The sequence below is a fragment of the Silene latifolia genome, chromosome Y, assembly GCF_048544455.1.
Source record: "Silene latifolia isolate original U9 population chromosome Y, ASM4854445v1, whole genome shotgun sequence".
NCBI lineage: Eukaryota > Viridiplantae > Streptophyta > Magnoliopsida > Caryophyllales > Caryophyllaceae > Silene > Silene latifolia.
The window spans coordinates 453,788,027-453,860,115 of NC_133538.1; the positions used below are offsets into that span (position 1 = coordinate 453,788,027).

At 36.6% G+C, this 72,089-nt stretch overlaps 1 protein-coding gene across 1 annotated transcript; it reads left to right on the forward strand.

Annotated features, from left to right (window-relative positions):
- Window positions 1–5,959: 5,959 nt before the first annotated feature.
- LOC141632807 (uncharacterized) lies at window positions 5,960–14,917 on the forward strand. The gene is made up of 7 exons (XM_074445319.1): window positions 5,960–7,702; window positions 13,753–13,861; window positions 13,947–14,026; window positions 14,156–14,368; window positions 14,505–14,517; window positions 14,605–14,684; window positions 14,801–14,917. Exons 1-7 carry the CDS (start codon window positions 5,960–5,962, stop codon window positions 14,915–14,917), a joined length of 2,355 nt encoding a protein of 784 aa, XP_074301420.1.
- Window positions 14,918–72,089: the final 57,172 nt, after the last annotated feature.

A 72,089-nucleotide genomic window follows, 5' to 3' on the forward strand; every position in this document is an offset into this window, starting at 1 on the left:
TCCTGCCAGCTTATGAAAGACACTTGTATTTCGGTCCCCATCTTTTAACCAAAGGGCTCTCGACCGTTGTCGCCAAAATTGTTCCGCTTGTCGACAGAAATAAGCCACTTCTGTAACACCCCCTTCTTACCAGGCCAACGTAATTGGGAGCTGTTACCATCTCGGTTTCCCGAGGCAGTGAAATCGGAATTACAATTAAGAAGCTCTTTAAATAAATAACAAGTCTAGTTATAACAAACATAAACTAATGAATAAAAGTGACCTATACAAATTACAAGTCGATTACCATCTATGTCATCTATGCTATGCTACTCGAATCCGAGTCCAAGGCGCGGCCCAAATCCCGATCACGTCAACAAGCAAAACCTGTACATAACCTGCTCCCCATATGATCGAAAAAATCATATGGATCGACACATGCCACCTCGGAAATAGAGGACAATTACATAGACACACAAAGTTAGTTTCAATAAATAAATAAAGTGTGACACAACTCAAAGTGTGTGAGTATGCAACATGATTATAACATGAATGAACCACAATCAAACAACCACCTCTCCGGTACCAGGACACGCCTATACGTACCCACAACCACCACGGTACTGAGACATGCCTAGACATACCGGCAACCACACTAGTACCTGGACATGCTCAGACATACCAACAACCACAAATAGGTACCAGGACATGCCCAGACGTACCGCGTCCGAAAGCCAACTGGATCTCCTGCCAGACGTCGTGTCCCAACTACATGAATCCCTCCATACTCAAGTGATTAATGTGCACATCCATCTTGGATTGAGAAGTTCCAAGAGGCGACCCAATGGGAAGACGGTTTCCCAACCGCCTTCTGTATCCTCTAACAACAACCAACCAATCAAAACCGTCGTAATATCCAATATACATGACAAAGACAATAATGCAAGATACCACACAATATGCCAATTACCAACTCATCCAATCATCTCAACCAATATCATGTTATAATGCAAAGACCGCTAAAATACGACTCACATGACTATTTGTTTTGTATGGATTTTACGCAGGGTGAAATCAAGTCAGGGTAAGTCTAGGCAGGGTTAACTAGCTCAAACTTATCTGTGAATATGCAGGGCAGGGTATGAAACAAGAAAAGTAGAGTAAGATAAACAAGTAAAGATAAGACAAGGAATTTGTACGTGGAAAACCCTTAAATGGGAAAAAACCACAGGCCCCAAGCCAGAAGATGATTTCACTATATTATTAATTAATTAGCACAAATGATTGTAAAACAACTAAAGTGTTGTTGTGAGAATGTTGTATGCTAGAGTGTGCGCTGTTTTCAAATAATCTTCAACTGCTCCTTATATAGCCAAGTTGAACGGCTGCCAAATCTTGTACTTAATACTGAATATTCCCCCTTAATTGCTCGGATTAATGCTCCTTAATGCGCTTAATTACTCTATTAATTTCATGGCTTTTATTATCAAATCTCTCTCATTAATGATATAATTACTGTTCGAATATTGACAGTAATATTATCTTTGAAGTGGTCAAATATTGTTCTTATATTTTGACCGTTGTCCTCTCCTTAGCTGGCGCCTGTCTTCTGATACCCTGATGGCCTGACGTCCTAATGGTCAGGGTAGGGTGAAATATAATCCTGAAATATGTGCGGATTTCCCGGCCTAACAATTGCTCCTTATCTCCTTATTTACGCTGGGTCTGGCCAGAAATAAGGAGATAACTTCAAACTCTGGAAAACTGGCTTTAACTGTTATATTGTGTCTGGTTAATCCTGTAACGGCTAGCAGCTGTTGGGTGTGACGCATGTTGTAATTACAGCAACTTCACAATAATTACTATGAAACTTACGGTTGAAACCCCTAATTTTACCGACTATAAATAATCTTCACTTCATTGAATTTATCTTGACCATAACCCAATCATTTTCTCTGAAAATCTTCGTCTTCGAGTTCTCTTAATTTCCAGAATTAATCATCAATAAATCTTTAACAAACCTTCAACAATGGTTGCAAAAAATAAATCTTCTAGGGCTATTATGAGTCCTAGAACTCCATTCGTTTCCAAACCTGAGGAAACTGTTTCTGAAAATCCTCTCGGGGCTTCTATTGTTCAACCTCTTGCAGTTGAAAAACCAAGTATTCCACCTCTTGAAATGATTTCTATTTTTCACAGAGAATTTGAATTCAAACCCACAAAAGCTTTAAAAGATCAACAATCTATTCCAAATTGTCTGAAACCTGAATTTGAAAAAGTCTTGAAGGATAAGGGAATTATTCCTGCTGATTCCGAAGTCTGGATCCCCGATGATTCTCCTGTCAGTGCAGACTAGTCATGTCCTAGCTGGTTCTTCATCCATGATTGGGCCTTCAGGGCTGGTTGCAAGCTTCCTTTCTCTCCACCTATGGTGAATGTCATTAAAGAAATTGGTGTGCCTTCCTACCAACTGATGCCCATGGTGTGGAAGGTGGTATGCTCCGTTGAATATCTCTGCAAAAAACACAATATTTCCTTCTCTCTGGAGGACTTGAAGTCCTGCTATGCTGTCAGGACTAACAGTCCTGGTCGGATCAATTTCAAGGCCAAGCCTACGACTGCTCCTTTACTCAGCAATCTTGACAGTGGTCATGACAAGAACTGGGCTACTGGATATATGTTCATCAGGACTAATTCTGTGGATCCTGATCTGGTATATTTGAATTATGATGCCTGTGTTGGTGGTGAATACTCTGAATTTTTTTCTTTATCCTGCATGTTTATTTGTTAGTTTTTAAAGAAAGTAAATAAATTTAAATGACTCATACCTCTCTTGCTTGCAGTTGATGATTGGTCTTCTGAAATTGAGTACCCTACTGAAAACATATCTGCCTTCCTTGCAATTCCTCAAATGGAGAGGACTTTGTTGGAGCTTGTGTCCTCCACAATTAGTGTGATAACATTTATAAATCTCTTATAGGTTCACAAGCGTATACTTCGTATTTTATCAGTTGATTAACGATTACTTAATAACGGTTGGCTTCCTAGAAAGTTTGACGTTATTATCATACTGATGGCGGTAATCAACTGGTCTCTAAAAGTCACACCTAAAGAATGTGTTTGAGAGATGTGATTATGGAAATGTAATCACATTGATGCCTTATATGAATAAACAGTTAGTCAACGTGTTGATGAGACGATTATTTAATGCCGATTAAATAATATTAGCTGAGACGAATTATCTGTTAATTCGCAAATTGCATATAATAAGTTATATTTAATTAATGTATATAATGTTAGCTTGGACGAATTAATATGTTAATTCGTAATTAAATGTAATCGGTTATATTTAATTAGCTAATTATAAATATGCGATATTTATAGTTAAAGTATATATATTATACGATATTGTCATTATACATTATTACAGACCGACATTAATATATCGACTACAAGCTGTTGTGTGTAGACTTATTAATACGGAATAAAATAAATGACAATTTATAATAATACACATTATTATACATTTTTGATAACAACTTAAAATAAGGAGATTTTTCTCCTTATTTGGTGTTGGTACCACTCGGTCAAACCGAGATAAGGGAAAGAAATATTCGCCTTATTCCTTCTTTCATTTTTCGGAAATTATAAAGAGGAAAGGGGATTCATTTCTAACCTAATTGATTTTTGACCTAGCTTTTCTCTCATCAAAAATTCACACACACAAAACCCTAAAAATTCTACAGAAAATTGGGGATCTCATCCTAGCAATTTGAGCGGCATTTCTCGGAGTATCTTGGGTGCAACTAATAGGTGAATATCATTGAGATATTGTTCTTAGGCCGAATTTGCTAGGACCGAAGGTTGAAACTTAATTCTCTACTTTTGTTTATGCAATTTATTTTATGACTCGTATTCATCATTATAAATTCGTTATAATCCTTATAATTAATGAGAAGCATACAGATAATTCCCACAAGTGGTATCAGAGCCAAGACCACGAATTTTATTTTTGATGATTTTCATAAATTGAATTTAAACAGAATTGTTGAATCGAAAAAGAAAAAGAAAACACACGGCTGAAAAAAATTTTGCCGAGGATTTTTTTTTTCCAGCCGGTTTTTTTTGTTCTAGTTTTTGATGTTATATTTTCATTTTGATTTTTCATATTGTTTTTTTAATCAGTTAAAATGATTATATGAAGAATTGGTAGATGTTTGATTTAATGAAGATTAAGTTAAAATGTAAATGGAAATCGTCATGTTGATGATATAAAAAATTTGTTTTTGCTATATAGTTTTTGGCATATACGGTTAATCATGTTTCATTAATTCATATGCTAATCTTGTTCTAATGGCAACTATAAACGATTTTCTTCATCTAATTTTTTTTAGGGCAGAATGCCGACATGAAAAATTAGGGCTGTTTTTTTTTTTTCCAACCGAGAGTATATGGTTTCTGTTTTTTTAAATTTTTCGTTTTTTCTTTTTCTGAAATGCCGAGAGAGAAATCAAAAAAAAAAAAAACAGTTGGATTCGGTTTTTGAAGAATTACCGAAAGAGAAAAAAAAAATGTTTTCTGCTTTTTTTTAGCCGGGCTGAAAAAATAAATTTTTTTTTTATTTTTTCTTCTCTTCTTTTTCCGAGACCAGAAATAAAAAAAAAGTTGTTTTCGTTTTTTTTGTTGTTCTTGGCCAATAATTAGAATTATACATTACTTTATAATGTATGATTAATTGTTGTGAAGAGGTTCACATATCATAGATACCTAATTATTTTAAAGCAGTTTAAAATATTGATGGATTAAATTCATATTACAAGTTTAATATGAATTAAGATTGAAATTAATGTGAGTAATTGAGGAATTGTCACTTAATTTGATCATTTAAATAGGTGGTTTCGATAAATTAATCTACGTAATTAAAGAATTATGTCTTGCATGTTTAATTTATTTAGTTGATGTATTTTTTTGTTAAATGAATCGTTAAATGGTTTTATTTACGTATTTTTGCAATCGGTTGTAATTTTTAATACCTAGTGTGGCCTTAGTCAAATTATGTTTCCGTAATGATGGAAACATAATTTTTAATGTAATTTGAGATCTCGAATCTCCGTTTGGTTTTCTTTATTTATTCCGGTTTTGAAATTATAATGTAAATAGGTTTATTATGTAATTTTAAATTTTAATTTTTGAGACTAAAGATGGAGATTGGAGCTCACTCCCGGCCCGCTACATGGATCAAGATGGAACATCAAGACAAGTTTCTCGGGTCCAAGGATGGATTCCAAAGTTGTATTTATGTTCATTTTGATAGATAGGCCACACTAGGACTTTTTTTTGTTTTGCGTTTTACCGTTCTTATTGCTTTTCATTCACATGATAGTTTATGCATCATATTCCGCCTAAACCAAACCATCTACTACTAAAATGCATGAAAATTGACTCATATAGATTGTATGTTAGTTTTCATAGACATAAGATGTCACTCAGTTTAAGCCATCACTTTAGTTTATTCATTCACGCATGCTAGATATTAGTTCAGTTAAAATGAATTAAAATGAAGATGATGGGATCTTCCTCTAAAACCGAAATTGAGACTAGTCTTTATAAGGGCAAACAACTATGAATCCCTTATTCATCGGTAGGCATAATATGACCCGTTCTACATTGGGTAAGTAGTTTGTGTTGACTTAGTTTATCTCAAAATTATAATCCGAAGAGTTTCTCGTGATTATGATGGACTAAAGAAAGAATTTGCAGAAATTTATCGACCAAGAATTCTAACAGTAGAATTAGCCAAAAGGTTGGTTTATCAATTTGCAGATAATTGAGACTTGAGATTATTTATATAATTCTTGAGGGAGCTCAATTGTATAAATGCATGAGTCTTCGCTTATAACAGTTTTGCATTAAGACTTAAAATCATAACGATGTTTACAAAACCATTAGTAAGATCCTTACTAATAGGCTTAAGAAAGTTATGCCTGATATAGTGGGGCTTGAACAAGCTGCTTTCGTACATGAGAGATCAATAGTTGATAATACCATGCTGGCTCATGAATTGGTTTCTGGTTATGGTAGGCAAAATTCTTCCCCTAGATGTGTTATAAAAGTGGATATTCGTAAAGCTTTTGACTCGGTTCATTGGGATTTTTTGAGGACTATTCTGCCTCTGTTTGGTTTGCCTCCTAAATTTTGCAATTGGATTATCACTTGTGTGACATCACCTAAGTTCTCTCTTAATATTAATGGGTCTTCAGTGGGTTATTTTGATGGGAAGAGGGGGCTAAGGCAGGGTGATCCCCTATCCCCCTTGCTCTTTGTACTCTGTATGGAGGTTTTATCTCGGATCCTCAGGAAGTTACCAGAACACAAGCACTTTAGCTTTCATCCAAAATGCTGCAGGATAGGTCTCTCTCATCTAATTTTTGCAGACGACTTGCTTGTTTTCACAAGAGGTGATTATCCTTCTATCAAAGCTGTTGAAGCTAGCTTGCATCTTTTTGCTGAAGTTTCTGGTCTGACTCCTAACCCCTCCAAAACTAACATCTATTTTGGGGGAGTGCACCCAGAGGTTAAGGAACTTATTCTTAGGGATACTAGTTATTTGGAGGGGACATTTCCCTTCAAGTATCTTGGTGTTCCCCTTCACTCATCCAGGCTGACAAAGGATATGTACTTCTCTTTGCTTGAAAAAATAAAGGCCAAGATTAACCATTGGGCTAATTTTAATCTCTCCTATTCTGGTAAGATTCAGCTCATCAACACTGTTGTATTTGGTATTGAGAGCTTTTGGTGTGCAAGCTTTATGCTGCCTAAGGGGGTCATCCATGAGATAGACAAAATGTGTAGAAGATTTCTATGGGGATACCAGGGTGCACACAAACTTGTGTTTTTTGCGTGGCAAAAAGTTTGTAGGAGCAGGGCACAAGGAGGGTTTGATATTCGAGAAATTTTGAGCTGGAACAAAATTTTGTTGCTGAGAATGTTTTGGAGGATTTCTACTGCATCCCCTTCCATCTGGGTGCAGTGGTGCCAACACTATCATCTGCAGGGGTTGGACTGTTGGAGTGTGAAGCCATCACAGTCCACTTCCACGGTTTGGAAAGCTCTATTTGCTGCACGAGATGAATTTGTTGGCCTGACTGGGTTCACTTGCACCGCTCATGCTTCACTACAGGAATGGAGTAGGACTGGTAAGCTGCATTTGTATCAGGTATATGCGGTTTTTCATGGGAGACACTCTAATCTCCAATGGGCTAAACCTACTTTAGATGGTGTTGTTATGCCTAGGCATGCTATGCTTGTGAGAATGGCAGTGCAAAAGGGGCTGGCCACTACTGATAATTTGAATAGAAGAGGTTTGCATCTTGTCAACAGATGCTACTTATGTACGGCTGCTGCTGAGGACCATCCACACTTGTTCTTCTCTTGTTCCTTTTCAAGGGCCGTGTACCAAACTATTATGCTCTGGCTTGGGGTCACGAGGAGACCTTTGTGTTTGCATCAGGAGCTCCTTAAGTTGTCCAGATACCGTGGTAAGGGTTGGAGGAAAAAACGAGCTCGGTGTAGTTTGGCTGCTACGGTTTACTTTCTATGGCAAGAAAGGAACTGGCGCATTTTCAGAGGGGTCTCTTGCACAATTGAGCAACTTGTCTATCAAATTAAATATTATGTTTCTATTCGATTGTATGCTAATATTAATAGTAGTATCTTAGAGGAGGTGATAGAGCATATGACTAGTTAGAATGGTCATTTTGCTTTTCTAGTGGCTATACTTTGTATGAAACTCTCTTTTTCTAATGAGAAGCTGATTTCTACAAAAAAAAAATCCTAACGATGCATATGCTTATTATTTTATTCTTCTTTTCGCAGTGTAGAATACGTTTATTTTGATAATACTATTACAACAAATGGCTGGAAATAACGAAATCCCAATACCGAGTGCCACACTTGGACACGAGTCCAGGCTTAAAGTTTTTATGGACAACATGAATCAGTTCACACGACTGAAGAATGATGGATCCAACTTTGCGGATCGGAGGCGGCAACGAATCTTTGCCATTGTTGACGGTAAGCTCAAGTAATTAACTGAGCCAATACCGGTAAACCCAGGCCCCAATGCAGGAGTTAACGAGTCACTTGCTTATAGTGATTTCGTCATGGAAGCGGGTGCGATAAAGAACGTACTCATCTTCGTAATGGAAACCAATTTGCAGAGACGCTTCATTGCCCAAGGTGCAAACAAGATTTTCACCACGCTCACTAACGAGTTCTCTAAAGCACAGAGAATCGTTACTTATGAGCATACCTGTCACTTCTTTGATGCGAAACTCCAAAAGGGCCAACCGGTTAGCCCACACATTCTTAACACGATTGAGAATGTCGAGAAATTAGAGGCACTTGATTGCAAAATCAGTGAGAGCATAGTCATTGACCGAATGCTTCATTCTCTTCATCATGGTTTTGCCCTTTTCAGGCCGAACTACTACATGAATGACTTAAAGAAAAGTCCTCATGAGCTACACTCACTTCTCGTACAGACCGAGAAGGATATGAAATTGAGTGGGAGCATGAAGCAGGATGTTCTCACGATTTCCAACAAGAATAAAGGTAAGGGCAAAGCTCCAGGCGACCTAACTGTAGGTAAGCCAATGTTTAAAAAGCCAGGAAACGGTAAGAGTGGGCCTGGTGAGACTAGTGGCTCACAGGGCAAGGCAAAGAGCAAGGGCGGTGACATTGAGTGCCACCATTGTCACAAGACTTGACATTGGAGAAGGAACTGTCTCGTGTACCGTGAGGACATAAAAGCAGGCCGCGTCGTTCCTGTTGGTATGCCATCTTATATTCATATGATTGAGATTAACCATGCATGTTTTGGAACTTGGGTACTTGATACTGGTTGTGGTTCTCATCTGTGTAATCATTTGCAGGGCCTAAGAAACATCACACCTCTCGGAAAGGGTGATGTGGACCTGCGAGTAGGGAATATAGCTAGAGTTGCTGCAGTCTTGAAGGGAACATACGTAATCCAACTCCCTAGTGGTTTTGAGTTATTTTTATATAACTGTTACTATGTACCCAGTTTGTCTAAGAACATTATTTTAGTTTTCGTACATGATAAGGACGGTTTTTCATTTTTAATAAAGGATAATTGCTGTATTTTCTCTTTCAATGAAATGATTTATGGCAAAGCAGTTTCCATGAATGGAATTTATATCTTAGACCAAACCACGAAAATATTACACGTGAATAATAAGAAGTTAAAGGTTGGTGACAAAGATCAAACCTATATATGGCATTGTTGAATGGGACACATAAATGAAAAACGTGTAAAGAAACTCGTCGATAATGGGACTATTCCCGCATTCGATTTTTCTACATATGGCACGTGTGAATTATGTCTCATTGGCAAAATGACTCGAATTTCCTTCAAAGGTGTTGGAATGCACGCTAGTGACCTATTAGGACTCATACATACGGATGTTTGTGGACCTATGTCAATTACCGCTAGAGATGGCTATAGATATTTTATAACTTTCACGGACGATTTGAGTAGATACGGATATGTCTACTTAATGAAGCATAAAAGTGAGTCCTTTAAGAAATTCAAGGAATACCAGAATAAGGTTGAGAACCAACTGGGTGAAATGGTTAAAGCACTCTGTTCAGATCGGTGTGGCGAATATCTTTCAAATGAGTTTCATCAACACCTCAAAGACTGTGGAATCGTTTTACAATTAACTCCAGCTGGAACACCTCAATTAAATGGTGTGTCCGAACGTAGAAATCGAACATTGCTTCATATGGTTCGATCAATGATGAGTCACACGGTAGTACCTAATTCATTATGGGGTTTTGCTCTTTTGTCAGCTGCTCTTATACTTAACCGAAGTCCGACTAAAGCTGTCGACAAGACTCCATATGAAATGTGGAGGGGAACGGTCCCCAACTTGTCCTTTATTCGGGTTTGGGGCTGCGAGGCTTATGTCAAGTGGAGACACGAGGATAAGCTCGGCCCACGATCGGTCAAGAGATACTTTATTGGTTATCCAAAAGGAATGTTTGGTCATTACTTCTATTCACCAACCGAACATCGAGTTTTTCTTGCGGCTAGTGCGACGTTCTTAGAGAAAGAATTTCTCGAGAACAAGACAAGTAATAGAACCTTCGAGCTGTTGGAGATTCCAGAACCAACAACCGAGGAACAGATGGAGGAAGTTGTTCCTTCAACTGATGATACGGTTAATATTCATGAGGAACCTAGGAGGTCGAGTAGAGTCTCTAATCCTCCGGACAGATACATTGGTATGGTCGAGGAGAATGACATTTTTCTCTTAGAGAGTAATGAACCCACTACCTATAAAGGCGCTATGGCCTGTTCCGACTCAAAGCTATGGCTTGAAGTCATGCAATCCGAGATGGACTCCATGTATGAGAATAACGTATGGGATCTTGTTAATTTACCTAATAACGTAAAACCTCTACAATGCAAATGGCTTTACAAAATAAAGCATTCTGCACACCCGCGACCAGATACCTATAAGGCACGACTAGTGGCAAAAGGTTTCACTCAAGTGCCCGGATTGCATTATGATGAGACTTTTGCACCCGTAGTCATGCTACGTTCCATTCGGATAATCTTAGCGATTGCCGCTTTTCATGACTATGAAATTTGGCAAATGGATGTGAAAACTGCCTTCTTAAATGGTTATTTGGAGGAAGAGTTAACGTTGTACATGGTGCAACCCGAAGGTTTCATAGATCCTGAACATCCTAAGAAAGTATGCATGCTTAAGCGTTCCATTTATGAACTTAAACAAGCTTCTCAGATTTGGAATCATCGTTTCGACCAGGTGATAAAAGAGTATGGTTTTACTCGATCGGTCGAGGGACTCTGCTTATATATCAAGTCGAGTGGGAGCAAGATTGTTTTCTTGATATTGTATGTTGATGACATACTCTTGATTGGGAATGACATTCCTCACTTATCTTCGGTTAACGGATGGTTGAATAACCATTTCCAGATGAATGATCTGGGTGAGGCACAACGCATATTGGGAATCTGTATCTACCAAGATAGATCACGACAGACGTTATCACTTAGTCAGGGATCTTATTTGGATAAGATTCTTGAGAGGTTCAGCATGACCAACTTTAAGAAGGGGAACCTTCCAATGTCGTCTGGGATGCAATTGAGCAAATCTCAGTCACCCACGACGCCTGAAGGGATTGAGCGCATGAGTCGTGTTCCTTATGCATCTGCAATAGGATCAATCATGTATGCCATGATATGCACACGTCCAGACGTGGCATATGCATTGAGTATGACGAGTCGCTACCAAAAAAATCCAGGTGAAACACACTGAATAGCTGTTAAAAATATCCTTAAGTACCCACGGAGGACCAAGGATAGGGTATTGACTTATGGAGGCGATACTAAGCTATGTGCAATCGGTTACGCAGATGCTAGCTTCCAAACGAATCGAGATGATTCAAAATCTCAGTTCGGGTTCGTCTTCACTCTTAATGGTGCTACAGTCAGCTGGAAGAGTTTCAAACAGAGTGTTGTAGCAGATTCTACTACTGGATCCGAGTACTATGCCGCTTCGGAGGCAGCAAAGGAAGCGATATGGATGCGTCAATTCTTACAAGGACTTACGATAGTTCCTAGTTCGAATGACCCGATCACCATCTATTGTGACAATAGAGGTGCCATATTCCAGGCTAAGGAGCCAAAGTCTAGAAACAAATATAGACATGTACATCGGAAAGCTCACCTGATCCGTGATTACGTGGAGCTAGAAGAGATAGTGATTGACAAGATAGCTTCGGATGACAACATCGCGGATCCTCTCACTAAACCGTTGAATTTTGATAAGCATGAAGGGCACGTTATTTCCATGGGAATTAAACGTGTTCCTGAGTTGTAGTAGTTGATTATGAATTTGATACATTATCTTTTTCATAAACTATTTATAACTTCATCGTTTTAGTATAATATTTTGTTTTTCATGTGGATTGTACTGACAACATTGAACGCCACAAAGTTAACTGAATTACATTATATTTTGTTTTGGTCCATAATCGCCCATATGAGTTGATAACTCTGGCTATTATATTGTGCAGTCGATTGATGGTGGGTTCAACGAGCCATAAGTCAATCAATTGGCTGATCGATCACAAATACGGGTTATAACGATACCTCGTAGGACAATTATTTTTTGTGACAACGTAATGGAGTCCTAAATGTTTAAAAACATTCGGTGCCAGATCGTGGATAGGACATCCATTGTGTTCCTAGAGTCGATTCTTTTGACTATCGATTGTCTCTTGAGATTAAGGCAGTTTTTGGGTGACTTTGGTTTCTTTCTCATGGCCTGCCGTAACTGGAGACTAAGTAGATTTTTTCTGGGTCATTTCATACTGTGCTTACATATGCGGGATTCGAGTTGTAGAAAATATCCAACCCTTATCAGGTATAGTTATTTTTCAGGGCCACTCGAGGATTTGTAACTGAAATGCATGGCCATGCTCGAATGATGATTCGTTTATCAGTTAAGTTACTCTCTAATTGAGGAAACCACTCTTGATACAGATCACTTGTAAAATATGACCATTGTGAATACGGATTTTGCAAATTGTTTTACATTGAGTTGGAGAAATTTTAGGATATAAGAATCGGTTATCGTACATAAACTTGTGAGGACAAGTGGGAGTTTGTTGGAGCTCGTGTCCTCCACAATTAGTGTGATAACATTTATAAATATCTTATAGGTTCACAAGCGCATACTTCGTATTTTATCAGTTGATTAACGATTACTTAATAACGGTTGGCTTGCTAGAAAGTTTGACGTTATTATCATACTGATGGCGGTAATCAACTGGTCCCTAAAAGTCACACCTAAAGGATGTGTTTGAGAGATGTGATTATGGAAATGTAATCACATTGATGCCTTATATGACTAAACAGTTAGTCAACGTGTTGATGAGACGATTATTTAATGCCGATTAAATAATATTAGCTGAGACGAATTAACTGTCAATTCGTAAATTGAATATAATAAGTTATATTTAATTAATGTATATAATGTTATCTTGGACGAATTAATATGTTAATTCGTAATTAAATATAATCGGTTATATTTAATTAGCTAATTATAAATATGCGATATTTATAGTTAAAGTATATATTATACGATATTGTCATTATACATTATTACAGACCGGCATTAATATATCGACTGCAAGCTGTTGTGTGTAGACTTATTAATACGGAATAAAATAAATGACAATTTATAATAATACACATTATTATACATTTTTGATAACAACTTAAAATAAGGAGATTTTTCTCCTTATTTGGTGTTGGTACCACTCGGTCAAACCTAGATAAGGGAAAGAAATATTCCCCTTATTCCTTCTTTCATTTTTCGGAAATTATAAAGTGGAAAGGGGATTCATTTCTAACCTAATTGATTTTTGACCTAGCTTTTCTCTCATCAAAAATTCACACACACAAACCCTAAAAATATTACAGAAAATTGGGGATCTCATTCTAGCAATTTGAGGGGCATTTCTCGGAGCTTCTTGGGTGCAACTAATAGGTGAATATCATTGTGATATTGTTCTTAGGCCGAATTTGCTAGGACCGATGGTTGAAACTTAATTCTCTACTTTTGTTTATGCAATTTATTTTATGACTCGTATTCATCATTATAAATTCGTTATAATCCTTATAATTAATGAGAAGCATACAGATAATTCCCACAGACTTGGCCTCTCTGTTGTGGGGCTGATCATCTTCCTCGTTTCCTGAAGACTGAAGGTGCTGCTAGAATGCCCAGGCCTTTAAAGGCTGTTAGCGCTTCTACATCAGGCAGTAAGTCTTTTATTTATTTATTTTTGTTTTGTTTTTCATTCTATTTTGTCCTTTTCATGACAGCCTGTTTTTATTGCTAATATAGCGTCTCGTGTTATAGCCACTAGATCATCCACTCGCCTTGCTAGGTTTGGCATGGCTGATCTTTCTGCCAAGTGGGCCAAGGTTAAAGAGGAGAGTTCTTAGGGTGGTGGCGATACTGGGCTTGTCATTGATTTAACTGAGTTGCCTGCCACTCCCAAAGTTTCTCCTGCTGCAGTTGCTCCTGCTGAAATAAGTTCAGCGGCCTAGAAGAGGAAGGTGGAGGAAGTTGATTTATCTGCCCCAGTCGAGGTGCGAGCCAGGGTGGATAATTTGGAGGCTGCCAGGGTGAGAATCAGTGATTATGCTTCCTCCAAATCTGATTTTATGCTTACCCTGGATCCTATTGAGACTACTACTGAGGCTGTTGCTTCAGTAGATCATGTTGTCAGCCTTTTGGCAGGTGCCTTGGCTGCTGCAAGAGAGGTATATATATATATATATATATATATATATATATATATATATATATATATATATTTGCTTTTATTTTTTGTAATATTTTTTTTTTGTGGTTTTTTTATTATGATATAATATTTATACTATTTTTGTTTCTGTTCAGGGTGTTGCAGCTTGTCTCCACAATGCTTATCAGGCTACCTCTTTGGTAGCCAGGATTAATCTTATTTGATCTGATTATGATAAGCTGAAGTCTGAATTAGATTTCGCTTGGGCTGATCTGGTTGCAGGGATTGCTAACTTGGCAAAGGTGCAGGCTAAGAGGAACGCTGCCAAGACTGAGGTAAGCTTGAGTAAGCAGCTTTGCAGCAGGCACTGGATAGGAATGAGGAGCTAACCCTGGAGAGGGATGATTTGGATTGCAATCTTGATGATGCTTCCTTGTACTTCTATATCAAGGGAAAAGTGGCTGCTATGTCGGAGCCTGTGGAGGCCAGGGCAAATTGGAACCCAGAAGCTGAGATGGCCATTGCTGCTACTACGTATCCTGACCTGCATAATATGGGTGATGAATAGGAGATCGACTCTCCAGGGGAGCAAGATGTTGATCTGATGAGGAGCAGGATGCTGGTGCTGATCAGGCCTAAGATGGTAGTGTTGATGCTGCCTCCAAGGAAGGGCAGTAATTTTATATTTTTCTTGATGTTATTGGCCCATCCAGGGGGATGTCCAAGGAAAGACGATTTTAATTTCTTGTTTTTGTGTGCTTGGCTGGTTAGGGAGGTTATCCCTGGCCTTGACAATTATTTTGGTGCCTTTGCCCAGGGGGTAAGCGCTTTTTATAAATATGATGGTAGTGGCCTTCCTTGGCTCACTTTATTTATTTCTTGATGTCTTGCTGTTTCCTGTTTTTCATTTTCCTTTGCTCATAATTTCCTGCAAACTTTATTTCTTCAAACCTGGAAACCTGTTAGATTTTTAAACTTGTTAACCTGTTTTTTCAGTATTTGCTCTGGTCTTGTGGTTAAAGCCAATGTAAGCCATTCAACCACATATAGTTTATACCATAGCAGTTGAAGGGGTGAGAAAACCGGCATGTTAGGAGGGCTTATGTCCCCTGCCTGACTGGAGGGCTTGGTATTCGGCCTGTCGAGAGGGCATTTAGACTGATGGTCGAGATAAAACACCCTTGCACCGTCTTGCTGCGTCCAGCCAGTTGTAGATGTGTGCAACAAATCAGTCAGGCCAGGCAATTATTTTATGCCTGTCGAGAGGGCATTTAGACTGATGGTCGGGATATAGACATGGATTGCACATAGAACATGTGAGACACATAATTTTTCAGGTGGCATGTTAGGGTGAAACACGTATAGTAAACATATGATTTTTACCTGATCAGGCCAGGATAGAATTTATACATGGAACAATTTTAAATGAGTTACATTCCAGGATCTTGGGATCATTTCTCCTACTAATGTTTGGAGCATGAATGCTCCTTGTCCGACAATAGAGTCAATTAATTAGGGGCTTTCCCACGTAGGGGCTTGGCTGCTGATTTTTCTTTCTTATTGGGGAAAACTTTTCGTAGCACAAGGTCTCCTTCCTTGAAGACTCTAAACCTGACATTTTTATTGTAAGTTCTGGCCACCACTTGTTGATATGATGCCATCCTAATTTTGGCAGCATCTCTTAGTTCTTCTGCCAGGACCAGGTTCTCTTGCATCATGTTGTTGTTTACTTCAACATTGTTCAGGCTATATCTCGATGTTGGCACCCAGACTTCTACAGGGATGACAACTTCCCAGCCACACAATAAAGAATAGGGTGTTTGGCCTGTTGATGTCTTTGGAGTTGTCCTCTCCGCCCAGAGTACTAATAGATGCTCTTCAGCCCATCTGCCTCGTCTTCTCTTCAATTTCTTCTTTAAGCAGCTTATGACTACCTTCTTGCTTAATTCAGCCTGGCCATTAGCTTTTGGATATCCAAGGAGTGGATATAACCAGGTTGATGTTCCACTCTTGGCAAAATGCTTTAGTCTTTCTCCCCACAAATTGGGTGCCATTATCACACACTATCTCTTATAGGACTCCATATCTGCAAATAATATTTGTCCTGATAAAAGACATCACTTCCTTTTCAGTTACCTGCCTGAAAGAATCAGCCTCGATCCATTTAGAGAAGTAGTCAGTCATGGCTAACATGAATACTTTCTGTCCCGGAGCTACATGCAGCTTCCCTGCAATATCCATGCCCCACTTCATGAACGACCAGGGTGCAGAGATTGAGTGAAGTAGTTCAGATGGTTGGTGTATTATTGGTGCATGAATTTGACAGGCTTCACATTTTGAACAATATTCCAAGCAATCAGCCCCCAGTGTTGGCCAATAGTAGCCTGTCAGAGTACTTTACTTGCCAGGCTCTTTCCTTCTTTATGGTTGCCATAATGTCCATCGTGTATTTATTGGAGTACTTGTTTAGCTTCATCAGGCTCTAAGCATCTCAAATATGGTCCAGCCTATGATCTCTTAAATAGGGTGTTATTTATAATAGAATAAATTGAAGCTCTGATTCTAAAAGCCCTCGCTTCATTCCTGCCCTAAGGAAATATCCCTTGGAGGAACCAATCATAATAAGGTCTGGTCTAAGAATTATTATCTCGATTGGCAGGGTTGACTTGTTCAGTTTTACCGATAGCTGGCTCTAATAAATGAACAATCGGTATTTTATCAAAAACTACGGGGGTAAAATTTGAACCTAGGCTGGCCAAAGCATCAGCCTGGGTATTCAGTGTGGGAAATATTTGTATGCGTCCCTTTAATTTAAGGATTATAACGAATCATCAAGTGATGAATACTAGTCATAAAATTAAATTGCAAAAACAAAAACATAAAGGATTAAGAAATAACCTTCGGTCCTAGCAAAAACGGCCTAAGAACAATATCAAAGTTGATATTCGCCTATTAGTTGCACCCAAGACGATATGAGATATGCCCTTTGATTATGCTAGAATCGATCCAAAAATTAACTAAATAATTTTAGGTTTTTGTGTTTTTTCTGATGAGAGGGAGGCAAGAATGGCTTAGGAAAAATTAGGTTAGAAAATGCTCTCCCCCTTCCCCTATAAACCATGTATAGAAATGGATTAGGGTAAGATTTTCTTTTTTTTTATTTTTCTCGGCCCATATCCGAAAATAAGATGATAATTTTCTTCTTATTTTCGGTTATTCCAAAAATGTATAAAATGTGTAAATTGTCATCTAGTGAGGATCGAACCCATGACCTCTTGGTTTGAGTACCCTCACTATTACCACTATGACACATTCATCTTGTTGATATTAAATATAACCGATTACATTTAATTACAAATTAACAGATTAATTCGTCCAAGCTAACATTACATACATTTAATTAAATATAATTTATTATATTCAATTTACGAATTGACAGTTAATTCGTCTTAACTAATATTATTTAATCTTCATTAAATAATTATCTCATCAACACATTGACTAACTGTTTAGTCAGATAAGGCATCAATGTGATCATATTTCTATAACCACATCTCTCAAACACATCCTATAGGTGTGACCTTTAGGGACCAGTTGATCACTGCCATCTGTATGATAATAACGTCAAACTTTCTAACAAGCCAACCGTTATTAGGTAATCGTTAATCAACTGATTAAAATACGAAGTATACCCTTGTGAACCTGTAAGAGATTTACAAATGTTATCACACTAATTTGTGGAGGACACAAGCTCCAACAAACTCCCACTTGTCCTCACAAGTGTATGTGCAATAACCGATTCTCATATCCTAAAATTTCTCCCACTCAATGTAAAACAATTTGCAAATCCGTATTCACAAAGGTCGTATTTTACAAGCGATCTGTATCAAGAGTAGTTTCCCCGACTAGAGAGTAACTTAACAGATAAACGAATCATCATTCGAGCATGGCCATGCATTTCAGTTACAACTCCTCGAGTGGCCCTGAGAAATAACTATACCTTATAAGGGTTGGATATTTTCCTCAACTCGATTCCTGCAGATGTAAGCACATGAAATGACCCGAAAAAAATCTACTTAGCCTCCATTTACGGTAGACCGTGAGAAAGAAACCAAAGTCACCCAAAAACTGCCTTAATCCAAAGAGACAGTCGATAGTCAAAAGAATCGACTCTAGGAACACAATGGACGTCCAATCCACGACCCGGCACCGAATGTTTTTAAACATTTAGGACTCCATTACGTTGTCACAAAAAAATTTGTCCTACGAGGTATCGTTATAATCTCGCATTTGTGATCGATCAGTCAACTGCTTGACTTATGGCTCGTTGAACCCACCATCAATCGACTGCACAATATTATAGCCGGAGTTATCAGCTCACATTGGCGATTACGGACCAAACAAATATAATGTAATTCAGTTTACTTTGTGGCGTTCAATGTTGTCAGTACAATCCACATGAAAAACAAAATATTATATATTAAAACGATGAAGTTATAAATAGTATATGAAACGATAATGTATCAAATCCATAATCAACTACTACAACTCAGGAACACGTTTAATTCCCATGGAAATAACGTGCCCTACATGCTTATCATAATTCAACGATTTAGTAGTAGAATCTATTACAACACTTTGTCTAGAACTCTTCCAGTTGACCGCAACACCATTAAGAGTGAAGATGAACCCGGACTGAGATTTTGAATCATCTCGATCCGTTTGGAAACTAGCATCTGCGTAACCGATTGCGCATAGCTTAGTATCTCCTCCATAAGTCAATACCCAATCCTTAGTCCTCCGTAGGTACTTGAGGATGTTTTTAACAGCTATCTAGTGTGTTTTGCCTGGATTGCCTTGGTACCGACTCGTCATACTCAATGCATATGTCATGTCTGGACGTGTGTATATCATGGCATACATGATCGATCCTATTGCAGATGCATAAGGAATACGACTCATGCGTTCAACCCCTTCAGGCGTCGTGGGTGACTGCGACTTGCTCAACTGCATCCCAGTCGTCATTGGAAGGTTCCCCTTCTTGGAGTTGGTCATGCTGAACTTCTCAAGAATCTTATCCAAATAAGACTCCTGACTAAGTGATAACGTCCGTCGTGATCTATCTCGGTAGATACGGATTCCCAAAATGCGTTGTGCCTTACCCAGATCTTTCATCTGGAAATGGTTCTTCAACCATTATTTAACCAAAGATAAGAGAGTAATGTCATTCCCAATCAAGAGTATGTTATCGACATAAAATATCAAGAATACAATCTCGCTCCCACTCGAATTGATATATAAGCATGGTTCCTCGACCGATCGAGTGAAACCATACTCTTTTATCACCTGGTCAAAACGATGATTCCAACTCCGAGAAGCTTGCTTGAGTCCATAAATGGAACGCTTAAGCTTGCATACTTTCATAGGATGTTCAGGATCTATGAAACCTTCGGGTTGCACCATGTCCAACTCTTCCTCTAAATAACCGTTTAAGAAAGCGGTTTTCACATCCATTTGCCAAATTTCATAATCATGAAATGCGGAAATCGCTAAGATTATCCGAATGGAATGTAGCATGACTACAGGTGCAAAAATTTCATCATAATGCAATTCGTGCACTTGAGTGAAACATTTTGCCACAAGTCGTGCCTTATAGGTATCCGGTTGTGCGTCTACAGAATGCTTTATTTTGTAAAGCCATTTACACTGTAGAGGTTTTACCTTATTAGGTAAATCAACTAGATCCCATACGTTACTCTCATACATGGAGTCCATCTCGGATTGCATGGCTTCGAGCCATAGCTTTGCGTCGGAATAGGCCATAGCACCTTTATAGGTTGCGGGTTCATTACTTTCTAGAATTTAACCGTCATTCTCCTCGACCATACCAATGTATATGTCCGGAGGATTAGAGACTCTACCCGACCTCCTAGTTTCCTCAGGAATATGAACCGTGTCATCAGTTGGAGGAACAACTTCCTCCATCCGTTCCTCGGTTGTTGGTTCTGGAATATCCGACAGCTCGAAGGTTCTATTACTCGTCTTGTTCTCGAGAAATTCTTTCTCTAAGAACGTCGCACTAGCCGAAACAAAAACTCGATGTTCGGTGGGCGAATAGAAGTAATGACCAAATGTTCCTATTAGATAACCTATAAAGTATGTCTTGACCGATCGCGGGCCGAGCTTATCCTCGTGTCTTCACTTGACATAAGCCTCGCATCCCCAAACCCGAATAAAGGACAAGTTAGGGACCGTTCCCTTCCACATTTTATATGGAGTCTTGTCGACAACTTTAGTCGGACTTCGGTTAAGTATAAGAGCAGCTGACAAAAGAGCAAAACCCACTAATGAATCAGGCACTACCGTGTGACTCATCATGGATCAAACCATATCAAGTAAGGTTCGATTTCTCCATTCGGACACACCATTCAATTGAGGTGTTCCAGGTGGAGTTAACTACAAAACGATTCCACAGTCTTTCAGGTGTTGATCAAACTCATTTGAAAGATATTCGCCACCCCGATCTGAACGGAGTGCTTTAACCTTTCTACCCAGTTGGTTCTCAGACCTGCCTCGTATTCCTTGAATTTCTCAAAGGACTCACTTTTATGCTTCATTAAGTAGACATATCTGTATCTACTTAAATCGTCCGTGAAAGTGATAAAATATCTATAGCCATCTCTAGCGGTAATTGACATAGGTCCACAAACATCAGTATGTTTGAGTCCTAATAGGTCACTAGCGCGCATTCCAACAATTTTGAATGAAATTCGAGTCATCTTGCCAATGAGACATGAATCACACGTGCCATATGTAAAAAAATCGAATGCGGGAATAGTCCCATTATCGACGAGTTTCTTTACGCGTTTCTCATATATATGTCCCATTCGACAATGCCATAGCTAGGTTTGATCTTTGTCACCAACCTTTATTTTCTTATTATTCACGTGTAATACTTCCGTGGTTTGATCTAAGATGTAAATTCCATTCATGGAAACTGCTTTGCCATATTCATTTCATTGAGAGAGAAAATACAGCTATTATCCTTTATTGAAAATGCAAAACCGTCTTTAGCAAGTACGGAAACTGAAATAATGTTCTTAGACAAACTGGATACATAGTAACAGTTATATAAAAATAAATCAAAACCACTAGGGAGTTGGATTACGTATGTTCCCTTCGAGACAGCAGCAACTCGTGCTCTATTCCCGACTCGCAGGTCCACATCACCTTTTTCGAGAGGTATGATGTTCTTTAGACCCTGCAAATGATTACACAGATGAGAACCACAACCAGTATCTAGTACCCAAATTCCGAAACTTGCATGGTTAATCTCAACCATGTGAATATAAGATGACATACCAACAGGAACGACGCGGCCTGCTTTGATGTCCTCACGGTACACGCGACAGTTTATCCTCCAATGTCCAGTCTTGTGACAATGGTGGCACTCAATGTCACCGCCCTTGCTCTTTGCCTTGCCCTGTGAGCCACTAGTCTCACCAGGCGTACTCTTACAGTTTCCTGGCTTTTTAAACTTTGGCTTACCTACAGCTAGGTCGCCATGAGCCTTGCCCTTACCTTTACCCTTGTTGTAAATCATGAGAACATCCTGCTTCATGCTCCCACTAAATTTCATATCCTTCTCGGTCTGTACGAGAAGGGAGTGTAGCTCATGAGGACTCTTTTTCAAGTCATTCATGTAGTAGTTCGCCCTGAAAAGGGCAAACCCATCGTGAAGAGAATGAAGCATTCGGTCTATGACAATGCTGTCACTGATTTTACAATCAAGTGCCTCCAGCTTCTCGACATTCTCAATCATGTGAAGAATGTGTGGGCTAACCGGTTGGCCCTTCTGGAGTTTCGCATCAAAGAAGCGACAGGTATGCTCATGAGTAACGATTCTCGGTGCCTTTGAGAACTCGTTACTGAGCGTGGTGAAAATCTTGTTTGCACCCTGAGCAATGAAGCGTCTCTGCAAAATGGTTTCCATTGAAAAGATGTGTACGTTCTTTATCGCACCCGCTTCTATAACGAAGTCACTATATGCAATTGACTCGTTGACTCCTGCATTGAGATCTGGGTTGACTGGTATTGGCTCAGTTAATTACTTGAGCTTACCGTCTGCAATGGCAGCATTCCGTAGTGCCGCCTCCCAGTCCACAAAGTTGGACCCATCATTCTTCAGTCGCGTGGACTGATTCATGTGGTCCATGAAAGCTTTAAGCCAGGACTCGCGTCCAAGTGTGGCACTAGGCATTGGGATTGCGTTATTTCCAGCCATTTAGTTGTAACAAAATTATCAAAATATACGTGTTCTACATTGCGAGAAGAAGAATAAAAATAATAAGCATGTACATCGTTTATATTTTTAAGTCTAATGAACTACTGTCATAACGCGAAGACTCAAAACATTTATACAATTGACCTCCCTCAAGAATTATATAAATGATCCCAAGATTCAATTATCTGCAAATTGATAAGCTAACCTTTTAGCTAATTCGACCGTTAGAATTCTTGGTCGATAAATTTATGTAAATACTATCTTTAGTCCATCATAATCACGAGAAACTCTTCGGACTATGATGTTGAGGTAAACTAAGTCAACACAACTACTTACCCAACGTAGAAGGGGTCATTGTAACACCCCCATACTCCAAGTGCCTTACCAGGACCACTCAGGTATGAAGATATTACCATCTCGGTTATCCGAGGCATGATATTCATAAGACAATAACGAAACAACTTAAATAATATAACTTTAGTGAAAAGTACAACTGAAACCAAATCCCAAAATACGGGTACAAGTTCTTAAAACCAACAATCTCTTTGAAATACCGAAATGTCATAAAACTAAAAGACTACAATGAAGACTTCTATCGTCGACGGTGGCACCTCCCGCCTATCCCGGACTCAACTCAAACCTACTCAATTACTGCTCACCATCCCCGAATGGATCACCGCAGGTTTACAAAACAACAACCGGGGTCAGTACTAATCACACAACTCAATATATATCAATAATATGATAAACAGACAACTTAACCGTCACACACACACAACCACACCAATCCCAACAATATCAATCACCGATCGTCCACGGACCACCACCAGTGGGGACCGCAGCCGTACCCACCAAATCCCCGCTCCTCATAATGAGCGATAACCCTGTCCATTAATGTGCACATCCCCTTCCGTGGCGGGTTCCACGAAGGGCGAAACTAGGGCGTGAAGCCATTCCCGCAAGTGACCCCACTCAGCCGAGGACACGCCTCTAGAACCATAGACAAACAATCACAATCACAATCACAGCCGTCACAATACAATTACTATATCAAACAATCAATCTCAACACATCAACAATCATCCCATTATGGGACTAATAATGAGTAGAAGATCCTACCTAGAAAGCACAACTATCAGACGGTCTCTATAGCTGTATCAAAAAGCTTCTTCTACGAAACCTCCTCCTATCACACAACATACAAATGCTACCAAATCACAAACTACTCAAAAACCCCCAAATCCCTAGATTAGGGTTTAACCAACTTATAGGAAAGACAACAAAAAGGGTACATAGATCTTACCCTTGACGCAAGTGTTGGGAAATGTGTCCTCAACAATAGTGCGATCACATGATTTAAATATCATTATTAAATCTCATTTTAAAGAATACAATTGGGAAGTAATTTTGTTACTGTCAACTGGTCAACATATATCGGTAATGATTGGCTGACTAGAGTTTGACATTACTGTCGTGTGACGGTGGTGATCAGTTGACCCCCTAGGTCATACCTAAAGGGCAATACACTTAATTGATTATTTAATTAATCGTATAACGTTACGAGTTGATTAAATTACTTGAAAATTGACGGACGATTTTGGAAGTAAAATTTACGTATCATATTGAAATGTGATTAAATAAGATACGGTCTGAGTAATTGAATTGTATCATTACTCGGATGAAATAATTGTTTAATGTAACAATTAAATTGAATGAATTGTTATAAATACAATCAGTTGTGATTTATAAATGGTAAAATATTTTGGCACTAGTAATTATGGAATTACTAAGTCGATTTTTGTGTGTGACGTATTTTTATTAATACGTTGATTTTTAATATGTTAAAAATACATAACAAATTTATGTCACACATGACATGTGACATATTGACAATTGACAAAATAATATGGAATCCATATTATGTAAAAGTGCCGAAATAATGGAGGAGCATTAGGCTAAAATTGTGTTTATTTTTTAAATAGAAAACATAATGATTAAATAGCTTAAGTAGCCATGCAACCCTACTCACCTTGTGAAGACAAATATGGGCATGCATTGGCTCCCCAAAAGGGCTCCTACCCACCGGTTTTTCCAAGGGGATTTTAGAGAGTTTTCTCTTCTAAAAAATTATTTTCATTTTTCATTCAATTATCATTTTTCCTAGTGTAAGAAAGATAATTTCCTCTCTACATTTTAGAGATAATTAGAGAGATAATATACTCCAAAATTACCTTCTCCTACCCGGTTTTAGGAGTGAAAACAAAACAATTTTTGGGTCAATTTTCTACTAAGATTAATATTATACTAGTACTTATAATATTAATTAGATTAAGTGTTAAGCCTTGGGTATAAAGCTTGGGGAGAGATCTTACACTTAGATCTTGTTCATCCATAAAGGAAAAGCTCAAGAACAAGAGAGAAAGGTGATCTCTCTTGTGCCCAATATAGCCGAAATATTGAATGTAAGAAAATGATTTCTTCTCTTTTATCATATTGTTTGCATGCATAAAATCCGTATTTAATTTTATGACAAATTAGTTTAGCATATATGAGTATGTTATTTATGTATATGAATCTACATTTCCATCAGCAAGGATCTCAACGGTATAACAAACGATAAAAACCGACCTTCCAAACTCCGGGATTTGCTAACAATGCGATTAAGATGATGAACGTACTTGCTTTCTCTTTGACAGTAAATTAGGTTTTGCAAAAGTGTTTAGCATGATGACAGAAAAGGTTATATATCTTAATCGCATAATTAACAAAACCCGAGAAAAACTCCCCGTAAACCGGCTACTCGATCGAGTACCCAAGGTACTCGATCGAGTACCCCCTTACTCGATCGAGTATCCTAGTTACTCGATCGAGTACCCAATAGGTCAGAAAATATTTTAAGACGCAACTCACCCTTACTCGACAGAGTAAGTCCTACTCGATAGAGTACCCAAAGACTCATAAATACGGAGTATTACAGTCACATTATGCCTACCGACGAAGAAGGGATTCATAGTTGTTTGCCCTTATAAAGACTAGTCTCTATTTCCGTTTTAGAGGAAGATCCCATCAACTTTATTTTAATTCATTTTAAGTGAACTAATATCTAGCATGCGAGAATGAATAAACTAAGGTGATGGCTTAATAAGTCTGTGACATCTGTATGTCCATGAAAACTAACATACAACCTATATGAGTCAATTTTCATGCATTTTAGCAGTAGGTGGTTTGGTTTCAGGCGGAAAATGATGCATTAACTAGCATGTTAATGAAAAGCAATAAGAATGAAAACGTAAAAACAATAAAAAGTCCTAGTGTGGCATATCCTATCAAAACGAACACAAATACAAGTTTGGAATCCATCCCTGGACCCGAAAAGCTTGTTTTGATGTTCCAACTTGATCCATGTAGCAGGAGTGAGCTCCAATCTCCATCTTTAGTCTTCTTTTGAAAAATACAATAAATAAATTTTACATAATAAACCTATTTATTACATTCTAATTTCAAAACCCAAAACTAAAGAAAAATAAAGGAGATTCGAGATCTCATAATTACATAAAAATTATGTTTCCTTCATTACTAAAACATAATTAACTAAGGCCACACTAAGTATTACAAATTACAACTGATTGCAAAAATACGTAAATTAAATTCATTCAATCGATTCATTCAACTAAAATAAAATGCATCAACTAAAAATAAATTAAACATACATGACACAATTCCTTAATTATGTTGATTAATTTATACAAACCACCTATTTAAATCAAATTATGTGACAATTCCTCAATTAATCACATTAATTTCAATCTTAATTCACATTAAACTTGTAATATGAATTTAATCCATCAATATTATAAACTTCTTTAAAATAATTAGGTATCTATTAATTTTTTTTTATAGATATAATACTGCTGGACGTGAACAGTAACCGAGACGTGAACAGTAACAGAAATTTTTGTTTTCTTTTCTCGGCAAAACAGGAAAAAACAGCCCGTTACTTTTCTTTAAACACGGTTTTTCTGTAAAACCCGAAACAAAACAATGAATTTTTTTTTAAATAATCTGCCCTATGAACAGTAACTGTGACGTGAACATCGACAAAAAAAATTTCAGATGCTTTTCAAATCGGCATAAACAAAAACAACCGCAAAAAAAAAAAACTTTAATCGGTTTTTCAGGAACAACGGAAAGAAAAAAAAAACCAGAATTTTTTTTTTTAAAAAAAAATTACTGTTCATCCGTGATTGAATTGTATCATTACTCGGATGAAATAATTGTTTAATGTAACAATTAAATTGAATGAATTGTTATAAATACAATCAGTTGTGATTTATAAATGGTAAAATATTTTGGCACTAGTAATTATGGAATTACTAAGTCGATTTTTGTGTGTGACGTATTTTTATTAATACGTTGATTTTTAATATGTTAAAAATACATAACAAATTTATGTCACACATGACATGTGACATATTGACAATTGACAAAATAATATGGAATCCATATTATGTAAAAGTGCCGAAATAATGGAGGAGCATTAGGCTAAAATTGTGTTTATTTTTTAAATAGAAAACATAATGATTAAATAGCTTAAGTAGCCATGCAACCCTACTCACCTTGTGAAGACAAATATGGGCATGCATTGGCTCCCCAAAAGGGCTCCTACCCACCGGTTTTTCCAAGGGGATTTTAGAGAGTTTTCTCTTCTAAAAAATTATTTTCATTTTTCATTCAATTATCATTTTTCCTAGTGTAAGAAAGATAATTTCCTCTCTACATTTTAGAGATAATTAGAGAGATAATATACTCCAAAATTACCTTCTCCTACCCGGTTTTAGGAGTGAAAACAAAACAATTTTTGGGTCAATTTTCTACTAAGATTAATATTATACTAGTACTTATAATATTAATTAGATTAAGTGTTAAGCCTTGGGTATAAAGCTTGGGGAGAGATCTTACACTTAGATCTTGTTCATCCATAAAGGAAAAGCTCAAGAACAAGAGAGAAAGGTGATCTCTCTTGTGCCCAATATAGCCGAAATATTGAATGTAAGAAAATGATTTCTTCTCTTTTATCATATTGTTTGCATGCATAAAATCCGTATTTAATTTTATGACAAATTAGTTTAGCATATATGAGTATGTTATTTATGTATATGAATCTACATTTCCATCAATCGGTATCAAGAGCCACGGTTGTTTGCATGCAAATTGGTTAAAAGTTTTTCCGAGTTATATGAATAACAAAATAAAACTTGTAAAATTTGTGTTATTATGATATATCACGAAATTATTACATGCATGTTAATATTTCTGGTCCTAAAGTGTTTTAGGATATTTTGGTTAATTTTTCGGATTTTTATTGTTCATAATTTACAATAATGGCATTTAAATGTGATTTTATGAGTAAAAATGTCATTTTTGGTCTAAAAATAGCTATACTTCGAATTTTCACTTGGTTTTTGGATATGTTGTTACATATATTAGTTTGAGATAACCTGCAAATTTTCATAATTTTTGGACTTGTTATGCTCGAAAAATGAATTTTTCATCATTAAATTCGGATTTAAGAGAAAAATAGGTTAATATGAGTTAAATTTCGAATCTGGTCATAGAAAATTAATATGTTGTCACATGCAATTTTACAAGATGTGTGTAAAATAATTGTCTATAAAGAAGTCTTTTAGCATGATTTATGAATTTTTGAAGAAAAATAGCATAAATAGTGAGATTATTAGTTGAAAATTAATAAAACATAATCTATGACCTAGGAAAAACGTCTAATGTTGCATTTTATTATATTTTTCAGATCTAAAATTGAAAAGTTAATGATAATAATTTTTCCATGTTTTTATGATTATTTTATTAAATATCGATAAACCGCAACATTGTTTTTCCTAAAAATTTCAAATTTTTAACCTAAGATTTTGAACATTATGAGTGTCATGGAATTTTTCCAGAATGTTCATGAATTTAAATTTCAAATTTTGAATTTATTTGAAATTTTTGGATTTATTTGAAGTTTAATAGCTTATTTTTGTAATTTTGGTCCTTTTATGAACAATTTTGTAAATAAAAGTTAATTATGGTCAAATTACTAGTGGAGACTATATTTTGAGTCCTAAGAGGTTAGGGTAATTAACTTATGCATAAATATGAGTTTATGCATTTTTGTGATTATAAAATGTTGAAATCACGCAAATCCGTAAAAACCGAGTAATATACGATATTGGCTAATTAAAGGCGATTTAGCATAAAATTGAGCATGTTCATACATATTATAATGCTGCATTTTCTTTATGATTGTCATAATTTTAATTTATGTAATTTTTGAATTATGTAATTTTACTTAGTATGGCCTTAGATTTTAATTGGTATTTCCCGAAATGTATGGGAATATCGATTCGGTTGTAATTTTTATTGTGATCTCGTATCACCATTTTGTAATTTAATAGATTTATTTTATTTTAGTTACAAATGTATAATAGGAAATTATGTAATTTATTATGTAATTTTATTCATTCCGGAGTTCCAAAAGACGGATTACTTCAAGAATGGCGATACATAAAGACGGTGTTACCTCGAGATGCGTGCCACAACCGAAGTTCAAGGGACCAATGGAGTTGGTTTCCGAATATGTAATAGATTAATAGTTTTTCTATTTTAGGAAAGGCCATACTAGGATTTATTTATCTTTTATGCTTGCATTTTATTTTATGTCACATGCATCGCTAAATCGCCATAACTAAACATGCATTGTCTTTTATCGAGTTTTTCGACCGTGTCAAATATAATTATCGTAGTTCACCGCTTTAGTTCACTTAAAACGTGATAGATAATAATTTGACATGACCTCTCGCTAAAACAATTAATTGAGACATAGCCTTACCAAATAGTAGAAACCATGAAAACCTATTTCGCGAGGGAGTGCGCTCGGCCACACCGGGGTACAAACCTTGTTACGTAGGGGAAGTGGGTGATGAATGTTAATCCACCGAATTCATGTTGATAAGGGATGTATCGGCCCCACCGTGCCCAAGTTAATGTGGGTTTGGATCATGGACACATTTATTCGAAATTTGGATTGAACTCAACAAAAGTATTTGATAAGGGATGTATCGGCCCCACCGTGCCCTTGTCGATGTGTTTTGGGCTATAGATAATTGTTAATGTAATGTTATCGACCAAGAGTTCTAAAAGTAGAATCGATTAAACGTTAATCCACCGAGTTATATTGATAAAGGATGTATCGGCCCCACCGTGCCTAAGTCAATATGAATTTGGGTCTTGGAATCATTTATCATAGTTGGGTAGAGGTCACTATGTAAATGCTATACTTGTTATTTACAAGTATTAATAAAACGATAAATGTTTTGTTTTCCATTATTCCGTTATCATATTGTTCTATTTCTTTACCACAATTTATATACGATATCATTTTGATTTTGATTCAAATCTCCTTAAAACATCGTAACTAAAGACAAATATGAATTTGCTTCTAAAACCTCAAATGAACCATTGATAAGGATCTCTTGTAAAGAGTATAGATTAAAGTTATTCATTATCAAACAGGTTTTTGATTCATGACTAACACTTCTACTTACAATGGATTATTTTTCCATGTACTTAAATGAATTAAGTACCTTGAAGCGATAAATTATTTTGGTAATTAGTTTTGTCAAGAATTCGTAATTGACCAAAATAACGCAACCACTTCAATGAAAGTTTTAAGATTAAAACGAACAAATGAAGAGTGATCTTCATGAATTCAATTTTGCTTCTCAAAGCAAAGACTCATTGAATTGAGTGGGAGCATTCTCTTAAACCGTTAAGATGAGAATGAGGTTCAAGAAGTAAAGATTATAATGGAATTGATACAAGGTAATGTTAAAGGTAAAGTTGTTGAGAATGACGATACTAAACCTATCAATCCCGACCAATAAAGTTTCCATTGTCTTAAATGTTGGACACAAGAAAGGAAACTGCCCCAAATTATTGAAGAATCAACAAGTTAGTTGTGGGACATCTAATGGGACCTTCTTCTTTAAATGTTTATTTGATTAAACATAAATTTTGCTAGTACTACTTCGTCAATATTAGAAACCGGTGGTGGTTTACATCGTTGTACTTGATACATAGAATGATTAGAATATGACGACTAGCATCAATAATGACGAGAGATAGAGTAATTGTGTACTCAATCTAGTTTTTGGATTTAAAGTTGTACTTAATTATGACTATTAAGTGCATTAACTCTAAATAAGAATATAAACTTGTTAAGATACAAAAGAGGTTTCACTTTTGTGACCCTATACACCACGATTTGATGTATGGCTGGCCCATTATCAAGGTGAATATATTCTAAACCAAACTAGAATGATATATCATGTAGATGATGTAAGACTCAAATTGGTAATCCAAGATTAAACCTTAATTTCTGGAATGATGAACGCAAAGAGTTATCGAGTACTCTTGAAACCATTAGATTGTTAATGGTATATGCGTATCTTGTATTCAAAGCAAGATGTCTCGTGCCTTTTGGTTGAAAAGGAGATCGAGGTTATAAATCATTGATCCATAATAGGTTGATCATTATCTTTTACCAACGATTTAAGTTGACACTAGTGTGTTCACTTAATAAGGTAAGTAGAGAAATCTTTGAAGAAGTTCAAGAATTCAAGGAATCACGATTTAGTCGCGATGGGATTATCAAAGTAAAGACTTTGATATAAGCCAAAGGACATGTGATATAGTATCACAAGTTAATCTCTCTTAGCACGCATTATGAAATAATGTGTGGATGGATAAGAATTCAAACGCTATTCAATATGATTTGGACTTCAATCAAGTTACTTTGAGTTACTTGATCCTTTTGGGGATTTTATCATTTTGTCTAAATTATTTTTCCACTAAATCGAATCATATGTGATATGAAATGGTAAGGGTACCATGTTTGTAAGTTTTCACAAGAAACAAATGCTCATTTTTCCCTCTTAAATTATCACGAATACGACGGGTTTGCGGCTCGTGAAGCTGTCTTTCTAAAATACAAGTTTATTTTAGAAGACAGAGTGGGAGAAATTATTCAAGAGCCACAAAGAATGCCACAGAGAATGTTATGTCGCAAGAAACTGGTCCTTCTTGGCTACATGAGACGTTTTGTGTAAGACATTGTTCTTTAAAACCTAGGAGGTTAAATTCGTCACTTGTCAAAAATGATGAATTCATGCTACTTTTAAGAAAGTAAAGAGCTTATAACTTACAAAGAAATTGTTTGATTCAAGTTGATTACTTCTGGAAAGTAATGAACATATGACTTACATAAGAGTGTTTAAGTCACAACTCAATACAAGGCTTAGAGCCATGAAAATCCGAAACATAAGGGCTTGATTAGTGACAAAGGCTTTTGCACTAATAAAGAGATATTTCAATGCAAGATTGGTTGCAAAGGGTTTTGCACTAATTGAAATGCTTAAGTCTATTTGGATCTTCTTAAGGATTGTGTTTCATTATGAGGTTATGAAATACGTAGCAAGTAAATCTAAAACCCGCTTCTTCAAAAGAAGGAATGTATTCAATACATGTCATGAGTTTTGTAGATTCTTGCAATCCTAAGATAATGTGAAACTTAAGAGAGGGTCTTAAGTAGGACATCAATGAGTTGGAATCAACATTTTGATCATGTGATAAAACATTTCTCGATAAGTCGAGAAGTTGTGTTTATACATGGAGTTTAGTGGGAGTTACGGAATTTTAATTAGTCCGATATGTGGATGACATATTGATCATTGAGAATGATTTAAGACTTTTGGAGTATTATAATACATCTTGAACATCCGGATTTATGAAGATAAATCCACATGATATTAGCGTCAGTAAGAAGTCTTATGTTGATAAGATTCATGACTAGTTCAATTAATTTGAACATATTTGATTAATTCCATTTGCTTCCGCTGCCGGATCAATTAAATGAGTAATGATGTATAACACTTCATATACTTTGAGTATGATGAATTGTTTTCAAAATCGAATTTAAGTAATCTTTACCTAGTATATAAAGATTACCCTTAAGTGCTTGCAGAAGCATTAAGGAAGTAAAGCAAAGTGTTTATGATGCAATTTTGTGTAAGGGTGTTACACAAGTGACAATTGACAATTGAGGTTGCGCATGGTTTCCGACAAAACCATAATCAAAACACATTAGGATGGTTAAGATACCATTGTGGCTATGATAATTAAGAAGTAGATTTTCTAGAATCGTTCTAGGCAATAAAGAACAATGTAAGATATATATATAACGGAAATTGAGTACACTTGCAATCATGAGATGTGCAAGAGGATGAGTCCCGCACACTGTGAAAACAGTGGGAGCTATTCTTAGGCTAAGAGGGCCTATGTCTTGATTGGATCTCGACACGTACTCAGAAAGTTTTGTAATGCAAATGTATACATTACAAAGGAAAACGAGTATGTAGTAAGGTTGAGTAAGGTACAAGAAATTGATAAAACCTACTAACCAAAGCCTTCTCAAAGGCTAAACATGATGAGTCATGTCATTTCAATTGAATTGAAATGAACAACTACGTACAAGATCAAATTAGATTATAGAACATGAAATAGTAATCGAGCATTGACTATTCATGTGTGATAATCGCATTTGTCGTTCGAGTTTTATTTTAAAACTCTTTTATTATACTTTGTTACATCCAAACGGGTTGTAGAGACAATTGAACCCGTTAAAGTGAACACGGATTAGCATTGTATTCGCCCATAGTCACTTGTATGAGGTGACGTCTCGAAGTGACTAGAGTGTGATGCGATTGATGGCAAGTTCAAGTGCCATACAGTCATGAGAGATGACTAGTCGATCACATAGGCAGACTGTTAGGAACATTTTGTCGGGCCTTATGACCGCTTATAGAGTTCTGGCAAATTTATATAGCCTGGTCGTGGCGAGAGCTGCTATAGTATTCAAATGAGTCGATTCTTTTGACTAAAGACTATTCACCTAAGATGGCTCAGTTTCAGATTAACTTTGATTTGTGTTACGACGACCTTCGTAAATGGGGTCAAATGGGCATATTTTGGGTTATGATGGTTGTGGCTAGTCGAAGGGAATGAGTGCGATAGGAATTGTCCACCCCCTTGTCAGGGTTAAAACAATATCTCAGGGCCACTCGAGGAGTAATGAACTGGAAATGCGTGGCCACGCTCGGAAGGTATCCAGAGTGGATAAATCCGGTCAATCAGTTATTCTCCAGATCGAGGAAACCACTCTCGATATGATCACTTGCAAGTACGACCTGAAAGACACCTTGCATTGAGTAGGAGATAGTAATAGGACAAGAGAATTGGTGACGCACACTTGTCGAGGACAAGTGGGAGATTGTTGGGAAATGTGTCCTCAACAATAGTGCGATCACATGATTTAAATATCATTATTAAATCTCATTTTAAAGAATACAATTGGGAAGTAATTTTATTCTCACAACTCGGTCAACATATATCGGTAATGATTGGTGACTAGAGTTTGACATTACACCGTGTGTGACGGTGGTGATCAGTTGACCCCTAGGTCATACCTAAAGGGCAATACACTTAATTGATTATTTAATTAATCGTATAACGTTACGAGTTGATTAAATTACTTGAAAATTGACGGACGATTTTGGAAGTAAAATTTACGTATCATATTGAAATGTGATTAAATAAGATACGGTCTGAGTAATTGAATTGTATCATTACTCGGATGAAATAATTGTTTAATGTAACAATTAAATTGAATGAATTGTTATAAATACAATCAGTTGTGATTTATAAATGGTAAAATATTTTGGCACTAGTAATTATGGAATTACTAAGTCGATTTTTGTGTGTGACGTATTTTTATTAATACGTTGATTTTTAATATGTTAAAAATACATAACAAATTTATGTCACACATGACATGTGACATATTGACAATTGACAAAATAATATGGAATCCATATTATGTAAAAGTGCCGAAATAATGGAGGAGCATTAGGCTAAAATTGTGTTTATTTTTTAAATAGAAAACATAATGATTAAATAGCTTAAGTAGCCATGCAACCCTACTCACCTTGTGAAGACAAATATGGGCATGCATTGGCTCCCCAAAAGGGCTCCTACCCACCGGTTTTTCCAAGGGGATTTTAGAGAGTTTTCTCTTCTAAAAAATTATTTTCATTTTTCATTCAATTATCATTTTTCCTAGTGTAAGAAAGATAATTTCCTCTCTACATTTTAGAGATAATTAGAGAGATAATATACTCCAAAATTACCTTCTCCTACCCGGTTTTAGGAGTGAAAACAAAACAATTTTTGGGTCAATTTTCTACTAAGATTAATATTATACTAGTACTTATAATATTAATTAGATTAAGTGTTAAGCCTTGGGTATAAAGCTTGGGGAGAGATCTTACACTTAGATCTTGTTCATCCATAAAGGAAAAGCTCAAGAACAAGAGAGAAAGGTGATCTCTCTTGTGCCCAATATAGCCGAAATATTGAATGTAAGAAAATGATTTCTTCTCTTTTATCATATTGTTTGCATGCATAAAATCCGTATTTAATTTTATGACAAATTAGTTTAGCATATATGAGTATGTTATTTATGTATATGAATCTACATTTCCATCAGCAAGGATCTCAACGGTATAACAAACGATAAAAACCGACCTTCCAAACTCCGGGATTTGCTAACAATGCGATTAAGATGATGAACGTACTTGCTTTCTCTTTGACAGTAAATTAGGTTTTGCAAAAGTGTTTAGCATGATGACAGAAAAGGTTATATATCTTAATCGCATAATTAACAAAACCCGAGAAAAACTCCCCGTAAACCGGCTACTCGATCGAGTACCCAAGGTACTCGATCGAGTACCCCCTTACTCGATCGAGTATCCTAGTTACTCGATCGAGTACCCAATAGGTCAGAAAATATTTTAAGACGCAACTCACCCTTACTCGACAGAGTAAGTCCTACTCGATAGAGTACCCAAAGACTCATAAATACGGAGTATTACAGTCACATTATGCCTACCGACGAAGAAGGGATTCATAGTTGTTTGCCCTTATAAAGACTAGTCTCTATTTCCGTTTTAGAGGAAGATCCCATCAACTTTATTTTAATTCATTTTAAGTGAACTAATATCTAGCATGCGAGAATGAATAAACTAAGGTGATGGCTTAATAAGTCTGTGACATCTGTATGTCCATGAAAACTAACATACAACCTATATGAGTCAATTTTCATGCATTTTAGCAAAGAGGTGGTTTGGTTTCAGACGGAAAATGATGCATTAACTAGCATGTTAATGAAAAGCAATAAGAATGAAAACGTAAAAACAATAAAAAGTCCTAGTGTGGCATATCCTATCAAAACGAACACAAATACAAGTTTGGAATCCATCCCTGGACCCGAAAAGCTTGTTTTGATGTTCCAACTTGATCCATGTAGCAGGAGTGAGCTCCAATCTCCATCTTTAGTCTTCTTTTGAAAAATACAATAAATAAATTTTACATAATAAACCTATTTATTACATTCTAATTTCAAAACCCAAAACTAAAGAAAAATAAAGGAGATTCGAGATCTCATAATTACATAAAAATTATGTTTCCTTCATTACTAAAACATAATTAACTAAGGCCACACTAAGTATTACAAATTACAACTGATTGCAAAAATACGTAAATTAAATTCATTCAATCGATTCATTCAACTAAAATAAAATGCATCAACTAAAAATAAATTAAACATACATGACACAATTCCTTAATTATGTTGATTAATTTATACAAACCACCTATTTAAATCAAATTATGTGACAATTCCTCAATTAATCACATTAATTTCAATCTTAATTCACATTAAACTTGTAATATGAATTTAATCCATCAATATTATAAACTTCTTTAAAATAATTAGGTATCTATTAATTTTTTTTTATAGATATAATCTTTTTGACGTGAACGATGAATCGAGACGTGAACGCGATAAATTTTTGTTTTCTTTTCTCGAAAACAGAAAAAAACAAATTACTTTTTCTTTAAACACGGTTTTTCTCAGAAACCCGAAACAAAACAATGAATTTTTTTAAATAATCACTATGAACAAGAATCGTGACGTGAACAGCGACAAAAAAAATTTCAGATGCTTTTCAAATCGGCATAAACAAAAACAACCGCAAAAAAAAAAAACTTTAATCGGTTTTTCAGGAACAACGGAAAGAAAAAAAAAACCAGAATTTTTTTTTTAAAAAAAAATTACTGTTCATCCGTGAACAGTACAGAAACAGAAAGAAAAACAAAAATTCCACAGCTAAAAAAAAACAGCCGATTATATTTTTTTCTTCGCAAACCCTAATTATTGTTTACAAACAATTTTATGAAAATCATCAAAATTAAAATTTCTGGCCTTTGCTCTGATACCACTTGTGGGAAATATCTGTATGCATCCCTTTAATTTAAGGATTATAACGAATCATAAAGTGATGAATACTAGTCATAAAATTAAATTACATAAACAAAAACATAAAGGATTAAGAAATAACCTTCGGTCCTAGCAAAAACGGCCTAAGAACAATATCAAAGTTGATATTCGCCTATTAGATGCACCCAAGACGATATGAGATATGCCCTTTGATTATGCTAGAATCGATCCAAAAATTAACTAAATAATTTTAGGTTTTTGTGTTTTTTCTGATGAGAGGGAGGCAAGAATGGCTTAGGAAAAATTGGGTTAGAAAATGCTCTCCCCCTTCGCCTATAAACCGTGTATAGGAATGGATTAGGGTAAGATTTTCTTTTTTTTATTTTTCTCGGCCCATATCCGAAAATAAGATGATAATTTTCTTCTTATTTTCGGTTATTCCAAAAATGTATAAAATGTGTAAATTGTCATCTAGTGAGGATCGAACCCATGACCTCTTGGTTTGAGTACCCTCACTATTACCACTATGACACATTCATCTTGTTGATATTAAATATAACCGATTACATTTAATTACAAATTAACAGATTAATTCGTCCAAGCTAACATTACATATATTTAATTAAATATAACTTATTATATTCAATTTACGAATTGACAGTTAATTCGTCTCAACTAATATTATTTAATCTTCATTAAATAATTATCTCATCAACACATTGACTACCTGTTTAGTCATATAAGGCATCAATGTGATCATATTTCTATAACTATATCTCTCAAACACATCCTATAGGTGTGACCTTTAGGGACCAGTTGATCACCGCCATCTGTATGATAATAACGTCAAACTTTCTAGCAAGCCAACCGTTATTAGGTAATCGTTAATCAACTGATTAAAATACGAAGTATACCCTTGTGAACCTGTAAGAGATTTACAAATGTTATCACACTAATTTGTGGAGGACACAAGCTCCAACATTCAGGTCTCTTGGTATTTGATCTCTATCAAATAAATCAAACTTAACGGGAAGGTTTTTTGCATATTCTAAATATGAAATCATTTTTGCATCCTTTGCCGTATAAGTTCCCTTTATTTGATTAGCAATTAAAAGCGAATCTGTTTTTACCTTTAAGTTTTAAACACCGAGGTCTAGACATAACTTTAGGCCTGCTATCAGGGCTTCATATTCTGCTTCATTATTGGTGGCTTTGAACTCACAGGTTATAGCCTGATCTATCATGTCCCCCTGTGGCGATTTTAGCACTAGTCCTAATCATGTCCCCCGAGCATTAGATGCTCCATCAATGGTAATATCATATGTACTGAGTTGGATTGACCATTTGGCCATCCTACCCGACAATTCTGGCTTGCGCAGGACATATTTTATGGGTAAGTTGGTCCTGACTATAATAGGGTGACACTCGAAATAAGGACGCAGCTTAGTACATGACATAATTAAAGGTAAAACATATCTTTCAAGTAAACCATACCTCATTTCAGCATCTAACAGGCTTTTACTTACATTATAGACAGGATGTTGAAGGTCTTCTTGTTCCTTTACCAGGACTGCACTTAGTGCTGTGTAAGTGACAGATATATATACTGTCAGGGGTTCTCCATTTTCTGGTTTAGCCAGTAAAGGTGGAAATGACAGGTACAATTTTAAGTCCTGAAAGGCTGCTTCGTGCTCAAGTGTCCAATGGAACTATTTATTTTTTCTGAGCAAGTTATAAAATATTTTACACCTTTCAGAGGATCTTAATATGAACCGGTTCAGGGCAGCTACCCAGCCTATTAGTTTGTGAATGTCCTTGACAGACTTGGGTGATTGAAGTTCCAGGATGGCTTTTATCTGGTCAGGGTTGGCTTATATTCCTCTTTTTGTCACCATGTATCCAAGTAACTTACCTGCAGAGACACCAAAATGCCACTTTGCAGGGTTGAGTTTCATGTTGTATTTTTCCAATATTTGGAATGCTATTTCCAAGTTCTTCACATGATCTTCTGCATTTTTAGATTTTACTACCATGTCGTTTATATAGACTTCCATGATATCTCCTATTTGATCTTTGAACATCATGTTGACCAGGCGCTGATACGTGCCCCTGCATTCTTCAGGCCGAAGAGCATGGATGTGTAACAATATATGCCCCGGTCTGTAATGAATGCAGTACTTTCCTGGCAGCAGAGTGCATCTTTACTTGATTGAATCTACTTGAGGTATCCATGAATGTTAGCATCTCATGCCCTGGTGTGGCATCTACCATGGCATCAATATGTGGCAGGGGAAACGGATCCTTGGGGCAGGCTTTATTCAGGTCAATGTAATCTACACAAACTCTCCATTTACAATTCTTGTTATGCACAACAACCATGTTAGCTAACCATTCAGGGTAATTACTTCCCTGATCATACCCATATCCAGAAGTTTCTCCACTTCTTCATTAATTATCGCATTTCTTTCAGGCGCAAATTTTCGTCTTTTCTGTTGCACATGCTTAAAAGATTGATCAATGTTAAGTTTATGTGTAATTACATCAATACTAATTCCAGTCATATCAAAATGAGACCAAACAAACCAAGATGATTTATTCTTAACAAACTTTACCAGTTCTGGCCTGACACAATTTGGGGCGTCAGACCCAACTAGAACATACCTGTCAGGATACTCAGGGTCTAGAATTACCTGATTTGTTTCCATCATGTATGGTGCCACATAAGTGATCCTGACAGGGTATGGTAATTGCTATGCAAGGGACTTACCTGCTTTGGAAGGTTTCAAGGCCGATGTATAGCATTCTTGGGCTACCTTGTGTTCTCCTTTGATTGTTGCTATGCCCCCGTCTGCTGGTACCTTGATACACTGATGATAGGTTGATGGTACAACCTTGACATTATGGATCCATGGCCTGCCCATGATTGCATTGTAGGATGACAAGCAATCCATGACTCCAAATTTCTCGTATGATGAGACACCTTCAACATAAGTAGGGAGATGGATTTCTCCCAATGTGCTTCTCGTTTGTCCACTGAATCTTACCAAAGAACTAGACTTCTTGGTGATTTGGGCTTCATCAATATTCATGGCGTTTAGTACATCAAGCATGATCAGGTTCACTGAGCTGCCTCCGTCTACCAGTATCCTCCTCACTGTAGCAGTTCCAAACTGTATTTAAATTACCAGGCCATCATGATGAAAGTTAGAAATCCCTACCCGGTCACAATCACTGAAAGTGATTGATTGGACATGATCCGGTTTACAAGGTGATGTAGTCTTTGGCGTCCTAACTATCTTCTTTGCTGCTGAACTGGTCAGGCCACAAATTTTCGATCCATCAGATATGAATTTTACTTCATAAATTGGGGGTGGTGGAGGAAGGTTACGGTCCTGCTTTTGCTCCTGGTTCTCCTTGCTCTGATCTACATTTCCGCCCTTTGTTCTGATCAGGTTCTTTAGGTATCCGAATTTCAACAGGTAGGCCACTTCTTTCCTGAAGGTGAAGCAAGCATCCGTTGTATGTCCAATGTCCATGTGGAATTCACACGACTTGGAGTTGTCTCTCCTAGGATTGGGATTTTCCACCATCCTCGGCCATCTGACTGCTGGTCCCATGTTTTCAAGTCACTGGATCAGGCCTGCAATATCAACACTGAAGTTATGTTTGGAAATAGGTGGGAAAACTTTAGCCTTACCTTGATACTCATATGCCAGGTTGACTTCTGAATGGTCTGGCCTGGAATATGGAATAGGTCTGTAATTGTTTCCTTTGTTGCTCTTCCTAAAGTTCTTTTCATAGTCCTTTGATTCACTGGATAATCCAACTTTGTAGCATTTGTCTTCTTCCAGCCTGATACATGCAAGAGTCTTGGCCTGGACATCTTCGAAGGTATGACATGGATACTTAGTGAGTTCTTTGTATAAATCACTATGAGGTAGTAGCCTCTATCTGAATGCCTCCACTACTGTTCCAACGTCACACCTGGGAATGGACACTTTCTCCTTGTTGAACCTGGCGAGGAATACCCTGAGACTCTCCTCTGGCTTATGTGTAATCCTGTAATGATCACTGGACCGCTTCTCCAACTCCCAGCTGCTTGCAAACTGCTGGTTGAAGTTGTTGATCAGGTTGGCAAAAGAATGAATGCTCCCAGTTGGCAGGTTGATGTACCATTGAAGAGCAGGTCCGATCAGGGTTGTTCCTGTTAGGTTCATATACCTCTTATTAGACTCTTCTAATAATGAACTAATTAACATCTTAATATGTGTTCTTTAGATCTAGTGCATGCATAACAAAATAAGAGATTAATAAGAAAAAACAATGTCCCTTACATTGTTATATGGCTCGAAAATATGGGCACAAATAAGGTCACCTTCCTTATTTGTTATTGAGCTTAAATGTAATGGATGATCCTCCGAAATCCCAATGTAGTGATCCTCCTCTTGATTGCACCCAAGACTAATCTCTTAAACTAGTATATTAATTAACTAGATTAATATAGTAGTACCCTTAAAAATGATTCCAATATTATGTTTATTACTACACTAGTAATCCAATATTTTTCTATAATATTAGATAAACAAATTCTTATTTTCTAAAACTTGTTTTTAGAGAGAAGTGGGAGAGTAGTATAAAAATGCATGTAAGATGTAGACTTTATGAGAACATATTCTCATATAGAGGGGGAAGGGGCCGGTTGGCATATGTCCAAAAGGGCATCTTGCTTTTCATTTTTGCACATATCAAGATGTAGACTTTTAAGGCTATATGTAGGTTAGAGATCATTAACATATTTTATCTCATAAAATAATTCACCCACTAACACCCATCATCCTCATTATTTCGGTCCATATACATAAAATGGACAACCATTTTATTTTGTCAATTTGTCGCTTGTCACACAATATGTCACATGTAGTATGTTATATGTTATTAATTAATTTAATGCATATTTATCAAATAAATATCATTTTATAAATTCATTAAACTACATACCACAAATTCAATAGTGATACTTGATCACAAAAATAAAATGGGTCATCTAATTATAATTCACAACATCTTATAATTATAATTAACCATTCATTTTTATCTCTATTGTTTCACAAACAATAATCAATTTTAGTAATAAAGTATTTCAATTAGTAAAATAATTTTTATTTAATCCATTACAATAAGATATAAATATTCTCTCTCACAAATGAATTGTTCAATTTTAAGGAATTGATTAACTTGTATCGTCATACAATTAATCAATTTGTCTATTAAGGAAATTGTCCTTTAGGTGTGACCTTAAGGGATCAACTGATCACCACCGTTAAACGACAATAATGTCTAACTCTAATCAGCTGATCATTACTGATAAATGTTGATCAGTTGACTATGTAAATGAATCATCCCTTACGTATTCTTAATATGAGATTTAAACATGTGATCGCACTATAGTTGAGGACACATACTCCAACTTTCTCCCACTTGTTCGAGACAAGTGTGCGTCACCAATTATCTTGTCCTATTACAATCTCCCACTCAATGCAAGGTGTCTCACAGGTCGTACTTGCAATTGCTCATATCTTGAGTGGTTTCCTCGATCTGGAGTGTAATTGTCTGACCAGAATTATCTATCATAGATACTTTCCGAGCGTGGCCACGCATTTCCAGTTCACTACTCCCCGAGTGGCCTTGAGATTTCAAATAACCCTGACAAGGGGGTAGACAATTCCTATCGCACTATTCCCTTTGTTTAGCCACAGTTCATCATAACCCAAAATATACCCATTTGACCTTAGTTACGACAGTCGTAGAGCATAAATCAAGGCCAGTCAGAAATTTCTGCCAACTTGGGCGACTAGTCTTTAGTCAAAAGAATTGACTCATAAGAATACTATAGCATCTCTTGCCACGACCAGGCTTTATGAATTACCATAACTCTATAAGCGATCACTGCCCGGCAGACTGCCCCATACAGTTTGCCTATGTGATCGACTAGTCATCCCATATGACTCTATGGCACTTGAACTTGCCATCAATCGCATCACACTCTAGTTACTTCGAGACGTCACCTCTTTTAAGCAACTAGGGGCGAATACTATGTCAATCCAGTTCACTTTAATGAGGTTCAATTTGTCTCTACAAACCATTTGGATTTAACAAAGTAATAGATGAGTTTAATAAAACTCAAACGATAAATGTGATTATCATATATGAATAGTCAATACACTATTAATACTTCATATCACATAATCTATAGTGTATCTTTTATACTAGCTAAAATGCAATAAAAGCTTGGCAAGTGGATATACCATATATCCAAACATTCCAACTTTATGAATTGCTATTTCCTTCCATTCAATGTTATTTCTAATAACTTGAATTTATCTCTAAGTATATGCCTCGTCTTCTTACTAGACGTGGGCTCTTTAACTTGAAATATGCTCCCACTGTTATCACATAACTTGTGATAAAGTCATTGGTAGAGGAATCTACTCTCATTCATTACGTTGACCATTTTATCACAACTTACTTAGATTCTATTTGTAGAATTTGCAATGGTCGAAACTAAAATATTTTTCTAGTCTCATACTCCTAAGTTAATAATAACACCCTAGGATTTCAACAAATCCTTTTCGGTTTGGAAACTAAAATTTGTGCAACCCTTCAACACATAACTTAGTCTATCATCCAAACAGATGAACGAATCCCTAATTTTTCTCATGAATCTCAAGGATGTTACTTAAGGCTTTCACAAGCCATCATTCGAATTAACTTGTTATTGACTTATCATGCTCTAAGCATATGTTAAATCATGGCATGTGTGTTTTTTGGCATACATGATCGTTCTAATTACGGAAACATTAGAAATCGACTTCACGTAATCAACAACTTAATAGGTTCGGTGAACGACTATGACTCCATCATAGCAATTCCACTTTCATCAATATGAATAACCTACCCAACCTTGTTGATGTTAAACATATATGAAACATCTTATCATTGTAAGCCTCTCTACTCTATGCCAATATTCTCTCATATAGATTCGGTAATCTAAAATATATCGCACCTTTTCCTAGTCTCCAATCACTCTTGACAGAAGAGAGCATTGTTACATTATTCTCAATAAGTAATATGTCTTCAACATATAAGACATAGGAAAAATAATTCTAGCTCCCACTTAATTTCATGTATAATCATGTTTCTTCAATCACGTGAATTAAACCATTCTCAATTATTGTTGGAATATGTGTCCTCCGACAATAATGCGATCACAACTGTTGATCATGATGATCACATGTTTAAGTCTCATTTTAAAGAATACAATTGGGAAGTAATATTTTACTGTCAACTGGTCCACACATATCGGTAATGATTGGCTGACTAGAGTTTGACATTACTGTCATGCGACGGTGGTGATCAGTTGATCCCCTAGGTCATACCTAAAGGGCAACACTCTTAATTGATCAATTAATTGATCGTATAATGTTACGAGTCAATTAAATTATTTAAAATTGACGGACGATTTTGGAAGTAATATTTACGTGTCTCATTGAAATTGATTAAATGAGATACGGTCTAAGTAATCGAATTGTTTCATTACTCAGATGAAATTATTGTTCAAGGAAACAATTGAAATTGAATGAATTATCATAAATACAAGTTATTGTGATTTATAAATTGGTAAAATATTTTGGTACAGGTAATTATGAATTGCTAAGTCCATTTTTGTATATGACGTATTTTTATTAATACGTTGATTTTTAATATGTTAAAAATACATAACAATTTTATGTGACATGTGACATGTGACAAATTGACAAATTGACAAATTGACAAAAATAAAATGGATTCCATTTTATCCATATGTACCGAAATTAAGGGAGGATTTAGGATAATATTATGTTTATTATGTGAGTGGTAAGCATAATGATTACCCTAATTGACTAGCCATGCAAACCTAGTGATCATTGTGAAGAACAACTAGTGCATGCATTGGCTCCCTCTTCTCCCCTCTTCTACCCGGTTTTTGAGAAGAAAAACCACTTTGGTTTTTCTTCTTAATTCACCCATTATACAATACAAATGTAATTAGTGTATAATATTATTCATTCATCTAAAAATTTGGTTTTTAGAAAGATAAAAACTCTTCCTTCTCTTCCTTCTCTCTAACCGAAATAATAGAGAGTTCCATAATATTTTGGGTCAATTTTTCACTAAATTAATATTATTCTAGTATACATAATATTTATTGGATTAAGAGTTTGCTTTGGGTATTATACTTTGGGAGGGATCCTATACTTGGATCCTAGTTCATCCATTGAGGAAAGCACAAGAATAAGAGAGAAGGAGATCTCTCTTGTGCCCAAATAAACCGAAATACCAATGTAAGGTAGAGATTTCTTCTTTAAATTGTTTATAGTTTGCATGCATAAGATCACCAATTAATTTTATGATTAAATTAAAATAAAACATATATGAATATGTTGAGTATATAGATCTACTTTTCCTTCAATCGGTTTCAAGAGCCATGGTTGTTTGCATGCAAATCGGTTAAAAGTTTTTCCGAGTTATACGATTAAAATATAAAACTTGATTAATTTGTGTAATTATGATATATCACGAAAATCATTATGCATATTAAAGTTTCTGGTCCTAAAATGTTTTTAGGATATTTTGGTTAATTTATGGATTTTTATTGTTCATATTATATATTAATGGCATTAAAATATGATTTTATGAATAAAATGTCATTTTCGGACTAAAATTAGCTAAACTTCGAATTGTCAGGTGATTTTTGGATATGTTGTCACATATATTATTCTAAGATTACCTGTAAATGTTCATAATTTTTCGACTTCTTATGCTCGAAAAATGGATTTTTCATTATTAAAATCAGATTTAGATGAAAAATAGGTTAATATGAGATAAATTTCGAATCTGTTCATAGAAATTTAGTATGTTGTCACATGAAATTTTACAAGATGTGTGTAAAATAATAGGCTATATCAAAGTCTTTATACATGATTTATGATTTTTGAAGAAAAATAGCATAAATAGTGACTTAATTAGGGAAATATTAATAAAACATACTCCATGACTAAGGAAAAACTTCATATATTGCATTTTATTATCCATTTCAGATCTAAAATTGAAAAGTGGATAAATATAATTTTTCTAATGTTTTTATGATTATTTTTGTTAAAACCGATAAACCGCAACATTGTTTTTCCGGATAAATTTCGAAATATTTAACCTAAGTTTTTTAACATTATGAGTGTCATGGTATTTTTCCAGAATGTTCATGAGTTTAAATTTCAAATTCCAAATTTATTTGAAATTTTGTGATTTATTTGAAGTTTATAGCATTTTATTATAATTTTAAGTCCATTAATGAACAAATTTTAGAAATATGAGTTCATTATGGTCAAATAATTGGTGAAGACTAAATTTTGAGTCCTAAAAGGTTAGGGTAATTAACTTATGCATAAATATGAATTTATGTAATTTTTGTGATTATAAAACGTTGAATCACGCAAATCCGTAAAAACCTGTGTAATATACGATATTGGCTACTTAAAGGCGATTTAACATAAAATTGGGCATGTTCATACATATTATAATGCTGCATTTTATTTATGATTGTCTTAATTTTATTTTATGTAATTTTTGAATTATGGAATTTTACTTAGTATGGCCTTAGTTTTAAATTGGTATTACCCGAAATGTATGGGAATATCAATTCGGTTGTAATTTATTGTGATCTCGTATCACCGTTTTGTAATTTAATAGATTTATTTTATTTTAGTTACAAATGTATAATAGGAAATTATGTAATTTGTTATGTAATTTAATTTATTTCGGAGTTCCCAAAGACGGATTTCTTCAAGATGGCGATACATTGAGACGGTATTACCTCGAGATGCGTGCCACAACCGAAGTTCAAGGGACCAATGGAGTTGGTTTCCGAATATGTAATAGTTAAATAGTTTTTCTAATTTTAGGAAGGCCATACTAGGATTTATTTTTTTTAATGCTTTGCATTTTATTTATATGTCGCATGCATCGCTAAATCGCCATAACTAAAACATGCATCATCACTTATCGAGTATATCGACCGTGTCAATTAGAATTATCGTAGTTCACCCCTTTAGTTCACTTAAAACGTGATAGATAATAAATTGAAATGACCTCTCGCTAAAATAAACAATTGAGACATAGCCTTACCAAAGAGTAGAAACCATGAAAACCTATTTCGTGAGGGAGTGCACTCGGCCATCCCGGGGTACAAACCTTGTTACGTAGGGGAAGTGGGTGATAAATGTCTATCCGCCGAATTCGTGTTGATGAGGGTTTCATCGGCCATCCCGTGCCCAAATTAATGTGAATTTGGATCATGGACACATTTATTCGAAATTTGGATTGACCTCAACGGAAGTATTCGTGACCGTAGTCGCATGTGTTCCGGCTATAGATATACATTAGAGTAAATATACGACCAAGAGTTCTAAAAGTAGAATCGATTAAGCGTTAATCCACCGAGTTATATTGATAAGGGTTTCATCGGCTATCCCGTGCCTAAGTTGATATGAATTTGGGTCTTGGAATCATTTATCTAGTTGGGTAGAGGTCACTAGAAAAATGTAATAAAACTTGTTTAAATCTTTTTACGAGTATTATTTTAAAACGACATATGTTTTACTCCTTCTATTTTGTTTTGTAGACCACTTCTTTTTCTCATAACAAATGGCTACACCAAACCCAAACGCCACGCCTCTCGCTAATTCATCATGGCTCCGATCCTTCATGGATCGATGTAAACTTGAAAAGAATGGGTCAAATTTCTCCGATTGGGATGCCCAACTCAAATTAGCTGCCCAAGGTGACGACAAGCTTCGTTACCTTACCGAGGCCTCTCCACCCGAACCTACTACTAGGTCGACCGCCGCCACTAGGGAAGCATATGAGGCTTACCATAAGGAGTCCGCCGCAATGAAAAATGTGTTGATCTTTGCGATGGAGGCGGATCTCTAAAGGAGAGCCTTTAAGATGGGCACCGCTAATGAGATTTACTCTAAGCTTGTGACAATGCTTTCACAAACTCGCGGATCGTCCAATATAAGGCGGCCGCGGCATTCATTGATCTCGACTTCAAAGAGGGCCAAAAGGTTAGCCCTCATGTGCTAAAACTTATGGAGCTAGTCGAGACCTTAAATATTCAAAAGGTTGAAATCCCCAAAGAACTCATTGTAGATAGGATTCTACACTCCTTATCCAAAGTCAAGGCATATGTTCAATTCCGGGTGAATTTTAACATGCAAGAGAAGGATGTGTCTCTTGAAGAATTGCACAAGTTACATGTGCAAGCCGAAAGGGACATGGGGTTAAATGTGAACCCACCAAAGGATGTGCTTAACATTAGCACCAAAAGCAAGGGGAAGTTCAAGAAGAATGGGAGGAAGGGTAAGAAACAAGCTCCCACTTTCACCAAAGCTAAGACTTATGAAGCTAGCACTTCAAAAATCAAGAAGGGTCCTCTTGATAAATGCCATTATTGTTATGGTGTTGGACATTGGAAAAGAAATTGTTCCAAATACCTTGGTGATATTAAGGCTGGAAAGATTACTCCAATAGGTAAATGACTATCCTTTCTTTTATGTTTCTATTTCAACTATGGTATTGTGATACAAAGTTGTGATAATGTATCTCCCTTTTAATTGTAAATAGGGCCTCCACCAAGCAAAGACAAGGGAAAAGAAAAGCAAGCTTGAGAAACCATCAAGAAGCTAGGAATAGCTTTCATGGAGCTTCGCTTTTTATTGTCTTATTTTAATTATGTTTTGGATTTTAGAACCTTTAAGTTTCCGTGTTCGACATGGAAAGGTATTTTGGATAATTGGTTGTATTTTGATAATGGTGGCTTGGTTTGCAACCCAAGTAACCCTTTTTATCATTTTATCCTTGTTCTAAAATTCGTATTTACATGGTTGCTCTTAGAAACATATGATTATTCACTTAAAGTGATCTAATAGACAACTATAATGATGGGATTCATTATACGTCCACATGCTTAAGGCTTGTGTATGATCATTTATAAAGTGATATTGAGTCCATGAACTCTCTTAAAGGAATGTCAATCACCAAGTACACTTCAAAATCTAAAACTATTAGTCAACCTATGAGATAGTTCTCCTTATACTTCAAAATCATTATTTGTGTCTCATATGCTATCTTTGAATCTCTAGTGTATTTATTCTAAAGATAGAGTGGGAGAATAATGAGGACACAACACACACCAAGATAATACATAAGCATAAGTAAAAAGATTTAGAATTAACCTCGGGTCCTTGCAAAATTGGCCTAAGAACAATATCAAAATTGATATTGGCCTATTAGTTGCACCCAAGACGATCTAAGATATACCCTTTGATTATCCTAGAAATCAATCTAAAATTTTCTGTAAAATTTTATTGTCTTTGTGTTTTTGTGATGAGAAAGAGGAGGCTAGGTCAGAAAAAGAATTAGGTTAGAAATAATTCTCCACCTTTCTTTTTATATAGACCGAAATCCGAAATCAATTAGGAAAGATTTACATCTCCTAATTTCGGCCAATGTGATCCGAAAATAAGGAATTAAATTTCCTTATTTTTGGTCTTTCCAAAAATATATAATGTGTGTTAAATTGTCATCTAGTGAGGATCGAACCCATGACCTCTTGGCTTGTGTACCCTCACTATTACCACTATGACACATTCAACTTGTTGATATTTAATACAACTGATTATATTTAATTACGAATTAACAGATTAATCCTATCAAACTAACCTTATATATATATTTAATTAAATATAACTTATTATATTTAATTCACGAATTGACAGTTAATTCGTCTCAACTTAATATTATTTAATATTCATTAAATAATTATCTCATCAACACATTGACTAACTTTTTAGTCATTTTGGGCATCAATGTAATTATATTTCTATAACCACATTTCTCAAATACGTCCTATAGGTGTGACCTTTAGGGACCAGTTGATCACCGCCATCTGTATGATAATAACGTCAAACTTTCTAGCAAGCCAGCCGTTATTAGGTAAACGTTAATCAACTAATTAAATATACGAAGTATACCCATGTGAACCTGTAAGAGATTTACAAATGTTATCACACTAATTTGTGGAGGACACCAGCTCCAACAAACTCCCACTTGTCCTCACAAGTGTATGTGCGATAACTGATTTTCATATCCTTTAAAATTTCTCCCACTCAATGTAAAACAATTTGCAAATCCGAATTCACAAAGGTCGTATTTTACAAGCGATCAGTATCAAGAGTGGTTTTCCCGACTAGAGAGTAACTTAACTGATAAACGAATCAACATTCGAGCATGGCCATGCATTTCAGTTACAACTCCTCGAGTGGCCCTGAGAAATAACTATACCTGATAAGGGATGGATATTTTCCTCAACTTAAATCTTACAGGTGTAAGCACAGTATGAAATGATCCAGAAAAAATCTACTTAGCCCCAGTTACGGTAGACCGTGAGAAAGAAACCAAAGTCACCCAAAAACTGCCTCAATCTCAAGAGATAGTTAATAGTCAAAAGAATCAACTCTAGGTACACAATAGATGTCCTATCCACGACCTGGCACCGAATGTTATAGAACATTTAGGACTCCATTACGTTGTCACAAATAAAAATTGTCCTACGAGGTATCGTCATAATCTCGTATCTGTGATCGATTAGTCAACCGTTTAACTTATGGCTCGTTAAACCCACCATCAATCGACTGCACAATATAATAGCCGGAGTTATCAGCTCACATTGGCGATTACGGACAAAAACAAATATAATGTAATTCAGTTCACTTTGTGGCGTTCAATGTTGTCAGTACAATCCACATGAAAAACAAAATATTATATATATAAAACGATGAAGTTATAAATAATATATGAAAAAGATGATGTATCAAATCCATAATCAAGTACTACAACTTAGGAACATGTTTAATTCCCATGGAGTTAACATTCCCTACATGCTTATTATAATTCAACGGTTTGGTGAGAGGATCTGCGATGTTATCATCCGTCGCAATCTTGTCAATCACTATCTCTTCTTACTCCACGAAATCACGGATCAGGTGAGCCTTCTGTAGTACATGTCTAGATTTGTTGCTAGACTTTGGCTCCTTAGCCTCTAAGATGGCACCTCTATTGTCAAAATAGATGGTGATCGGGTCATTCGAACTAGGAACTACCGAAAGCCCTTGTAAGGATTGACGCATCCATATTTCTTCCTTTGCTGCCTCCAAAGCGGCATAGTACTCGGATTCAGTAGTAGAATCTGCTACAACACTCTGTTTGGAACTCTTTCAGCTGACCGCAGCACCATTAAGAGTGAAGACGAACCCGGACTGAGATTTTGAATCGTCTCGATCCGTTTGGAAGCTAGCATCTGCGTAACCGGTTGCGCATAGCTTAGTATCGCCTCCATAAGTCAATACCCAATCCTTAGTCCTCCGTAGGTACTTGAGGATATTTTTGACTGTTATCCAGTGTGTTTCACCTGGAGTCTTTTGGTACTGACTCGTCATACTCAATGCATATGCCACGTCTGGACGTGTGCATATCATGGCATACATGATCGATCCTATTGCAGAAGCATAAGGAACACGACTCATGCGCTCAATACCTTCAGGCGTCGTGGGTGACTGAGACTTGCTCAACTGCATCCCAGTCGTCATAGGAAGGTTCCCCTTCTTGGAGTTGGTCATGCTGAACCTCTCAAGAACCTTATCTAGATAAGACTCCTGACTAAGTGATAATGTCTGTCGTGATCTATCTCGGTAGATACGGATTCCCAAAATACGCTGTGCCTCACCCAGATCTTTCATCTGGAAATGGTTCTTCAACCATTCTTTTAACCGAAGAAAGAAGAGGAATGTCATTCCCAATCAAGAGTATGTCATCGACATACAATATCAAGAATACAATCTTGCTCCCACTCGACTTGATATATAAGCATGGTTCTTCGACCGATCGAGTGAAACCATACTATTTTATCACTTGGTCGAAACGATGATTCCAACTCCGAGAAGCTTGCTTAAGTCCATAAATGGAACGCTTAAGCTTGCATACTTTCTTAGGATGTTTAGGATCTTTGAAACCTTCGGGTTGCACCATGTACAACTCTTCCTCCAAATAACCGTTTAAGAAGGCGGTTTTCACATCCATTTGCCAAATCTCATAATCATGAAATGCGGCAATCGCTAAGATTATCCGAATGGAACGTAGCATGACTACAGGTGAAAAAATCTCATCATAATGCAATCCTTGCACTTGAGTGAAACCTTTTGCCCCAAGTCGTGCCTTATAGATATCTGGTTGCGCGTCTACAGAACGCTTTATTTTGTAAAGCCATTTGCAATGTAAAGGTTTTACCTTATTAGGTAAATCAACTAGATCCCATACGTTATTCTCATACATGGACTACATCTCAGATTACATGGCTTCGAGCCATAGCTTTAAGTCGTAACAGGCCATAGCACCTTTATAGGTTGCGGGTTCATTACTTTCTAGAAGTAAAACATCATTCTCCTCGACCATACCAATGTATCTGTCCGGAGGATGAGAGTCTCTACCCGACCTCCTAGGTTCCTCAGGAATATTAACCGTATCATCAGTTGGAGGTACAACTTCCTCCATCTGTTCCTCGGTTGTTGGTTCTGGAATCTCCGACAGCTCGAAGGTTCTATTACTCGACTTGTTCTCGAGAAATTCTTTCTCTAAGAACGTCGCACTAGCCGCAACAAATACTCGATGTTCGGTTGGTGAATAGAAGTAATGACCAAATGTTCCTTTTAGATAAACTATAAAGTATGTCTTTACCGATCGCGGGCCGAGCTTATCCTCGTGTCTCCACTTGACATAAGCCTCGCAGCCCCAAACCTGAATAAAGGACAAGTTAGGTACCGTTCCCTTCCACATTTCATATGGAGTCTTCTCGACAGCTTTAGACGAACTTCGGTTAAGTATAAGAGCAGCTGACAAAAGAGCATAACCCCATAATGAATCAGGCACTACCGTGTGACTCATCATGGATCGAACCATATCAAGTAAGGTTCGATTTCTCCGTTCGGACACACCATTTAATTGAGGTGTTCCGGTGGAGTTAATCGTAGAGCGATTCCACATCTTACAGTGTTAATCAAACTCATTTGAAAGATATTCGCCACCCCGATCCGAACGGAGTGCTTTAATCTTTTTACCCATTGGTTCTCAGACCTATTCTCGTATTCCTTAAATTTCTCAAAGGACTCACTTTTATGCTTCATTAAGTAGACATATCCGTATCTACTCAAATCGTCCATGAAAGTGATAAAATATCTATAGCCATCTCTAGCGGTAATTGACATAGGTCCACATACGTCCGTATGTATGAGGCCTAATATGTCACTAGCGCGCATTCCAACACCTTTGAAGGAAATTCGAGTCATCTTGCCAATGAGACATGATTCACACGTGCCATATGCAGAAAATCCGAATGAGGGAATAGTCCCATTATCGACGAGTTTCTTTACGCGTTTCTCATTTATGTGTCCCATTCGACAATGCCATAGATAGGTTTGATCTTTGTCACCAACCTTAAATTTCTTATTATTCATGTGTAATACTTCCGTGGTTTGATCTAAGATATAAATTCCATTCATGGAAACTGCTTTGCCATAAATCATTTCATTAAAAGAGAAAATACAACTATTATCCTTTATTGAAAATGTAAAACCGTCTTTAGCAAGAACGGAAACAGAAATAATGTTCTTAGATAAACTGGGTACATAGTAACAGTTATTTAATGATAACTCAAAACCACTAGGGAGTTGGATTACATATGTTCCCTTCGAGGCAGCAGCAACTCGTGCTCCATTCCCGACTCGCAGGTCCACATCACCTTTTTCGAGAGGTATGATGTTCTTTAGGCCCTGCAAATGATTACACAGATGAGAACCACAACCAGTATCTAGTACCCAAGTTCCGAAACTTGCATGGTTAATCTCAATCATATGAATATAAGATGACATACCAACAGGAGCGACACAGCCTGCTTTGATGTCCTCACGGTAGACGGGACAGTTCCTCCTCCAATGTCCAGTCTTGTGACAATGGTGGCACTCTATGTCACCGCCCTTGCTCTTTGTCTTGCCCTGTAAGCCACTAGTCTCACCGGGCGCACTCTTACCGTTTCCTGGCTTTTTAAACTTTGGCTTACTTACAACTAGGTCGCCATGAGCCTTGCCCTTACCTTTACTCTTGTTGTGAATCATGAGAACATCCTACTTCATGCTCCCACTCAATTTCATATCCTTCTCGGTCTGTACGAGAAGGGAGTGTAGCTCATGAGGACTCTTTTTCAAGTCATTCATGTAGTAGTTCGCCCTGAAAAGGGCAAAACCATCGTGAAGAGAATGAAGCATTCGGTCAATGACAATGCTCTCACTGATTCTACAATTCAGTGACTCCAGTTTCTCGACATTCTCAAACATGTGAAGAATGTGTGGGCTAACCGGTTGGCCCTTCTGGAGTTTCGCATCAAAGAAGCGACAGGTATGCTCATATGTGATGATTCTCGGTGCCATTGAGAACTCATTAGTGAGCGTGGTGAAAATCTTGTTTGCACCTTGGGAAATGAAGCGTCTCTGCAAATTGGTTTCCATTGCAAAGATGAGTACGTTCTTTATCGCACCCGCGTCCATAACGAAATCACTATAAGCGAGTGACTCTTTGGCTCCTGCATTTCGGCCTGGGTTGACCGGTATTTGCTCAGTTAAATACATGAGCTTAACGTCAGCAGTGGCAGCATTCCGTAGTGTCGCCTCCCAGTCCGCAAAATTGGACCCATCATTCTTCAGTCGAGTGGACTGATTCATTTGGTCCATGAACATTTTAAGCCAAGACGAACGATCTAGTGTGGCACTAGGCATTGGGATTGCGTTATTTCCACCATTTGTTGTAACAAAGATTATTGATAATAAGCGTGTTCTACACTGCGAAAGAAGAATAAAATAATAAGCATGCATCGTTTTTATTTTAAGTCTAATGAACTAATGTCATAACGCGAAGACTCAAAAAAATTTATACAATTGGCCTCCCTCAAGAATTTTATAAATGACCCCAAGACTCAATTCTCTGTAAATTGATAAGCTAACTTGTTAGCTAATTCTACCGTTAGAATTCCTGGTCGATAAATTTCTGTAAATTCTATCTTTAGTCCATCATAATCACGAGAAACTCTTCGGACTATGATGTTGAGGTAAACTAAGTCAACACAACTACTCACCCAACGTAGAAGGGGTCATATTAGGCCTACCGACGAAGAAGGGACTCATAGATGTTTGCCCTTATAAAGACTAATCTCAATTTCCGTTTTAGAGGAAGATCCCATCAACTTTTTAATTCATTTTAAGTGAACTATAATCTAGCATGCGAGAATGATTTAAACTAAGGTGATGGCTTAAAGACTGTGACATCTGCATGTCCATGAAAACTAACATATAACCTATATGAGTCAATTTTCATGCATTTTAGTAGTAGGTGGTTTGGTTTTAGGCGGAATATGATGCAATTACTAGCATGTGAATGAAAAGCAATAAAATGAAAACGTAAAAAAAGCAAGAAAAGTCCTAGTGTGGCCTATCCTATCAAAATGAACAATAAATACAAGTTTGGAATCCATCCTTGGACCCGAGAAGCTTGTCTTGATGTTCCATCTTGATCCATGTAGCGGGAGTGAGCTTGAATCTTCATCTTTAGTCTTCTTTGAAATTACAATAAATAAAATTACATAATTGACCTATTAATTACATTCTAATTTCAAAAACTCAAAACTAAAATAAAGGAGATTCGAGATCTCATAATTACATAAAAATTATGTTTCCTTCATTACGAAAACATAATTGACTAAGGCCACACTAAGTATTACAAATTACAACCGATTGCAAAATTAAATACGTAAATAAAATTCATTCATTCGATTCATTCAACATTATTAAAAGCATCAACTAAAAATAAATTAAACATACATAATACAATAAATAAATTATGTTGATTAATTTATCCAAACCACCTATTTAAATTGAATTAAGTGACAATTCCGCAATTTAATCACATTAATTTCATACTTAATCCATATTATACTTGTAATATGAATTCTATCCGTCAAAAATTTTAAACTGCTTTAAAATAACTCGATATCATTAAATTGTGAACCGATTCACAATAACTAATTGGCCAAAATAAAGAAAAATAAAATCCAATTCTCTAAATTTTACTCGGCCAAAAAAACGAAAAATCCTTTTTTTTTTATTTGACACGACTGAAAAAAAATAAAAAAAACAACTCCTTTCCTATTCTAATTAGGTAAATAGGAAAAACAAGGGGAAAAAAAACTTTCCAAAAAAAAAATTTCTCTATTTTTTTCGGCAAAAGGCAAAAAAAACTTTCCTAAAATTTTTTTTTTCTTTTTCACGGTTTACCAAAAAATAAAATTAAGAAATTTTTTTTTTTTCTTTTCGGTAAACCCTAAAAAACAGCCTCCTTTTTTTTCTTTTTGCGGCAATTATGCCCTAAAACAAGATTTGATGATCAATTGTTTACCTTTGCTATTAGAACATGATTAGCATATGAAATAATAAACATGATTAATTTATATGCCAAAAACTATATAGCAAAAACAATCTTTTAATCATAAACATGACGATTCCATTTGATTTTAACTTAATCTGCATTAAATCAAAAACTACCAATTCTTCATATGATAATTTTAACTGATTATAAACTATAATATGAAAAATAGAATGGAAAAACTATCATCAAACAGGGAAAAAAAACGGCATAAAAAAAATTTCGATCCAAAAAAACGAAACCCTAATTTTTTCTTCTCGAAAATCTTATCGTTTACATACAAATTTTATGAAAATCATCAAAATTAAAATCGTAGCCTTAAGCTCTGATACCACTTGTGGGAAATAATCTGTATACTTTCCTTTAACATGAAGGATTATAACGATATAATAAAGATGATCTATGGTCATAAAACAAAATACATAAGCATAAGTAAAAAGATTTAGAATTAACCTCGGGTCCTTGCAAAATTGGCCTAAGAACAATATCAAAATTGATATTCGCCTATTAGTTGCACCCAAGACGATCTAAGATATACCCTTTGATTATGCTAGAAATCAATCTAAAATTTTCTCAGAAAATTTTATTGTCTTTGTGTTTTTGTGATGAGAAAGAGGAGGCTAGGTCAGAAAAAGAATTAGGTTAGAAATAATTCTCCACCTTTCTTTTTATATAGACCGAAATCCGAAATCAATTAGGAAAGATTTACATCTCCTAATTTCGGCCAATGTGATCCGAAAATAAGGAATTAAATTTCCTTATTTTTGGTCTTTCCAAAAATATATAAAGTGTGTTAAATTGTCATCTAGTGAGGATCGAACCCATGACCTCTTGGCTTGTGTACCCTCACTATTACCACTATGACACATTCAACTTGTTGATATTAAATACAACTGATTATATTTAATTACGAATTAACAGATTAATTCTTTCAAACTAACCTTATATATATTTAATTAAATATAACTTATTATATTTAATTCACGAATTGACAGTTAATTCGTCTCAACTTAATATTATTTAATATTCATTAAATAATTATCTCATCAACACATTGACTAACGTTTTAGTCATTTTGGGCATCAATGTAATTATATTTCTATAACCACATTTCTCAAATACGTCCTATAGGTGTGACCTTTAGGGACCAGTTGATCACCGCCATCTGTATGATAATAACGTCAAACTTTCTAGCAAGCCAACCGTTATTAGGTAAACGTTAATCAACTGATTAAATATACGAAGTATACCCATGTGAACCTGTAAGAGATTTACAAATGTTATCACACTAATTTGTGGAGGACACCAGCTCCAACAAAATATGTGTACTTGTGTATATGAGATCTACGCAAGGAGAATGAATATGAATATGGTCTCAAATAGTTCTATATGACTAAAGAGACCAAGTGAAGTAATCAAAGGAATATTTTCTCAAGATAACTACACGAGGAGACCAAAAGAAAGTTTTGGAAGAAAAATGACTAATGTAAAGTCTTAACAAGAGTTTTGACTAGTTTATGATAAATTTTGACCAATAGTTTCAATATTAATATTTACTTAAGAGCCTAAATGAATCAAAGTAACATCCTAGAAAATAAACAAGATTTATGACTAGAGGTTGCAAAGATTGATATACCGATATCTTCAATAGCCAAGTTTTAACCACGCAGATGTGATTACTTAACCTCATTATGAAAATGGAATGGTTAAACCTCCTTCCGAAAGGGTATTTCGAAGGACGTGTTCTAGATATTATTTATATTTGAATAATGACATTGCTACACATCATTATGACATGTGTGAGTTAGAGATTAAAATCTCTTTTAATAAGGTTAAGATGAGACCATTTCAAAATAGGTATTTTGAATGGATATGATGGGAACATATATGGTTTTATCTTAATAACTTGGCAATGCAATTTATATTTCAATTCTTGAAATGTTTCAATTAAGAAGTAAATATCGAAACATGTGGAATTGAGTGGGAGTTTGAAATTATCATGTGAAGACATGGAATTTAGTGGGAGCAATCATCTTGTAAAAGTTTATAACTCATCACTCATTGAAGAATGACGAGCTAATACCTTCCTTCACAGAGGAAGATTTGAGTTTTCAATTCTGGATGAAAATGGACCATAATGAATCCAGCTACATCATGAGATGTTGGATAAGTATTGTAAGATACACTTCGAATCACGAGATACGTAGTTTATTCATTTAAATGAAAATGGAATTGCCATTAGCAGTCATGGTCGTTCCTTGAACCTAAATATAGTTGATATCATGATTAAAAGTTACTAATGTTTCCACCATTAGAATAATCATGCACATGTCCAATTATGAATCATATGCATAAGAGCATGATGAATCATTGGTAAGCCATAGTAGAAACGTCATGAATTCTCGAGAAGAATTCGATGAACAATTTCGGTGTTTGACAGAATACTCTGTTATGTGTCAAGAGGTTGCACATATTATAGAAAATCCGAACACACGTAAATATTTATGAAAATCCTAAACTTCTCAAGCCAAAAGGAGAAATAGGAAGTTTGGAAAGATACTTAGTTGAATAAGAAGTTGCTCAAAACTAATCTTTCCTAATATGCAAGGACTTGTGAGAAGTGCTAGGCTAATCATCTTGACAAATTGTTGCAAGACTCTACAAAACATATACCTAGTGCATTGTGTGTGGATGGAGTACTTGATCAGTACAAGTTATATCATTCACCACAAATTCGTTCGTTATGTGATAATCGATAAGGAAGTTCTTTCAAGATAAAGAACCGAAACCAAGTTCGGGAACCTTGATGTGTACTTGGTAAGGTTCATGCTATGAGTGATAACATGAATGTAAAGGATAATACGATTAAGAAGTTTGAACACATGGACACGTAACATGTTAAACTTCTATTGCAATCAACAAATGTTTACACACTTACGATATGCATCACAAGGTTGTAATATGGTATTGACTACCCAAGTGTGATGTCGACATTTGTCGTTTGAGTTTTTTATTAACTCACCTTATACTTTGTTACATCCAACGAGTTGTAGAGACAATTGAACCCTGTTTAAGTGAACACTGATTAGCATTGTATTTGCCCATAGTTACTTATATGAGGTGACGTCTCGAAGTGACTAGAGTATGATGCGATTGATGGCAAGTTCAAGTGCCATAAAGTCATATGAGAATGACTAGTCGATCACATAGGCGGATTGTTAGGAACATTTTGTCGGGCCTTATGACCGCTTATAGAGCTCAGGCAAATTTATATAGCCTGGTCGTGGCGAGAGCTGCTATAGTATTCAAATGAGTCGATTCTTTTGACTAAAGACTATTCACCTAAGATGGCACAGTTTCAGATTAACTTTGATTTGTGGTACTACGACCTTCGTAAATGGGGTCAAATGGGCATATTTTGGGTTATGATGGTTTTAGCTAGTTGAAGGGAATGAGTGCGATAGGAATTGTCCACCCCTAGTCAGGGTTATAACAATATCTCAGGGCCACTCGAGGAGTAATGAACTGGAAATGCGTGGCCACGCTCGGAATGTATCCATGGTGGATAAATCCGGTCAATCAGTTATTCTCCAGATCGAGGAAATCACTGTCGATATGATCACTTGCAAGTACGACCTGAAAGACACCTTGCATTGAGTGGGAGATAGTAATAGGACAAGAGAATTGGTGACACACACTTGTCGAGGACAAGTGGGAGATTGTTGGAATATGTGTCCTCCGACAATAATGCGATCACAACTGTTGATCATGATGATCACATGTTTAAGGCTCATTTTAAAGAATACAATTGGGAAGTAATATTTTACTGTCAACTGGTTCACAAATATCGGTAATGATTGGCTGACTAGAGTTTGACATTACTGTCGTGCGACGGTGGTGATCAGTTGATCCCCTAGGTCATACCTAAAGGGCAACACTCTTAATTGATCAATTAATTGATCGTATAACGTTACGAGTCAATTAAATTATTTAAAATTGACGGACGATTTTGGAAGTAATATTTACGTGTCTCATTGAAATTGATTAAATGAGATACGGTCTAAGTAATCGAATTGTTTCATTACTCAGATGAAATTGTTCAAGGAAACAATTGAAATTGAATGAATTATCATAAATACAAGTTATTGTGATTTATAAATTGGTAAAATATTTTGGTACAGGTAATTATGAATTGCCAAGTCGATTTTTGTATATGACGTATTTTTATTAATACGTTGATTTTTAATATGTTAAAAATACATAACAATTTTATGTTACATGTGACATGTGACAAATTGACAAATTGACAAAAATAAAATGGATTCCATTTTATCCATATGTACCGAAATTAAGGGAGGATTTAGGATAATATTATGTTTATTATGTGAGTGGTAAGCATAATGATTACCTTAATTGACTAGCCATGCAAACCTAGTGATCATTGTGAAGAACAACTAGTGCATGCATTGGCTCCCTCTTCTCCCCTCTTCCACCCGGTTTTTGAGAAGAAAAACCACTTTGGTTTTTCTTCTTAATTCACCGATTATACACTACAAATGTAATTAGTGTATAATATTATTCATTCATCTAAAAATTTGGTTTTTAGAAAGATAAAAACTCTTCCCTCTCTTCCTTCTCTCTAACCGAAATAATAGAGAGTTCCATAATATTTTTGGGTCAATTTTTCACTAAATTAATATTATTCTAGTATGCATAATTGATGCGACCATAATTGGCGCATATTTAGCCCCCGAATTACCATTGCTTTCATGCTTTTTAGTGCCTATTTGGGTCATTTCTTATCTTTAGTTCTTTGTTTTGCATATTCTTTGAGATTTTGATCCCTTGGTAGGAAAGGAGTAAGAATCTTGCATTTTCATGGCAAAACAAGGCTAAATTGATAATATTCAATGACCAAGCATCAAGGAGAGACAAGACTAGAAGGCCTTTGTACATAGCATAGTAGAAGAGCATTGTTGAGAAAAGGATCCTTGAGTCCCCAAGGAAATCCCCAAGGAATTCATGAAGAAAAGGGAAGAAAAAGAAGAAGGAAAGTTGCTGAACTACAATCCGAACGGATTGTAGAGAATCCGTCCGTCCTCGCCAATCCGAGCGTCCCGCAAAGGAATCCGCTCGGATTCCCCGTCGCCAGTCCGAGCGTCTTTCCCAAGAATCCGTTCGGATTCCTCAGCCCAGATCCGGCCGTCCCGACTCCCATCCGCACGGATCACAGCACAGCACGTTTTCATTCCTCAAGCATCGATAAGAGAAGCCCTTCTCTCGGATAATCCCGGAGGCTCCTTGCTCAACTTAAAAAGTGTAATTACTAGTTTAGCCCTTAGTTAACCCTAATGCATCCTCCCTAATTTTCACTATAAATACCCCATTAGTCTAATTAGAGGAGCATGTTCTTCTTATCAATAATTAGTGTAGTTAATATCAATCAAATCTCTCTTCAATATTGTAATCAAATATTAATCAAGTTTTAATCCAAGTTTTAGTTCTTTAATCTCTCTCTTGTTCTTACTTTATTTTGGGTAATTGAAGATTATTTGGGTTATTATTGGGAGATTGACAACCTCTCAATCTAGGATTCAAGTACTTCTATTATTCTTGCTTTATTATTGGAATCATTAGTAGGTATAATCTCTTAATCCCTTTTTAATTATTGCTAATTACTTTCATTTATTCATCATGTTTCATTATGTTAGTATGATTGACAACCTCTCTAGCATGATCAATATGATAATGAGTGAGTAGTCTCTTAGCTAGGGTTTAATGGGTGATTAGGGAAACCAACATGGGGAATGATTCATGCTTAAATTAATATGCTTTCATATCTTATTTGCTTGCTTGTTTTGATCTTAATACATGCACATGTTATATTTGATGAAATGCTAAGCCTATGAATCCTTGCATTTACTATCATCTTCTATCCTTTCAACTTGACTTGTAAGACATAACCCAACTCGAGTCTTGTTAGACCATGAATGTGTTAAGTAGGGAAGATTAAGTCGACTTGTAGGTGTTGTACAATCCAAGAGATTCGGCTCCGGACCCAAACTTTCCTAGGATTGTAAGATATAACCCAACTCAATCCATCACAACAATAATTGCTTGCTTATAATTTGAGAACATGTTTGTATGATCATATCCCATGATTCCCCTATGAACCCATGACACCCTAGTGCTTTTAATCAATTGTTTACACCCTTATTTCATTTATCTTGTTAGTTTATTTTCATTGCTATCTTAGTTTAGTAACCTTCTACATCAACCCAATTTGTGACACCCCTAGACACCGCTAGTTACAATAGAATCTTCATTTCAATACCCGTCCCTTGGGATCCGACCTTTACTTGCCTCTTTACTAATTGTAGAGTTGTTTGTGAAGTATAAATTGTGTTTTGTATCGACCATTGACCAACGACCACATATGCTTAATTGTGAACACCAAATGGCTCCGATCAAAAATGGCGCCGTTCTTAGGGGACGGTGTTTAATTGATTTAAGATTTCTTTTATTGTTTTTAGTTGTGTCTTTTTCACCTTGGGGAAGTAAAACTCCTCAAGGTTTGCTCTAATTGTTTTCTAGTTGTTTGATATTTTGCAAGAATGGATTTCATAGATTGTTTTGTAGAGGACCACTTGAGTATCCCTTACTTCAAGGATCCCATGCAAGCATTAGAGGCCTTAGAAGCAAGTAAGGCTAAGAGCATGTATTGGGAGTTGGAGGTGGATCTCTTTGAGGCCGCTCTAGCTAACAAAGAACTCACCCATGCACAATCCGAGTTAGTGCATAATATTCTAGTAGAAGCATGTCAACCCATAGAGGATGAGCAATCTATCCTAGAGGATATTCTACAAACTCAAGAGCAAGAGGAACCCATCATGGAATTTGAATATGATGAGGTTCATGAAAGTGAAGAAGAATATGTCATGAGAATGGAATGTTTAATGGAGATGGAGCAAATTCTCAATGACACTCCAAAGGAGGAAAGTGAGGTACAAACTCCTACTTTGAAACCCCTTCCCCCAAATTTGAAATATGCTTACCTTGATGAATCAAAGACCAAACCCGTGATTGTTAATGATAGACTTGATGATGACCAATTGGGAAAATTAGTTGATGTGTTGAAACAACATGAGAAGGCTATAGGTTATAGTCTAGATGACCTTAAGGGGATTAGTCCCAACTTTTGCATGCATAGGATTCATCTAGAAGACGACCATAGACCTACCATTCAACCCCAAAGAAGATTGAACCCCCACATGCAAGAAGTTGTCAAAGGAGAAGTCATGAAATTACTTGATGCGGGAATCATATATCCCATATCGGATTCTTTGTGGGTTAGCCTCGTCCAAGTGGTACCTAAGAAAGGAGGTACTACGGTAGTGACAAATGAAAAGAATGAATTAATACCCACAAGAATGATCACCGGTTGGCGTATGTGCATTGACTACCGTAAATTGAACTCCGCAACAAGGAAAGATCACTTCCCCTTACCATTCATTGACCAAATGCTTGAGAGGTTAGCCTCTAACAAATTCTTTTGCTACCTTGACGGGTATTTGGGATTCTTCCAAATCCCTATACAACCGGATGACCAACATAAGATCACCTTCACGTGCCCTTATGGCACTTTTGCATATAGACGGATGCCTTTTGGATTATGTAATGCCCCCGCTACTTTCCAAAGATGCATGATGAGTGTCTTCTCCGATTATCTAGAGACCATAATGGAAGTTTTTATGGATGATTTTAGTGTTTATGGAAAGGACTTTGACTCATGCTTGCATAATCTTTCTCTTGTATTGCAAAAATGTGAAGATGTTAGTCTTGTTTTAAATTGGGAAAAGTGTCATTTCATGGTTAATGAAGGAATTGTTTTGGGTCATTTGATTTCGGAAAAAGGCATCGAGGTCGATAAAGCTAAAGTTGAGGTGATAGAGAAACTCCCACCTCCCGAGAATGTTAGAGGGGTGAGAAGTTTTCTCGGTCACGCGGGTTTTTATCGTCGATTCATAAAAGATTTTTCTAAAATAGCAAAACCCCTCACTCAACTTTTGCTTAAGGATGCCCAATTCCAATTTACTGACGAGTGTGTTGAAGCTTTTAATAGAATCAAGGAAGCATTGATCTCGGCACCAATTATCCAACCCCCAAATTGGGAGTTACCTTTTGAGATTATGTGCGACGCTAGCAACTACGCCGTTGGAGCGGTACTTGGCCAACGGGTAGGGAGAGCTCTTCATGCCATCTATTACATAAGCAAAACCCTCGACCCTTCTCAAGTGAATTATGACACGACCGAAAAGGAGCTTCTTGCCATTGTATATGCTTTGCATAAATTTCGGTCCTACTTACTTGGATCCAAGGTGATTGTATTTTCGGATCACCGTGCTCTTCGACATCTCTTGATAAAGAAGGAGGCAAAGCCAAGGTTGTTGAGATGGATTTTGCTACTTCAAGAATTTGACTTGGAAATAAGAGACAAGAAAGGAGCCGAAAATGTAGTGGCGGATCATTTGTCAAGGATCCGGTTTCATGATGAAAATGGAGAAACCCCGATCAATGACTCATTCCCCGACGATATTTTGATGGCTATTCAAACCCAACTTGAAAGGCACATCACCCCATGGTTTGCCGATTATGCTAACTATATTGTTGGAAAAGTGCTCCCTCCTAATTTGAACCACAACCAAAGGAAGAGATTCCTATTCGAAGTGAAGAGGTACTTTTGGGATGATCCAAACCTCTATAAGGAGTGTAGTGATGGGCTCTACCGGAGATGCATCCCTCAATGGGAAATCCAAGGAATCTTGGAAGGATGTCATTCATCACCCTACGGTGGGCACCATGGAGCAAGAAGAACCGTTGCAAAAATCCTCCAATCGGGCTTCTATTGGCCCACAATGTTTCAAGATACAAGAGAATTCATCATTCATTGCGATGCTTGTCAAAGAACGGGAAATATATCTTGGAGAAACGAAATGCCACAAAGAGGCATCCTAGAGGTAGAGATTTTCGATGTTTGGGGAATTGACTACCAAGGACCCTTTGTGACATCCAATGGGAATAAGTACATCCTTGTGGCCGTAGATTATGTTTCAAAGTGGGTGGAGGCAATTGCCACCCCAAATGATGATGCAAAAACGGTCACCAAGCTTTTCAAGAAGATAATTTTCCCAAGATTTGGAATTCCTAGAGCTATCATTAGTGATGGAGGAACACATTTCCACGAAAAGAAGCTTGCATCCCTTTTGACCAAATATGGTGTTCAACATCGAACCGGCTTGGGATATCATCCTCAAACAAGCGGTCAAGTGGAAATTTCAAATAGAGAGATCAAGCAAATTCTTGAGAAAGTTGTGAACAAGACTCGGAAAGATTGGAGCACAAAGCTTGATGATGCTCTTTGGGCTTATAGGACGGCCTATAAGACTCCCATAGGTGCCTCCCCCTACAAGCTTGTATATGGAAAAGCATGTCATTTGCCAATCGAATTGGAATACAAAGCTTATTGGGCAATCCGAGCACTCAATCTTGATCTCAAATTGAGCGGTCAAAAGAGGATGATCAAATCCAAGAGTTGGAGGAATTCCGACTACAATCTTATGAGAATGCAAAGATTTACAAAGAAAGAACAAAATTGCTTCATGATAAGAGAATTCGACAAAAGGCCTTGCACAAGGGAGACAAAGTCCTTCTATTCAATTCCCGCTACCGGCTCTTTCCGGGAAAATTGAACTCTAGATGGATGGGTCCCTATGTGATAACCGAAGTTGGGAAGTATGGAGATTTCGAACTCAAGGCGGAAGATGGAAGCAAGTTCAAGGTAAATGGTCAAAGATTGAAGCCATACTATGAAGGAGCATTTGTTGGAGAGGTCGAGGCTACCTACCTCGGTCCCCCTTCTCCTTGACATCTCATCAAGAATGAGAGTTTGGTGGAGTCCTCCCTAAACCACCATTTGTAAATATACTAACCCTCTAACTTGTATTTATTATTTAATTGCATTTGTTTAATAGCATAAATTCTTTTCATGAGCGCAAGTGAGGGAGGGTTACTAATGAGTTTTTGAATGAAGGAAGGAGAAAATTCCAAAGTGTGGGGATGCATTGAAAGAAAGGAGAAAAATTCAACACTCGCAGCAAGAATCCGTGCGTCTCTCTGGAAATCCGGACGTCCTGGCAGAATACGGACGTCCAAGGGAAAAACCGCGCGTCCAGCTGTGTTGAGAAATTGAAGGTTGAGCGTCCTAAGGAAGAAGACGCCCGTCTGAGAGAATCCGGCCGGATTAGTGGAAAGACGCCCGTCTTTTCCACTGAGCATTTCAAAGAAAAATCTCTGTCGAAGAATCCGCCCGTCTTCTCAAGAAGACGCCCGTCCTGACCCTGATGAATCCGAGCGTCTTATGCTCGGGACGCCCGTCTTGGGGCGAGAAAAATTCTGGGATTATTCTCTGTGGCAGAATCCGAGCGTCTTGCCCAGAATCCGTCCGTCCCGTGAGAGGAGAATCCGAGCGTCTCAGCTTCGAATCCGCTCGTCTCCCTGCCCGTTTCTCGACCCGACTTTTCCCAATTAAATTACACCCCACCACCCATATAATGACACATCACTACTCCTTCCACTCACCCTATAAAACTCACCCTCCTTATAACTCCCATACATATCCAAATCACTTTCTTCACCCACAAAATCAAAAACCCCCAAATTTTCTAGGGTTCCCAATTCTCAATCAACAAAGAACAACCTTAGCAAATCTTCAAACAAAATAACCCAAATCAAAAGAACTCAAGGATGGCACCTAGAAGATCCTCCTTTAGAAGTGCAAGAAGACCTAGGATGGTGGGAAGTTCCTCTACCTCACATCTCAACACCATTAGAAGAGGGCATGTAGAAATTGTAGACCTCACAAGGCTCGACGACTTCTCGAATGTGGAATTCCTTGATGATGTGCAGCGATTGGTCTGCCATCGACTCTTAAGTAAGAATATTCTTCCCACTAAATTCCTTTGTCATGATACTTTGAGAAAACTTGGAATTTTCCACCAAGTGGAGGCTTTATTTGAGGTTTTTGGTCTTTCAACACTCTTTCACATGTTTGAACCCACCTATCGGTCTCTTGTGCTCGAATTCTTGAGTTGCTTAAAGATTACAACTTCAAACAAAGTGATTAGCATAGAGTTTAGGTTGGAGAATGTCTCTAGAACAATGACCCTTGTGGAATTTGCGAGTGTGTTCGGTCTTGATGTCTCGCCTACCCGAACATCAAGACCCAAGAAGTATAGTGTCGCACCTTTGTGGAGGGCCATGACGGGTCGGGACTTCATTCTTACCAAAGAGTGTCTTGCTTTTCACATCCAAAACCCAATCTTGAGGCTCACATACCGATTTCTTTCGGGTACCCTCTTTGCCCGCCGAGACCCTATATTGTGAATCAAATGGACCTCATGTTCATGGAATCCTATCTAAACATTCAAGGAAGAGACGGGTATCATCTCAATGCACCTCTAGTCTTGCTAGAAAAGTGGGCGAAATTCCGAAATGGTGATGATGATGGGAAGAAGCATATAGTGAATGGTGGACTCATAACAAGACTTGCAAAGCACTTTAATCCTAGGTTCAATGAGAACAATGAGTACACTCCACTCTCGGGAGGAATGAGAATTAATGAAGACCTCCTTGTTGTCCAACACCATTGGATAACCCTTGATGGGGTTGATAAAAGGATCAAATGGTTGACGAAAGGAAGTGATCCTATCTACCTTCCGATGGCCGACCTACCTCGAGTCTCCCCAAGGAGAGGAAGCTTGTCCCCAATACCCTCTTACCTCATTCAAAGTCAAGAAAGGCAAGCTCCACCCCCACAAGCTCCTCCACCACAACAACAAGAACAACAAACTCAAGGTGAAAAGATAAAGGTGCCTCCCTACCCCTTTCCCTACCAACCTTACAACCATCCGAATCCCTTCATCCTCCCCCGTGACGACTTTGTCACGGAATCTCGTGCAAGACTTGCACTACCGTCAATATGAAGCCAAGGTGGACAACTATTATGCTCTTTACCCTCAATACCACGACATGGTTCAAAAGGGACGGATAAGTGAAGAAGGAGCTTTTCCTTCATGGGCTCAAATGGAGTTGCTCTTTCCTAACTCGGACAAGGCCAATGAAGGGGCAAACGGTCGCAAAGGGGAGGAGAGCGGCGACTCTTGTGGAGGTGATACGGTGAAGCTTGAGAGTGAAGAAGATGAATTCATGGATCCAAGTTTAAGTGATGCTTCTAGGGATATTTGGGATACCGATATTGAAGGAGATGATGCCGATTTCTAGGAGATTACTTCATCACTAGGTGGAGCGGGCAAGAGGCACCCACCTTAGTTCAAGTGAAGTTTTCTAATCTCTCCTCTTTATCTTTATTTTTCATGAAAAGAACTTTGCATCTTGTTTGTTTGTATTTTATTTAACTTTGACTAATTGTTGGTTTAGTCCTAGCAACATCAAAGGACTCACACCTCGGTTCCTTTGAGGTGTTCTTTATTGTTCCCACTTTTTGAAAATCCAAAATGACAGTCTAGTTTCATGCATAGCATAGCATGTGCATGAACTCCCCCATGCTTTGACATTAGCAATAGTGTCTTACTTGGTTTGGGGAAGTTAATGCATACGCAACGGGAGGTAATTTAAATTATCCTCTCCGTCATAACAAAAACCATGCATCATGTAGTATAGCTTAGTGTAGAATTGCATTTAGTATAGAAATCATGCATCATTCTTGCATAATTTCCATCATTTTGGCCATTGAGGACAATGCCCATATTAGTGTGGGGATGGGAATTCTAACACTTAACTTTTATTCAAAAACCATAAAAAAATGAAAAATTTCAAAAATCATAAAAATTTAAAAAATTGAAAAACCAAAAACAAGATCATTTCCTTTGTATATATTGTCTTGTATATATTGTGTTTGTTTCATCCTTGTTCACTTTGATTGACTACGCCACATCCGAGACATGAGGATATTGAAGACCGCATGGTATGATCTTTCCAAATCTCCTTTTTCCTCTTTATGTTAATGACTATGTGGCTTTATTTTGATTGATGCGGTAAAAACAATGTGAACTTAGGATTGCATTTAGAATTATTTGACATATTAGTTGGTAGAATCATATGCATTAGGATGTTTATATGTTAGTTGCATCATGGCATGTAGTTGCATGTTAGAAAATTTTGCGAAACCGTCTACTTGAGAAGCTTGACAAGTGTATATAGGCCCTAGTAGATGCTTTTTATTCTTAAGACTTTGCTTGTTGGAATACTTGTAAAACACCCTAGGATGTGTCATGCTAGTATCCTTTGACCCATGGTTTAAGGCCGAGTCAAGAGTACCTTGTGGTGTGATAACTCCTTGGCTACCGTTTATTCCAAGGTGACCCTTGAAACCATGCATACTTCTATCATTCATCCATGTTCTACCATATATTTTTGTCATCAAAGGGAATGGGCACAAAACAAAAAGAAATCAATTTGAGTTCAATGAAATGAAAAGTGAAAGAAAGTTTGCAAAAATTGCATCAAATGAAAAGAGGAGCAAAAATAGAACTCCTAAAGCTTCAAATACAAGGCACCCTCGTTACTAATTGGGGTGACTTTGAAAATCTTCAAAAAGAAATGCAAAAAGTTGTCAAGTATTGAAATGCCAAAAATAAAAAAGAATGGCAAAGAAAGTGTTCTCAAATGTCAAATGCCAAAGAAATTTGGGGGGAAAACAAAAACAAAAGCAAACTCCCAAAATAAAACTCAAATACTATCGATCCCTTTTCCATCTTATCCATTTTTGTGCATGGTAGAGAGGGGACGACCCTTCTTCTTGTCTAGGCAAGAGGGGGAATTCCGCGATCCTCCAGTGTTTCTAACACCATAGGGAGTCTACTCTTGACAAAAGTATTTAACGATTGAGGACAAAGGTACCCTAGCTTGACACATTTTGGAGGTGATTTATTGGTATCCTTCTAGGCTTAGTAGTTTGAACAAATTGCATCTATGAAGGATTGTGTACCCTTGAATTGCCTCCCTTGTAGATAATTTCCGCCACTTAGATGAGGAAAGTGGCTATTCTTTTTGTAGATGCATCCATTATGTGTTTTTGTGTGCTTAATGTTTGGATGTGTCGCCATTTTGGCAAGACCCACCTTGCCTTGCAAGAAGGCATCCTACCTCATGGTTGTATTGTTGTGAGTTGAAGGGGCGGAGTGAGACCCGCTAATTGTCTCATATCGGCTATTATTATTAGGTTAGGTTAGTATTGGTCCTAGTCTTTGTCACCTCTTTACTCGGGACGAGCAAAGGTTCGGTTTGGGGATATTTGATGCGACCATAATTGGCGCATATTTAGCCCCCGAATTACCATTGCTTTCATGCTTTTTAGTGCCTATTTGGGTCATTTCTTATCTTTAGTTCTTTGTTTTGCATATTCTTTGAGATTTTGATCCCTTGGTAGGAAAGGAGTAAGAATCTTGCATTTTCATGGCAAAACAAGGCTAAATTGATCATATTCAATGACCAAGCATCAAGGAGAGACAAGACTAGAAGGCCTTTGTACATAGCATAGTAGAAGAGCATTGTTGAGAAAAGGATCCTTGAGTCCCCAAGGAAATCCCCAAGGAATTCATGAAGAAAAGGGAAGAAAAAGAAGAAGGAAAGTTGCTGAACTACAATCCGAACGGATTGTAGAGAATCCGTCCGTCCTCGCCAATCCGAGCGTCCCGCAAAGGAATCCGCTCGGATTCCCCGTCGCCAGTCCGAGCGTCTTTCACAAGAATCCGCTCGGATTCCTCAGCCCAGATCCGGCCGTCCCGACTCCCATCCGCACGGATCACAGCACAGCACGTTTTCATTCCTCAAGCATCGATAAGAGAAGCCCTTCTCTCGGATAATCCCGGAGGCTCCTTGCTCAACTTAAAAAGTGTAATTACTAGTTTAGCCCTTAGTTAACCCTAATGCATCCTCCCTAATTTTCACTATAAATACCCCATTAGTCTAATTAGAGGAGCATGTTCTTCTTATCAATAATTAGTGTAGTTAATATCAATCAAATCTCTCTTCAATATTGTAATCAAATATTAATCAAGTTTTAATCCAAGTTTTAGTTCTTTAATCTCTCTCTTGTTCTTACTTTATTTTGGGTAATTGAAGATTATTTGGGTTATTATTGGGAGATTGACAACCTCTCAATCTAGGATTCAAGTACTTCTATTATTCTTGCTTTATTATTGGAATCATTAGTAGGTATAATCTCTTAATCCCTTTTTAATTATTGCT

Coding starts and splice junctions, on each gene's coding strand:
- LOC141632807 (XM_074445319.1), top strand. CDS start 5,960: ATGCCTGATATAGTGGGGCTTGAACAAGCTGCTTTCGTACATGAGAGA. Junction 14,027..14,155: donor TTTCTGCCAAGTGGGCCAAG/GTTAAAGAGGAG, acceptor GCGGCCTAGAAG/AGGAAGGTGGAGGAAGTTGA. Junction 14,685..14,800: donor GGAACGCTGCCAAGACTGAG/GTAAGCTTGAGT, acceptor TTCTATATCAAG/GGAAAAGTGGCTGCTATGTC.